Source organism: Hyla sarda, chromosome 5 (genome assembly GCF_029499605.1).
Source record: "Hyla sarda isolate aHylSar1 chromosome 5, aHylSar1.hap1, whole genome shotgun sequence".
NCBI lineage: Eukaryota > Metazoa > Chordata > Amphibia > Anura > Hylidae > Hyla > Hyla sarda.
The window spans coordinates 317203608-317275696 of record NC_079193.1 but is presented as its reverse complement, the minus strand read 5'-3'; the positions used below and the strand labels follow the sequence as shown (position 1 = coordinate 317275696).

Sequence of the window (72089 nt, the reverse complement as noted above, 5' to 3'; positions counted from 1 at the left end):
TATGCCCAGACAGTCCAGGCATGCTGGGAGCTGTAGTTCTGTAACATCTGGCCCTTCAGATGTTGCAGAACTACAACTTCCAGCATGCCTGGGCTGTCTGGGCATGCTTGGAGATGAAGTTTTTCAACAGCTGGAGGCACACAGGTTGGAAAACACTCAGTTTCCCAACCAGTGTGCCTCCAATTGTTGCAAAACTACAACTCCCAGCATGCCCAGACAGCCGAAGACTTTTTTTTTTTAATCAACTGGTGCCAAAAAGTTAAACAGATTTGTAAATTACTTCTATTAAAAATTCTTAATCCTTCCAGTACTTGTTAGCAGCTGTATACTACAGAGGAAATTCATTTATTTTTGGATTTCTTTTCTGTCATGACCACCTTGCTCTCTGCTGACAGAGAACTGTCCAGAGCAGCATATGTTTGCTCTGGGGATTTTCTCCTGCCCTGGACAGTTCCTGACATGGACAGAGGCGCCAGCAGAGAGCATTGTGGTCGTGACAGAAAAAAAAAAAAAAAAAGAATTTCCTCTGTAGTATACAGCCGGTAATAAGTACTGGAAGGATTAAGATTTTTTAACAGAAGTAATTTACGAATCTGTTTAACTTTCTGGCATTAGTTGATTTAAAAAAAAGACTTATTTTAGGGCGAATGTGAGTATTTACCAAAACAGATATGTCAGGTATTCTTTAAAAAGGTTTATAGGTATTGTTTGAAAAGGTTTTTGGGTGTTTTCCAAACAGCATGTCTCCAGCTGTTGCAAAACTACAACTCCCAGCATGCCCGGACAGCCTTTGGCTGTCCGGGCATGCTGGGAGTTGTAGTTTTGCAACAACTGGAGACACACTTTTTTGAAACACTACCCTATCCATAGTATAGGGAATAACTAGATGATCAGTGGAAGTCTGACCAATGAGCTTGGCAATGTTTGTAAGCCACAGAGAGAATGAATGAACTACTGGCCATGCTTGCATGGTCCAATGCTATTATTCCCAGGAACATTTCACCTCCATCAGTGAGGTCTCTGTACACTCACCAATCAGCTACTTATTCATAGGGGATAACTTTTGATTGTAGGATTAACTCTTTAATGTTAGCTGCCCCTATAGTCGGCAACACAAAGGCTAGAGGAAACAGGATAAAACTTTTATTTGACATATCTGTTTGTTAAAGTGTGCACACAAAATAGCTGACCTTTTATTTGTTTTATTTAGTCATTATTTATTATATTAAATAATCTGAAACTTGCGCGGATACCTTAAAAATAATTGTAACTTCATAGAAAATGTTTTATAGGAAAAAAAAAATCATAAAAATAGCATAGCTCTTGCTCTCCGGTTTTATCAAACGCTTCATCACACAGTGGAGAACAGCATGCTCTTCCTGCTATGATGTCTTTCGCTTCCATTATTACACCTATTTTATGTGAAATTTATTATCCCTTGACATTGACTTCTCCGTAGAAATTGTACTATGAAAAATGTCCCAAATAAAGAGTGTATTAAAAAGTCTACAACTCATAATGATAGTGTTACCTTTTATTATTAAATTTAGCTGCTATTTCAATTCACATTTCCTCGCCGGTTTGAGGAACCCAGTTGGCGCCGGCTGAATTTAGCGAGAATTCAGCTTCAGTGAGATTTATGTCTAGTCACACAGCACAGGAAAATGAATAATTTAATAGTCAGGTATGCTTCCATTTTAGCTAGTAACCATCAGAATCACAGCAGAGCTGCACAATCCATAAATGAATAATAAAAATCAAGCATTTCACAAATATTTCTCAATAGGAAACTCATAAATGGAAATCATATCCAATTATCTTTTCATAATGTAGAACAATCGCAGGTCCGAAAGACTGAATGGTAAATAAAAGATTCAATTATTAAATGGTGTAGGGTATCACAGGAAATATAGGGCCCCTCGCCCCACTCTGCCATATGTACTACTTTTTATTAAAGGTGTACTCCAGTTTAGGAAAATGTATTCCCTATCCAAAGAGCGGCCCAAACGGATACCCGCGGGATCTCCTGCACGGTGCTCCGGCTCACCTCGTGCACGGATCGGAGTCGGCATCTTTATGGGAGAGCCTAAGCACTGTACTCGTGTATCTCCGGCTCTCCCATAGAGATGCAAGAGATACATGGAGTTGGCATGTTGACCACCGCTTCGTATGATGTCGACACAGCTCCTTGCATCTGTAGAGCCAGGGTAAATGACAGGAGGGTCCCAGCGACCGAACCTCTTTTTCCTAAACTGGACTACTCCATTAATGTCCTGTATAATTTCATAATACATTTTTACAGTCGTGAAGTTAAAATATAACATTCTGGATTTATGAAGCCACCACTAAGGGGAGCTGAGTGTATATTGGTTTCTACTTGCTAGCTTGTATCGTCATGTTGCACTGGTTCCCCTGCAGCTGCATTTAGCATTTTCCTCCCAGCTGCCACAATGCTTTTGCGTCTAGCCATCCTGCTCATGGTAGCATGCGTGCACCAGCTCCCGACTTCTTAAAAGGACAGTTTAAAAACAAGCCCTGACCATGACTACTGCCAATATGTAACAGTCTATTATAAGGACACTTCTTAAAGTTTTCTGAGACAAAGAAAAAATGTCCATTTGGATCATGTTGTCCAAAAAGGTGTTTGTTCTGGATCTTTCTTTTCCTGTGTCGGCTTGTATACTTGGCAAACACTAGTTATATGCTCCCCATCAGACCAACTACTGTTTATAACCAAACTCTGCCTATCTTGACCCAAACACTGACTGACTATGACTAGGGCTGCCATTATTTTGGGGCCCCTAACTCAACTCAAGACCTGGAAAAGTATGGGAATGAGTATTTAAATACATATGGGTTCAGGCAGTATAATTTTGACATAATGCATCCAGTTATGTACTATTGAATCTGACTGCATTAACATACCTGCAGACCTGGCTGCTTGGCTACTTTAGTTACTGGCAGTGGCAGCTGGCTGCAAGCAGATTTGTAGTGGAGGCCACCAATGGTGCATGGGACTCGAAGGGCACACATGATGTAGATGCTGCAGGCTGCAATTTTCCTGCTGACCTGTCACTGCCCATGTGCTGCGCCGTCACTCACTATCGCCAGCGTCACTCACTATAGGCTGGCCTTACATGCCCGCAAATGCCTATAAAGGCTATAAACACTTTTCCTGAATGTAAAAGAAATTGAAAATTTAGAAATTTAGAAAATGCTAATTTCTAAATAGTCTTCATTAAATATTTCCTACCATTTAGCTACTATCTAGAAACATATCGTATTTATTGGCGTATAACACGCATTTTTTAGGCTAAAATTTTTAGCCTAAAGTCTATCTGCGTGTTATACGCTGATAAACCGCTACAGTTCAATGATTTAAAGCGGGCGCTTTAAATCAATGAACTGCAGTGGCTTTTGCAGGGCCAGAGACCTGCCGTCACTGCCCGCTTCTCTGCCCCTGTCTATCCTGGGGTCCAGAGACCACCGCTGCCCCATTCCCTCCCTCATCCCCGGTTTTATAATTACCTGTTCCCGGGGTCCACGCTGCTTCTGGCTCCAACAGTGTCCTGCGTTGTTGCTATGCGCTACGCTGCGCAATGATGTCTTCAACGCGACGTCACCGTCAGTGGCCTGGCGCACAATGACAGCGCAGGACGCCTCCGGAGCCAGAAGCAGCGTGGACCCCGGGGACAGATAATTATAAAACCGGGGATGGGGGAGGTAATGGGGCAGCGGTGGCGGCGGGCTCTGGATAGCCAGGGGCAGTGACTGCCTCTCTCCCCCTGCCTTTCCGGGGGGGCCTCTGCGGGGTCAAAAACAGTCTATCAGGGTATACACATGCACACACACGCACCCTCATTTTACCAAGGATATTTGGGTAAAAAACCTTTTTTACCCAAATATCCTTGGAAAAATGAGGGTGCGTGTTATAGGCCGGTGAGTGGTATACCCCAATAAATACGAAAATCCATCAGACAGACTTTCTGCTCTCTCAGTGTTAGAAATAGCAGCAGATAGGGTTGTGGTTGGGGAAGAGAAACCTTGTAGGAAAGCTCACATGGGCTGTAGAGAGAGAAAGAAGAGCAGATACAAGGCAATCTGTCAGGGAGAATTGTATAGGCTGTGTACGAGTACATACAGCAAGCTGCAGAGACTGTTGAAACTAATATAAGAAACATTTAAAAAAAATACTGCAAATGTTTTTGCATCATATTAAGATCAAAGCAAGAATGAAAAATTATTTTCAAATGTCTCAGTAGCCTTTAAGGATGAAGAACGTACCTTTCCTTTAGCACTAAGGCAAATCTGTTTGTGACCCAGTGGGCCCACTACTCCTCTTGGCATTATTACATTGAACTCATTGGGACCTGCATAAATCAGTAGGCAGTGAGTTCCTTCTAATTTTGACTGCAGGAAAATGCATTGGCTGTGTGACTGGAAGCAGAAGTTTAGTGCCAGTTCCCTCCCAGATGTTTTGTCCTATAAGTCCAATAGTGGACCTTTGGTGTCTCTCATGCATATGGTAGGTCACCACTGTCTTTTATATATATATAGCATATATAGCTATAGACATAAAGCACAGAATATGGAAATTCTGAACAAATCTGTCATTGTATAAAAAAAATGTATAAAAAAGAGTTTGAATTGAACTGGAAAACCATATCCAAACTTTCCACCACCATTAACACATTGTAGTTTATTCACATATAGGCAGCATCTTTTATTACCTGTGATATTAAATAAGTACGGTAAGGCTGGAAATCTCCAGAATTTTATGCCTGTTTATGGGAAGATCAGACAGCTCTCTTCTATGTATGGGCAGCTTTACACATAGGCTGGGTTCACACATTGTAAAATCAGATCATAAAAACAGCAATAAAATAGCTATAAATAGCATTTATTTATTTTAATCTAATAACATGTTCTATTAAAGTCTATGGAAATGCAACCGTGGGTGCACATCCTATAAAAAAAAAAAAAAAGTAATTCCAACATTGTGCACTTAAAGCCGCTTTTCTACAGACTTTAATAGAACACATTATTAGATTTATTTATTTTTTATGCCACTTTTTATACCTATTTTACTGATGTTTTTTTTTGTTGTTGTTGTTGGGGTTTTAAGAGTGGTCTCCTCCTGAGCTATTGCACATGAATAAATATTATAATCCTTACCATTCTTCTAGTTTTTCTTTTTGTATATTTCTTTATGGAGCTGTAAAACATGAGGGATGAGGGTCCAGCACCATTTGGAAAATGTGACCTCCTGTAGAACAATCCAGTATAATAAAGCTTTGCTCCAAAAGAAATATGTGCCCTGTGTCTTACTGAACTTTAAAGTAGAACAGGTGGGGGCACATAACTATTTGGAAAATATGACTTTCTAATATACAACGCTCAAAAATTCTATTGCAGCAAAGTCCCATTGTTTTCAATGGGATTCTGCTGCACTGTGCACACCATGGAATGTCCGTGGTGGAAACATCTGCCACAGAAGTTCCGATTCCAGCCTCTGGAGAAAGAATTGACATGTCAAGTCTTTCTGCTGATTCTCTCTGAAATACATTGCCGTCTATGGATACGGCGCATTTCAGAGCAGTCCTAGCGGCGTCATTTTGTGCCGGAGCCCGCTGTCTGCAGAATGTCTGCGGGAAATTTTCCGGGCAAACATTCCGCAAAATATCCCCCATGTGAACATAGCATTATAGCTTACATAATCTGCCAGAGCCGCAGAATCCAATTGAAAACAATAGAACTCTGCTGCAATGGAATTTCCAAGTGGGATTTTTCTGCAGATTTTTGAGGATTATGGAAAAAATGCGTAAGTAAAATAAAGTATAGCAGTGAAGTGTGAACATATGAGCAAAGTTTTGATCACTAGAACAACCCAGGAGAAGGATGCTCTTAGCGCATTCTCTCCTGAATCTGTGTCACGTGACCAAGACCTTCCTATAATGCAAGTCTATGGGACCATCTCCCTGACAGAGACACAGATAAAGCAGGCCATAGTAACCAGGACTGACCTATAGTTTTATAATGACAGATAAAGCCCACATTATGGTGTAATAAAATAAAATTCTTATGCTGAGAGATGTCTATGTAAAGATGATGTGTTTGTGATTCCAGGATCTGCTATCATGCCACTTCTAAAAACAATAAGGAGCATTGAGCCCCTATGGAGAGACTGGGATAGGAAGGCCCAGAAGTCAGGCCTGAGGAGCACCATGTACAGTGGCAGTGGAGATCAGTACACAGGGGAATGGAGGAATAATCTGATGCATGGTAAGACTAGTGGCATGTATTTCCTACTACTGTACAAAGCCCTGATTTCATATTGCGGCAAGGTGATGGAATACTAGAATAACATTCCATATTTCAATCACCTTTATAGTCCATGCTCAGTCTCAGCAAAGCAGCTGTGTCTCTTGCTTTGTGTCCTATAAGAATAAGATTGTTTCCTGCACAATGTTATACAAGAATCTCCAAGTTCAGAGGGGTTTTCAAAGAAAAATTAACTAATGAGCTATCTTCAGGATAGGTCATCAATATCAGATCGGTGGGATGCCGACACCCTGTTCCATCTCCAATCAGCTGTGAGAAGTTCACGCTCAATAGTCAAAAGTTTTGATCAGTGGGGTATGAGTGTTGAGACCTCCACCGATCAAGAGAACAAACTTCTACACACTCTTCTACCAACTCCGTGTCACGTGATTGAGGCAAACTTGCCATGTAAGTCTTTGAGCATTTCTTGATCAAGTTACATGAAGCCAGGAAAAGGGACACACAGCAGGGTAGACTTCTCCCTGCTTGTTCTCCTGATCGATGGACATCTCAACACTTATATCCCCACTGATCAAGACCTTTGACACGTCGCTAGGACGTGTCAAAAGTTATTACAAATAACAGGTACTCTTTAAATTTCTGCTTGTACCTGTTATTCCAGGTAAAGGCAAATATGTCTACAAAAAGGCCAATGCCATCTACCAAGGAGACTGGATATGTGGGATGAGGAGTGGATATGGGACGTATGCTGTGAAAGACGCCACCACTGAAGAATACATCAGAGTTTATGCTGGATACTGGATGAATGACAAGAAACATGTAAGCTATTCGCTATTCCTGTTACTTGACTGGTGAAAAATATTGGAGAATTCCTGTGGAATGTGATGACATCCAGATAGGGTCCAGGCTACTACGACCCCAATATATTAAGGTCTCATAAAATCTAATGTATTGATAAGACCTATCACAAGAGATAATGGAAAAGAGCAATGTGACAAGAGACCTACTATAGCTATACAGTGGTCCCTCAACTAACAATTGGCTCAGGTTACAACACACAATGGTCTTTTCTGGATCATTGATACACAACATACAATGTCACAGACAGTCCAGATCTGTGAAACATACCAATCAGAATGAGCATTCACTGATAAAACAACTGTATTACTGAAGTGCATGCACTGACTGGCTCTCTGGAAGTGCCCCCTACAGGGAGGTTTTTACATCTTCTGTACTACTCTTTACCTGTGCCAGGGTGTTACTGTATGAGTAGCGCTGCAGCCAGAAGCTCTGGACGCGAGAGCACTCCTGCCCCGTTTCCCCGAACTGGCTCTGCTGCAGTTCGCATAGCGGGATGCGCCTGCATGCGAACGCCAGGCCATCACTCACCTCCCCGCGTCTCTGTCCCCTCCGCTGTCCCTGGCTGTCGGGGCGTGCGTCCCCTCCTTCTAGGGCACGTGCGCGGCGGCTTTCTGTAATTTAAAGGGCCAGCACACCATTGATTGGTGCTTTTCTGGTCCTGACAACAGTGCCCGCATGCGAACGCTGGGCTGTCACTCACCTACCCACGTCTCTGTCCCCTCTGCTGTCCCTGGCTGCCGGCGCGTGCGTCCCCGCCTCCTAGGGCGCGTGCGTGCCGGCTTCCTGTGATTTAAAGGGCCAGAGAACCATTGATTGGTGCTTGTCTGGTCCTGAACTTATTTAATCCCGCACTTCCTTTTGACCCATGCCGGATCTTTGTGCCCCACAGCCTTAGAGAAAGCATTCTATACTTTTTTTCTGCCTTCTGTGTACCAGACCTCCTTGCTACATTTCCTGACCAGGCTACAGTGCCACCTGTCCTGACCTTTCTGCCTGTCCCCGACTACGAGTTTGCCTTATCTTTCCTGTGCCACGCTTCACCTCGGCAGCCTGTGTGGACGAGTCGTATCAGGGGTAGCGACTTGGGTGCCGCCTGCCGCAGCAAGTCCATTCCGCTTTGCGGCGGGCTCTGGTGAAAACCAGCGGCACCTTAGACTCTGCTCCCTGGTACAGCCCACATCATCCACACAGGCTCAGCAGATCCACTTTACCACTGCAGTTACACAGGGTTAGCTGCTCCTTTGGACACCAGGTAAAAGCAGCTCCATTTGGCTTTTTTAGGACATTGCATGTACTGTACAGGACCCTGAAGAAGCTCCTGTCCTCTACATAGACAGTAATTACAGCTCCCAGCAGCTCTTTCTTACTTTTATATGTAAAGACTTGCTTTATCTGTATTAGTTATCTACTAATTTGTCTTTAATCCTTACTTTTTTTCCTATTTTTGGATGACATTTTGGGTCTTCAGAATCAATTATCGGGTTTCCATAGAGTTCTGGTCTCAACATACAATGGTTTCAACATACAATGGTCGTCCTGGAACCAATTAATATTGTAACTTGAGGAACCACTAAATGTGATTTGTTGATGTGTCTCTTTATAGGGATATGGCACTTACTATTACTCAGATGATGAATACTATGAAGGTGGCTGGGAGTGCGGTAAAAGGAGCGGATGGGGCAAGATGCTGTACACCAATGGTGACATCTATGAAGGAGAATGGCATAATAACAAGTGCTGTGGACTTGGAATGCTCTTCTTAGGTACTTCCTGATATTTTAATATTATCTTCTATATTACTATGCTTCTTCCTCACTTAGAAGAACCTTGACTGATTTATACAGATAAATCCAGTTATGATTTTAGGTCAAGGGCCTACAATCTAGACAGTAGAGTGGTGTTTTCCAAACAGTGTGCTTCCGGCTGTTGCAAAACTACAACTCCCAGCATGCCCGGACAGCCGAAGGCTGTCCGGGCATGCTGGGAGTTGTAGTTTTGCAACAGCTGGAGGCACACTGTTTAAAAAAACACTGTGTCAGAGCTCAACTTAATCAATGCATGCTAAGGCTTCTAGTTCAACTGTTGAGTGAAAAGTTGGAGACCACTATTTTACAGTAAGGATCCCTAATGTGTGTTTTAGGATCTGTAGAAGAGGAAGATAGTCATGGAATTAAAGGGTACTCCGGTGAAAAACTTTTTTTTTTTTTTATCAACTGGTGCCAGAAAGTTAAACAGATTTGTAAATGACTTCTATTAAAAAAATCTTAATCCTTCCTGTACTTATTAGCTGCTGAATACTACAGCGGAAATTCTTTTCTTTTTGAAACACAGAACTGTCTGCTGACATCATAAGCACAGTGTTCTCTGCTGACATCTCTGTCCATTTTATGAACTGTCCAGAACAGCATATGTTTGCTATGGGGATTTCCTTTTACCCTGGACAGTACCTAAAATGGACAGAGATGTCAGCAGAGAGCACTGTGCTCATGATGTCAGCAGAGAGCTCTGTGTTTCAAACAGAAAATAATTTCCACTGTAGTATTCAGCAGCTAATAAGTACAGGAAGGATTAAGATTTTTTAATAGAAGTAATTTACAAATCTGTTTAACTTTCTGGCACCACTTGATTTAAAAAAAAAAAAGTTTTTCACCGGAGTACCCCTTTAAACTACTCCATTACTTTGTCTCCTAACAGCAAACAAGAATTGCTATGAAGGTTCCTGGAGGAATGGAATGAAGCACGGTCCTGGGAAATTTTACTTTTTTGACACAGGGAGAATCTATGATGGAGTTTGGGTAAAAGATATCCCCAAGTGTGGAACTCTGGAGGACGCTGACTGCTCAGAAGCACTGAACACAGAGAAGCTGCCTATTCCAGAGGTAAAGACTTTTTGTTAAATGGGCACTTTAAAAAAAAACTTTTGACATGTTGTAGTGACATGTTGATAGTTTTGGTCAGTTGGGGTCTAAGTGTTCAGACCCCGACCAATCGCTAGAATGTTCTGGAAGAAAAGCGCACTAAGCGAGACAAATTAACAATGTAAAGTCTATGTGATTGTCTCGGTCACCAGCGCTTTTAACCCCGTTTGTTCTAAAAATTCCTCAGGGCCTGAACACTCAGATCACGACCGATCAAAACTTTTGACATTTTTGTCAAAAGTTTTTTAAAGGGGTAGTCCGTTGGAAAACAGTTTTTTTTTTTAAATCAACTAGTGCCAGAAAGTTAAACGGATTTGTATATTACTTCTATTAAAAAATCTTAATCTTTCCCGTACTTATCAGCTGCTGTATAATACAGAGGAAGTTGAGTTGTTCTTTTCTGTCTGACCACAGTGCTCTCTGCTGACACCTCTGTCCATGTCAGGAACTGTCCGTAGCAGGAGAGGTTTGCTATGGGGATTTGCTCCTGCTCTGGACAGTTCCTGACATGGACAGAGGTGTCAGCAGAGAGCACTGTGGTCAGACAGAAAAGAACAACTCAACTTTCTCTGTAGAAACAGCAGCTGATAAGTACTAGAAGGATTAGGATTTTTTAATAGAAGTAATTTACAAATCTGAATATATAATGCAAATAGCGCAAAAAAAATGGATGTGGTAACGTATGTGTTAGGATTCGGCAGGCTGGATGTGGATTCTCTGTGTCAGCGAGGGATTGGCGTGGACCGTGTCGGTGGACCGGTTCTAAGTTGCTACTGGCATTCACCAGAGCCCGCCGCAAAGCGGGATGGTCTTGCTGCGGCGGTAGTAACCAGGTCGTATCCACCGGCAACGGCTCAATCTCGCTGACTGCTGAGAAGGCGTGGGACAGAAGAACTAGACAGAGGCAAGGTCAGACGTAGCAGAAGGTCGGGGCAGGCGGCAAGGTTCGTAGTCAATGGCGATAGCAAGAGGTCAGGAACACTGGTAAAGCAAACACTATAACGCTTTCTCAACCTATATATATTTTGTCGCAAGGGCATTGAATTCCATATATAACTCCAGATGTTTTACAGTGCAGATGTCCTTTTATTTTATATTCAATTTTTTGCGTAGGGATTTGTATATGAAAAAGTCAGACTGCTGTTTTTAGTGAGTTTGCACATTTTGCAATGCTTACACGGAATGAAACCATCCTTTATGGGTAGAAATGAATGAGGGTGATTAGTTGCCTTTTGTATTGGTTTTACTATCTGTTTAACAGTGGGAGCTATTTTATTTCCAATGTTCTTTATATACAAAAGATGGAGTGGCCGGGATCTGTTCATCTATTATTTTATCACTCAGTAAAATGTCCCAATGTTTTTTTTACAGTTTTCTGAAACAGGTGACTCTGCTTACTGTAGTTTGTAATGATGGGAATTTTGAGTTTTTAATTTTGTATTACCTGGTCTTTCTTATTATTTTTTTCTTGTTCTTGTTGTTTTACTATTAGTGTTTTCCTGTTTCCTTGTTCGATTTCTTTGTGTATATTTCTCAATGTATTACTGTCATACCTTTTGGAGATGAATTTATTTTCCAGTTCTAGATCCTCCCTATTGTACTGCTCTGTCTCCATGGAGTTTCTACGCAAACGGAGAAATTGACTCTGCAGGATATTCTGTAGACAAATTGGCAGGTGGCAGGTGGCCCTCTTAGAGAAGTCTATCATTTACCCTGGGGGCCAACTTGGTGCAAACCTGGTCCTATGGAAAAGGTTCATTGACGACATGGTCTTTGTTTGGAAGGGGGACACCACCAGTAGTAGTAGACAGTGTCCCCTTGCAAACAGCAGCAGCCCCCCCACCTTGTAGACAGTGCCCCCTTGTAAACAGCAGCCCCCCCCCCTTGTAGACAGTGTCTCTTTGTAAACAGCAGCAGCTCCCCCCCCTTGTAGACAGTGCCCCCTTGTAAACAGCAGCCCCCCCCCCCTTGTAGACAGTGTCCCTTTGTAAACAGCAGTGCCCCCACGGTAGTTGCACACCTGCAGTTGCCGCCCCACATCCCTGTTCTGTCGTCTGTATCATAGCCTCCTATGGAGGAGCATGTGACATATACGTCACTCCTCCTTCCTCCGTAGCGTTACACTGGGCGCAGGGGAGGAGGTGGAGTGACGTAAGTGTCACATGTTCCTCCATAGGACGCCATGATGCGGACGGCAGAACGGGGATGCGGACGGCAGAACGGGGCAGCAGCCGCCGTGCAGCAGGTATCGGCCTTGGTATCGGGGACATAAAACGAGTCCCTGATACCATGAAAATGCCGGGTATCGGCCCTGATAACGATACTAGTATCGGTATCGGGACATCCCTAGTTATTAGTCACATGATAATGATTGTCACATGTTAAAGTCATATGTTTTGTTACCCAGAGAGCACCAGGTGACCAGATGACCGCAGCTAGCCTATGGGCTCCTTCCTGAGCCCCTCTTCATAAGGAAGAGAGGAGCTGCAATCTGTCTCTTTATTCAAGTCCAGTCGAGGTGTCTCAGGGCCAGTGCCCGGCGCATCTGGAGGCCTCAAGCCTAAATTACAACCACAAGTCAGTATGTCAAGTCATCTCTGTCTGCTGTCACTATCTTCAGTCAAGTCAAGTCTATTATAGTCAGCGTGGCTGGGCTAAAGTCTAGCCAAGTCACTGCAAGTCCCAGCAAGCTGCAAGGTCTCTTGTGTTACTGGTCACCTCTCTGGGATCCTGGCCTAGCTGTAAAGACTGTACCACCTGTCTACTTCAGTAAAGCTACCGTTAACCCTGACCTGGCCTTGGACTCTTATTTGCCCTGCCTAACTAGGACTAGCAGTGCAACCGTTCGGGTGGTTGTCGGTTTAAACCACACCCTGGCATCATGAACATTGAGGGCTTAATACCATCTACCCCTGGGCAACTACACAATCAGGAAAAATAAGAAAATAATAAGAAAGACCAGGTAATACAAAATTCAAAACTCAAAATTCCCATCATTAATATGACTATAAAATACTTTAAAACTGCTTATGTGAAGTTTTTACTTTTCAAGGTGACCTATAATGATCTACCGGATATGTTTATAATATCCGCAACATCCAAAGATATGATTCTGCAAATTAATATTTCTACATACAGCTGAGTGATTGCTTTAGTAATATTTATATAACTGTGTTATATTTGTTATGTATTGTTCCTTGGCCACGTTGTTTTCTTTGGCCAATCTTTCCTTTGTTGTAAATTTCTCAAAAAAAAATCCAATAAAAATTATTTAAACCAAAATTCCCATCATTAGAAACTACAGTAAGCAGAGTCACCTGTTTCAGAAAATTGTAAAAAAAAAAACATTGGGACATTTTACTGAGTGATAAAATAATAGATGAACAGATCCCGGCCACTCCATCTTTTGTATATAAAGAACATTGGAAATAAAATAGCTCCCACTGTTAAACAGATAGTAAAACCAATACAAAAGGCAACTAATCACCCTCATTCATTTCTACCCATAAAGGATGGTTTCTTTCCATGTAAATATTGCAAAATGTGCAAACTCACTAAAAACACAAGCCTGACTTGCCATATACAAAACCCGAAGGAAAAAATTGAATATAAAATAAAAGGACATCTGCACTGTAAAACATCTGGAGTTATATATGAAATTCGATGCCCTTGCGACAAATTATATATAGGTTGCACAAAAAGGCAGCTACGGACCCAACTAGGAGAACACACATAATATCCAAAGAGGATATGAGGCACATTCCCTATCCTTACATTACAAGGAAAACACCAACAACAACTCACTGGATGTAAATTCTTTGGGATAGAAAAAATAATTCATAGCCAAACTGTCCAGAGACAAATCAAGGTGGATTTTCAATATGAACACTTTAATCCCACACGGCTTAAATTTTGAATTCGAAATTTTTGGCTTTTTATAATCTATATCACAATATATACAACACATCAGAACCCCTCTGTGACCCTGAAAATAATCTGGAACCTCAGCATCCACGCAAACATCCATAAACAAAACATCAATATGCTATATAATGAGAGGCTTCATCATTCGCAGGTTATAAAAGACAACAGAGGTTATAGACATACCATCCCCGATGAAGGAAACGGCTTCTTTGTTTCTGAAACGCATTGGAAAGGTTTGTGGACCTCTACAACCCCCGTAGTGACGTCACTACTCGGAGTCAAACATCATCTGACTAACCACGAATCGAGGAAGTCACAGTCGAGACGCCGCCGGCCGGGGCGCTCTCCTGTCACCTCTCAGGATATCGGATACAGACTTCTGTTTGGATAAAGCAGCAAGCACAGATCAGTCACTGGGTCTTCTCATTTTCTCACTAGCTGCTCACACCAGCACATTTCAAGCTGTGAGTCATAATAGTGAGCTCCCTCTGAAGCTCTGTGTGTCCGCTCATAGCAGATGCGCAGTGGGAAATCCCCCATTACAAGCAGACACACAGAGTTACCCGGCCGCAGCATGGAGCTCACTCTTGTAACTGCTGTCGGTGAATTCGCAGTGTAAAATACGCTGTAGTTGCGCTACGTGTGACCCTTCCCTAAGGGTGTATAAACATGTATAATTGTCTGCAAATATTTGATGCACAGGATTTGAAGCTTCAGATTAGAAGCCGTGTTCAATGATTGTTTACATTGAAATCTTCAGCATAAAATCTGCAGCTTCAGATCCTGGGCATCAAATATGCGCAGGATACTGTAAGTGTGAATACACATTTATCATGTGCTTATGTCTCTAATCTCAATCGCTGTTTTGTTGTTTAAGGTGAAAGTGGCCAACCCCAAAGAAGTCCTTGAGGAAGTTCAAAGGTCCATTCTCCAAGAAGAGAAAAGAAAAAGTGACGCCACCTAATCTAACCACAAGTGTGCCCAAGAGCCCGAGAACACGACTGACACGATGGGCATGCCTCAGGGGTAATAGCAATATAACCACGAATATCATATAGATGTAATACTAGCAACTCATCTATATAAATAATAAAAATAATAAGGAATCATTAAAAGGTATATAGTTCTAAAAAAAATAAAAACTGTACCAGCATCTAAGCTCAAAACATGTGGGCATGAGATGTAAGGTGCCATGCTATGTGTGCACCTTACGGAAGCTATGGGCATACCTTTTGTTTACTAACATCTTAACTTTACTCTAAAACATTCTATTTGGCAGGATTTGTTTGTGTAAGTGATATATATATATATATATATATATATTTTTTTTTTTTTTTTTTTTAATATATATATATATATTTATTTATTTATTTTTTTTTTTTTACTTATTTTTGAAGGAGAGGAAATTTTTTTTCGTTTCAGTATGAAGTAAAAAAAAACAACAACTGTGTGTGAACTAATAAAAAACTGTGTGTGAACTAATAAAAAACTGTGTGTGAACTAATAAAAAACTGTGTGTGAACTAATAAAAAACTGTGTGGGAACTAATAAAAAACTGTGTGGGAACTAATAAAAAACTGTGTGTGAACTAATAAAAAACTGTGTGGGAACTAATAAAAAACTGTGTGTGAACTAATAAAAAACTGTGTGTGAACTAATAAAAAACTGTGTGTGAACTAATAAAAAACTGTGTGTGAACATAGCCTTTATCTAAAGGAGTATGAGAGCTAGCTCAAATGAGGGTAAGTATTTCCAGTGCAATCTCCTTACAGATTTTTGTGTGTGTGTGGGGTGGTGATATGTCTTGTTTTTTTTAATTTTTTTTTATTGTATTTTTTTGAACGGAGGAACTGACCTGTGGATAGAACACAAGTTCAAATGTATTTTCCTAAAAGGAAAAGAAATCAAGATTATTGGAAAAAAAAGAATATTCTCCCATCCATTAAGCCTATGCTCTGACTCTCCTTTGATCTAAAATGACATACAGGATAACTGATATCCTGTATGTGAAGAATTTTTCGTGCCACACATCGAATTGATGTCCTATAGTCCCTTTGCAAATGTTTTCCTAATGGGATCCTTGGTCCACATTAAACTCACTGGAAAACATTTTCTAAAACTGGCTTATTCTGAGAAAGCATAAATTTGGACAGGCATTGCACCAGATTTTTAAGATTATGGGGAAGATTTATCAAAACCTGTGCAGAGGAAAAGTTGTCCAGTTGCCCATAGCAACCAATCAGATCGCTTCTTTCATTTTTAACAAGGCCTCTGCAAAATGAAAGAAGCGATCTGATTGGTTGCTGTGGGCAACTAGGCAACATTCCTTTGCACAGGTTTTGATAATTTCCCCCTATGTTTACACCTCAGAATCTCCGTGTGGAATTACGCATGGGAATTCTGCACGGAGATTCCACTGCAGCAGAGTCCTGTTGAATTTAACAGGATTCTGCTGTGCTGTGCACACGGCGGAAATTCCGTGCCAGATGTTTCTGGCGTGGAAAATCCGATTCCCGTGTCTGCACAAAGAAAGAACCTGTTCATTCTCTCTGCGGATTCCGCACAGAATGCAAAGCCATCTATGAGACAGCACATTCCTGTGCGGTCCTAGCACCGGCATATTGTGCTGTCACCTGCAGTCTCTGGAAAATCCGCATGGAGATTTTCCAGGTGGACATTCCGAAGTGTCTTAGGCTATTGGAAAATCTGCTGCATCTCACACTGTCTACTCTAAGCCTGCACCACTTATTGGTTCATTGGAATTTTTGGGTTAATTTTAACCCCTTAAAAGGGGTTGTTCATTTTTGAACTTTAGCTTTTTTCTCGTGCCACCAATTGTTCTTTGTAAGGACTCATTGTACCACAAAATCTATGGTAAAAAAAAAAAAATATTTATTTGTGTGGCGAAATAAAAAAAAATGACATACCGTATTTTTCGCCGTATAAGACGCACTTTTTCTTCCCCAAAAATGGGGGGGAAAAGTCGGTGCGTCTTATACGGCGAATACACTCCTATTGCGGCGGTCCCTGTGGTAATCAACGGCCGGGACCCGCGGCTAATACAGTGATGCAGTGATTGCTTGTATTAACCCTTCAGACGCGGCGATCAAAGCTTACCGCCGCGTCTGAAGGGAAAGAGAAATTAACCCGGCTGTTCAGTCGGGCTGTTCGGGACCGCCGCGGTGATATCGCGGCGGTCCCGAACAGCCCGACTGAATAGCCGGGTTAGTGCTTACAGGACACCGGGAGGGACTTACCTGCCTCCTCGGTGTCTTCTCCGTTCAGGGATCCCCTGTATGGCCGGCGCTCTCCTTCCTCGTCGTCGCGCACGTGTGTCGGCGTGCGTAACGACGTGATGACGGCGACGGAGAGCGAGGATACCCGGCCGGCAGCAGAGACGTTCCGGAGCGACGGGGACACGGCGACAGCGATGGAGCGACATCCAGGGCAGCGGTGACGGGTCCGGAGCGGCGGGGACACGTGAATATTACCTCCTATGCAGTGGTCTTCAATCTGCGGACCTCCAGATGTTGCAAAACTACAACTCCCAGCATGCCCGGACAGCCAACGGCTGTCCGGGCATGCTGGGAGTTGTAGTTTTGCAACATCTGGAGGTCCGCAGGTTGAAGACCACTATTGGGTTCAAAATCTTTTTTAGATTTTTGGTGAGTCTTATACGCCGGTGCGTCCTATAGGGCGAAAAATACGGTACCTATATTTTGTAGGTCCATAGGATTACAATGATACCAAATTTATATAGGTTTTGTTTTATTTTACTACTTTTAAAAAATAATTTTTGTACGAAAATTAGTATGCCTAAAATTGTCCTTTTTTCACCCCTATAAGTCTTTTATTTTTCCTTACACAGGGATGTGTGAGGGTAATTTTTTGCACCATGATCATTATTTATTTTTTATGTCACTGTTTATTAAAACAATATAGTAAAAAAAAAAAAAACAGTAATTCTGGACTTGGAATTTTTTTATGTTAATGCCATTTATGTTTACTTCTGTTTACATTATTTGAAAAGGGGGATGATTCAAAATTTCATTAGGGACTTATTACCCCCTTTTTTTTTTATTCCCAATTTTTTTGTCCCCATAGGGGACTATTACATGTAATCTTGCAATTGCATAAAAAATACTGGTAGGGACGGGTATGGACCCTCCGCCCATCCTCTTAGCTGACTGGGACCCCGCAATTTTGTCACGGTGGTCTCGATCGGCTTATCAGCTCCCAGAACAATATTTCCTGCATTTAGACAACCTAACAACCTTTTTTTTTTTTCCATCAAATCATTTATTTATCTTCAAGCACATTACAATATAAAAATTCCAAATACATAAATATATCACATTTTAGAACCCAATCCCTCCCCCACCCACAAAAAGGGAAGCCTGGACCTGGGAGGAGAAGAAAACAAAAAAAACTAAAATAGACACAGCGATCAACTTTTCATCATGCTTGTCATTTTTAGTTTTTGATAAATTTGGCATAATTCATACTATTATAAAGGAGACAGTGCAAGCTTGAAAAAAGGGGGGATAGATACCCCCCACATGGACTCATGTGAGGGCTTCATATATGTGACATCTTTTAAGACGCACCATACTGTATAATTTTGGCCAAGATGGCGGCATAATTTTGCAGTTTTGCGCACATGAAGGAGGGGTAAGTGCAGCACGGAAAACCCTTGTGGAACACATCAGATGGAAGGAGGGAGATTATTAAACAACCAATGAATGAACGTTAGTATTGCAGACACAGCAATAACTGTCACTCCACATATAGACTGTTCAGGCACTTACACATAACAACTATTCCATGTATGGTTATTCATTGTTCTCTTGGGCATTACATATATTTGGTGGCCTAGTACTGGAGTTGTACCCTTGTTGTCCTGTCTGGCGGACTCTATTGAAGTCCCCTGAGTCCCGCCTTAATCAGAGTATCATAAATGGTTAATTATATCTATTGCATTGTCTGTATGTTATGTGCCTTTAAATGTTGTTGCCAAGTCTTGTAACCAGGGGGTGTCAGTGACTAGATGACTTGTAGGTGACCTATAGGACCCCTCCAAAGTCTCCCCTAAATAAATGCCATCTGCCCCTACGGCATTGCTTGTGGTAAAGGGGGGCTCGCAAGCGGCATCCCACTAGGGTGACCACGTGTTCCGGATCGCACAGGATAGTCCCGCATTTGGAGAGTCTGTCCCGGGTCCCGGTCACCCTCATTCCGGGACAATGCAGTGTCCCGGAATGATCTGAGCCCTAGAGCCGCCAACCACTGCTGTGCTGTGAGTCACAGCACAGCAGGGGGGAGGCTCCGGGGGGGGGGGGGGGCAACGGGGCAATTGCCCCCCCCCCCAGATTGTTGCCCCTCCTCCTGTACTTAGTGTACTATAGCATGCTCTCCTCTCCCCTTTCTCACACCCGTCACCTTTCTATCACAAGCCGCGGCTGCTCCATTCCTGCAGTCAGTGAGAGCCAATCACGGCAGGCCGGCGCGATGACATCACATCATCGCGCCGGCGCCCGGAGATCACGTCCCAGCGGCTCTCACTGACTGCAGGAATGGAGCAGCCGCAGCGTGTGAGAAAGATGACGGGCGTGAGAAAGGGGGGGAGTAAATTATAAGTGAGAGGGGCAAAATATAAGTGAGGGGCACATGTCCGGGGGGCATTTTATGTGGGGGGTCCTGTCATGTGCCCCTCATATATAATACCCCATGTCCTGTACCCCTCACATATAATGCCCCCCTGACATGCGCACCTCACATATAATGCCCCCTGTCCTGCCCCCTCAGGGGGCATTATATGTGAGGGGCACATGTCAGGGGGGCATTATATGTGAGGGGCACAGGCCACGGGGCATTATTTGTGAGGGGCACAGGAGAGGGGGCATTATAAGTCAGGGTCACATGTCAGGGGGGCATTATATGTGAGGGGCACATGTCAGGGGGGCATTATATGTGAGGGGCACAGGCCATGGGGCCTTATATGTGAGGGGCACATGACAGGGGGGTGTTACGCCGAGCGCTCCGGGTCCCCGCTCCTCCCCGGAGCGCTCGCTTCACTCTCCCCGCGGCAGCGCTCCGGTCACGTCCTCTGACCCGGGGCGCTGCGATTCCGCTGCCAGCCGGGATGCGATTCGCGATGCGGGTAGCGCCCGCTCGCGATGCGCACCCCGGCTCCCCTACCTGACTCGCTCTCCGTCTGTTCTGTCCCGGCGCGCGCGGCCCCGCTCCCTAGGGCGCGCGCGCGCCGGGTCTCTGCGATTTAAAGGGCCACTGCGCCGCTGATTGGCGCAGTGGTTCCAATTAGTGTTTACACCTGTGCACTTCCCTATATCACCTCACTTCCCCTTCACTCCCTCGCCGGATCTTGTTGCCTTAGTGCCAGTGAAAGCGTTCCTTGTGTGTTCCTTGCCTGTGTTTCCAGACCTTCTGCCGTTGCCCCTGACTACGATCCTTGCTGCCTGCCCCGACCTTCTGCTACGTCCGACCTTGCTTTTGCCTACTCCCTTGTACCGCGCCTATCTTCAGCAGCCAGAGAGGTGAGCCGTTGCTAGTGGATACGACCTGGTCACTACCGCCGCAGCAAGACCATCCCGCTTTGCGGCGGGCTCTGGTGAAAACCAGTAGTGGCTTAGAACCGGTCCACTAGCACGGTCCACGCCAATCCCTCTCTGGCACAGAGGATCCACTACCTGCCAGCCGGCATCGTGACAGTAGATCCGGCCATGGATCCCGCTGAAGTTCCTCTGCCAGTTGTCGCTGACCTCACCACGGTGGTCGCCCAGCAGTCACAACAGATAGCGCAACAAGGCCAACAGCTGTCTCAACTGACCGTTATGCTACAACAGTTACTACCACAGCTTCAGCAGTCATCTCCTCTGCCAGCTCCTGCACCTCCTCCGCAGCGAGTGGCCGCTCCTGGGATACGCTTATCCTTGCCGGATAAATTTGATGGGGACTCTAAGTTTTGCCGTGGCTTTCTTTCCCAATGTTCCCTGCATCTGGAGATGATGTCGGACCTGTTTCCCACCAAAAGGTCTAAGGTGGCTTTCGTAGTCAGCCTTCTGTCCGGAAAAGCCCTGTCATGGGCCACACCGCTCTGGGACCGCAATGACCCCGTCACTGCCTCTGTACACTCCTTCTTCTCGGAAATCCGAAGTGTCTTTGAGGAACCTGCCCGAGCCTCTTCTGCTGAGACTGCCCTGTTGAACCTGGTCCAGGGTAATTCTTCCGTTGGCGAGTATGCCGTACAATTCCGTACTCTTGCTTCAGAATTGTCCTGGAATAATGAGGCCCTCTGCGCGACCTTCAAAAAAGGCCTATCCAGCAACATTAAAGATGTTCTGGCCGCACGAGAAATTCCTGCTAATCTACATGAACTTATTCACCTAGCCACTCGCATTGACATGCGTTTTTCCGAAAGGCGTCAGGAACTCCGCCAAGATATGGACTCTGTTCGCACGAGGCGTTTCTTCTCCTCGGCTCCTCTCTCCTCTGGTCCCCTGCAATCTGTTCCTGTGCCTCCCGCCGTGGAGGCTATGCAGGTCGACCGGTCTCGCCTGACACCTCAAGAGAGGACACGACGCCGTATGGAGAACCTCTGCCTGTACTGTGCTAGTACCGAACACTTCCTGAGAGATTGTCCTATCCGTCCTCCCCGCCTGGAAAGACGTACGCTGACTCCGCACAAAGGTGAGACAGTCCTTGATGTCTACTCAGCTTCTCCACGTCTTACTGTGCCTGTGCGGATGTCTGCCTCTGCCTTCTCCTTCTCTACAGTGGCCTTCTTGGACTCTGGATCTGCAGGAAATTTTATTTTGGCCTCTCTCGTCAACAGGTTCAACATCCCGGTGACCAGTCTCGCCAGACCCCTCTACATCAATTGTGTAAATAATGAAAGATTGGACTGTACCATACGTTTCCGCACGGAGCCCCTTCTTATGAGCATCGGATCTCATCATGAGAGGATTGAACTTTTGGTCCTCCCCAATTGCACCTCGGAAATTCTCCTTGGACTTCCCTGGCTTCAACTTCATTCCCCTACCCTGGATTGGTCCACTGGGGAGATCAAGAGTTGGGGGTCCTCTTGTTCCAAGAACTGTCTAAAACCGGTTCCCAGTAACCCTTGCCGTAACTCTGTGGTTCCTCCAGTAACCGGTCTCCCTAAGGCCTATATGGACTTCGCGGATGTGTTCTGCAAAAAACAAGCTGAGACTCTACCTCCTCACAGGCCTTATGATTGCCCTATCGACCTCCTCCCGGGCACTACTCCACCCCGGGGCAGAATTTATCCTCTCTCTGCCCCAGAGACTCTTGCCATGTCCGAATACGTCCAGGAGAATCTAAAAAAGGGTTTTATCCGTAAATCCTCCTCTCCTGCCGGAGCCGGATTTTTCTTTGTGTCCAAAAAGGATGGCTCCCTACGTCCTTGCATTGACTACCGCGGTCTTAATAAAATCACGGTTAAGAACCGCTACCCCTTACCCCTCATCTCTGAACTCTTTGATCGCCTCCAAGGTGCCCACATCTTCACTAAATTGGACTTAAGAGGCGCCTATAACCTCATCCGCATCAGAGAGGGGGACGAGTGGAAAACGGCATTTAACACCAGAGATGGACACTTTGAGTATCTGGTCATGCCCTTTGGACTGTGCAACGCCCCTGCCGTCTTCCAAGACTTTGTCAATGAAATTTTTCGTGATCTGTTATACTCCTGTGTTGTTGTATATCTGGACGATATCCTAATTTTTTCTGCCAATCTAGAAGAACACCGCCAGCATGTCCGTATGGTTCTTCAGAGACTTCGTGACAACCAACTCTATGCCAAAATTGAGAAATGTCTGTTTGAATGCCAATCTCTTCCTTTTCTAGGATATTTGGTCTCTGGCCAGGGACTACAGATGGATCCAGACAAACTCTCTGCCGTCTTAGATTGGCCACGCCCCTCCGGACTCCGTGCCATCCAACGCTTTTTGGGGTTCGCCAATTATTACAGGCAATTTATTCCACATTTTTCTACCATTGTGGCTCCTATCGTGGCTTTAACCAAAAAAAATGCTGATCCCAAGTCCTGGCCTCCTCAAGCAGAAGACGCCTTTAAACGACTCAAGTCTGCCTTTTCTTCGGCTCCCGTCCTCTCCAGACCTGACCCTTCCAAACCCTTCCTATTGGAGGTTGATGCCTCCTCAGTGGGAGCTGGAGCTGTTCTTCTACAAAAAAATTCTTCCGGGCATGCTGTCACTTGTGGTTTTTTCTCTAGGACCTTCTCTCCAGCGGAGAGGAACTACTCCATCGGGGATCGAGAGCTTCTAGCCATTAAATTAGCACTTGAGGAATGGAGGCATCTGCTGGAGGGATCAAGTTCTCCTGTTATTATCTACACCGACCACAAGAACCTCTCCTACCTCCAGTCTGCCCAACGGCTGAATCCTCGCCAGGCCCGGTGGTCTCTGTTCTTTGCCCGATTTAATTTTGAGATTCACTTTCGTCCTGCCGATAAGAACATTAGGGCCGATGCTCTCTCTCGTTCCTCGGATGCCTCAGAAGTTGAACTCTCTCCGCAACACATCATTCCACCTGACTGCCTGATCTCCACTTCTCCTGCCTCCATCAGGCAGACTCCTCCAGGAAAGACCTTTGTTTCTCCTCGCCAACGCCTCGGAATCCTCAAATGGGGTCACTCCTCCCATCTCGCAGGTCATGCGGGTATCAAGAAATCTGTGCAACTCATCTCCCGCTTCTATTGGTGGCCGACTCTGGAGACGGATGTTGTGGACTTTGTGCGAGCCTGCACTATCTGTGCCCGGGATAAGACTCCTCGCCAGAAGCCCGCTGGTTTTCTTCATCCTCTGCCTGTCCCCGAACAGCCTTGGTCTCTGATTGGTATGGATTTTATTACTGATTTACCCCCTTCCCGTGGCAACACTGTTATTTGGGTGGTCGTTGATCGATTCTCCAAAATGGCACATTTCATCCCTCTTCCTGGTCTTCCTTCTGCGCCTCAGTTGGCTAAACAATTTTTTGTACACATTTTTCGTCTTCACGGATTGCCTACGCAGATTGTCTCGGATAGAGGCGTCCAATTCGTGTCTAAATTCTGGAGGGCTCTCTGTAAACAACTCAAGATTAAATTAAATTTTTCTTCTGCATATCATCCCCAGTCCAATGGACAAGTAGAAAGGATTAACCAGATCTTGGGTGATTATTTGCGACATTTTGTTTCCTCCCGCCAGGATGACTGGGCAGATCTCCTCCCATGGGCCGAATTCTCGTATAACTTCAGGGTCTCTGAGTCTTCCTCCAAATCCCCATTTTTCGTGGTGTACGGCCGTCACCCTCTTCCCCCCCTCCCTACTCCCTTGCCCTCTGGTCTGCCCGCTGTGGATGAAATTTCTCGTGACCTTTCCATCATATGGAGAGAGACCCAAAATTCTCTCTTACAGGCTTCATCACGCATGAAGAAGTTCGCGGATAAGAAAAGAAGAGCCCCCCCGTTTTTTCCCCTGGAGACAAGGTATGGCTCTCCGCTAAATATGTCCGCTTCCGTGTCCCTAGCTACAAGTTGGGACCACGCTATCTTGGTCCTTTCAAAATTTTGTGTCAAATTAATCCTGTCTCTTATAAACTTCTTCTTCCTCCCTCTCTTCGTATCCCTAATGCCTTTCAAGTCTCTCTTCTCAAACCACTCATCCTCAACCGTTTTTCTCCCAAGTCTGTTCCTCCCACTCCTGTTTCCGGCTCCTCGGACATCTTCTCGGTCAAAGAAATTTTAGCTGCCAAAAAGGTCAGAGGGAAAAATTTTTTTTTAGTGGACTGGGAGGGTTGTGGTCCTGAAGAGAGATCCTGGGAACCTGAGGACAACATCCTAGACAAAAGTCTGCTCCTCAGGTTCTCAGGCTCTAAGAAGAGGGGGAGACCCAAGGGGGGGGGTACTGTTACGCCGAGCGCTCCGGGTCCCCGCTCCTCCCCGGAGCGCTCGCGTCACTCTCCCCGCGGCAGCGCTCCGGTCACGTCCTCTGACCCGGGGCGCTGCGATTCCGCTGCCAGCCGGGATGCGATTCGCGATGCGGGTAGCGCCCGCTCGCGATGCGCACCCCGGCTCCCCTACCTGACTCGCTCTCCGTCTGTTCTGTCCCGGCGCGCGCGGCCCCGCTCCCTAGGGCGCGCGCGCGCCGGGTCTCTGCGATTTAAAGGGCCACTGCGCCGCTGATTGGCGCAGTGGTTCCAATTAGTGTTTACACCTGTGCACTTCCCTATATCACCTCACTTCCCCTTCACTCCCTCGCCGGATCTTGTTGCCTTAGTGCCAGTGAAAGCGTTCCTTGTGTGTTCCTTGCCTGTGTTTCCAGACCTTCTGCCGTTGCCCCTGACTACGATCCTTGCTGCCTGCCCCGACCTTCTGCTACGTCCGACCTTGCTTTTGCCTACTCCCTTGTACCGCGCCTATCTTCAGCAGCCAGAGAGGTGAGCCGTTGCTAGTGGATACGACCTGGTCACTACCGCCGCAGCAAGACCATCCCGCTTTGCGGCGGGCTCTGGTGAAAACCAGTAGTGGCTTAGAACCGGTCCACTAGCACGGTCCACGCCAATCCCTCTCTGGCACAGAGGATCCACTACCTGCCAGCCGGCATCGTGACAGGGGGCATTATAAGTCAGGGTCACATGTCAGGGGGGCATTATATGTGAGGGGCACATGTCAGGGGGCATTATATGTGGGGGCACATGACAGGGGCCCCCCCAGTCATGTGCCCATATAATGCACAAATAATGCCCCCCTGACATTTGCCGCTTACTTATAATACCCAAAGTCATGTGCCCATCACTTATAATACCCCCTGTCCTGTGCCCCTCACGTATAATGCCCCCTGTCATGTGCCCCTCACATATAATGCCCCCTGTCACGTGCCCCCCACATATAATGCCCCCTGACATGTGCCCCTCACATATAATGCCCCTCTGTCATGTGCCCCTCATATATAATACCCCATGTCCTGTGCCCCTCACATATAATTCTCCCTGTCCTGCCCCCTCATGGGGCATTATATGTGAGGGGCACAGGACACAGGGTACAGAGCCCCACTTGTTGTCAGTGTACAGAGCCCTGCTTGTTGTCAGTGTACAGAGCCTTGCTTGTTGTCAGTGTACAGAGCCCCGCTTGTTGTCAGTGTACAGAGCCCCGCTTGTTGTCAGTGTACAGAGCCCCGCTTGTTGTCAGTGTACAGAGCCCCGCTTGTTGTCAGTGTACAGAGCCCTGCTTGTTGTCAGTGTACAGAGCCTCATATACGTTAATAAAGATACAGTGTTATGCAGAGGTGTACTTATAACAATTTTATAGACAAATGATACTATTTACAGTCGTGCGGGGGGCACGAGATGTTTTCTTCTTCCTAGGGGGGGCATGACAGAAAATAATTGAGAAGCACTGCCCTAGGGTAATAAAATCTGCCTTCATCACACCCTCACAACTTTTGCGTCCAAGAACAGGATACGGGTGTGCGCCTTATGCAAGAAGTGCCGCCCCAGTCTGAACTGTGTACAGTAAAACGCACGAGTGCGACAAAAATTGCGCCAGAAAGTGTACAGGACTTTGTCAGTGAAACCTGTCTGTTGCGAGGCGCTTGTGAAATAGAGGGGGAGGTGAAAAAAACATTGCTATCTACCATTGTGAACAGTAAAGGAATTGTGCAGTCCTGTGTAAAACCTGTACCTGAAAGGGTTAATCCGGCCCAGTGATTCCCACGCGCGTGAGCGGTCGCAGCTCCACCCACATTAGTCCTCAGTGGTGACCTCTTCAATCCAGCGAGGAGGAACCAAAGGGACCGCCATGTGTTGCACAGGGGAAGACTTTCCTGACTGGACCCAAGCAGGAATTTCCCTGGCCACGCAGCCATCTTGGAAGTTCTGGCTGCTGCGCTTATCCCCGGCTGCTGCTCACCAAGTAAGGACTGCAAGTTCTGCAAACATCACTGATCATAGGGATAGAGTCTCCGGTGCCATAGTTTGTCATCAGTATCCCGGTATTGTCAGCTAGTCTAAATCTGGCTGTTAAGACTTCTGTCATTGGGTACCTCCAAAACAGAGGGGAAGTGTCTGCTGTTGTTACCCCATCATCCAAACTGGAGCCGCTGCAGCACCTTTTCAGCTCTCTTAAAGGGAATGCACCTCATTCTTCTTAAAGCGACAGCGCACTCAAAATTCCATGTCTGAACCCAGCACTACAGATCAACAGGGCGTCAGCCCCCCTCCGCGCCCCTCCATTTCCAGCGGCAAGCCCTCCACTTGGTCCAGCAGCTAGTGTCCTGGCTCCTGCAAGCATCAAGAACCCTTGTGTTCCAGCGACACCACCGGTATTCATGGGGAACCCTGTCCTTCCCACCTACAATGGAGACCCCTTCACCCTAAGGGATTTAAAAGAGAGGATTCAGAGCTTGTTTGTCTTTTACTCTTTCCCTCCTAACCAACAGGTGCAACTGTTAATAGGACAACTTCAGGGACCGGCACTAGAGGAAGTTCTGCACCTGGCCAGCTTCTGAGAAAGCGACGGTGGACCAAATCTTTGAAGGACTGTACCAGGTATTTGAGTCACATTCTCCATCAGAGGTGTGTCTCCGGCTGTATGAAAGGTGAAAAAAACAAGTTGAGACCTTGAGAGCATATGCTGTAGCCCTACAGAATGCCCCAGAGACTGTCCAAAGATTAGATGGTATAACTTCCAAGCAGGGCAACAAAGTGTTAATGGACAGATTAATTGATGGAGCCCATAATAAGTGGGACAAGGCCCAACTGAGAATGTTAGCAGTTCAAAACCCCAATATGTCATTTCCTGCTTTTAAAAGACTAGCGATCCAAGTAATTGAGTCCAGGACTGAGATTGAAGATATTTGTGCTCCCCTTACACCTGCTCAAGAACCACTAGGGGCGACAGCCAAGCGGCCTATACCACCACTGTCCCCTGCCCCCCCAGTACAACCTACTCTGCCAGTTACCACAGTCTCAGATCTACAGACTGTTAGGCAGGACACTAAACAATTGACTAATGCTGTGAAGGAGCTTGCCACCCGGCCTGCTCCCCCTGACCGTGAACCGCCCTTGCCTAGAAATCCAGCCCCTGCTCTTGCTCTCCGCAATCCCAGTTACCGTAATCCTCCACCCAATAGATATTGGGGGACTCAGAGACCATTTTGCACCGATTGTAACAAGCCTGGCCATTGGAAAATGCAGTGCTGGGATTTAAACGGATTCACCATGAGGTCGAGGACCGGCCCTCAGGAAAATAGTCATCAGGTCCAACCCCCGAACGACCTAAATCAGGACTCTCACTTTATGTCGCCTCCTGCCCCCTCATAACAGTTATTGTAGAAGGTGTACCTTTAGAAGCATTAATAGATACAGGGTCACAGGTGTCCACCATATCTAAACGTGTTTTCTATCAGCATTGGGATGCTAGTTTATTGTGTGAGCCTGAGGATGTTAATTTCAGAGTAGTTTCAGGTAATGGGCAACCAGTCCCCAGACATAGATACTGGGAGCCAACCATTCAATTGGGTGAACATGTACTTAAAGGACATCTTTACTGCATTAATTTTACATATCCCTGTGCCCGGGCTGCAAAAATAAACAAAATAAACTTTAACTCCCCTTCCTATTTTCCCCCATTGCTCCGGTACTGGCCTCACCCAGCCAGAGCTCCTTACATGACAGTGTGCTCAGCCTATCACCGGCCGAGGCAGGACATCACTGCGGCCGGTGATACGCTGACAGCTCTGTGACGTTACCGTCCCCAGGAAGCAGCAAGAGGAGCACAGCGGAGGACCGTGAGGCCGGTACCAGAGCAACGGGGGAACGTAGGAAGGTGAGTTAAAGTTTATTTTGTTTAATTTTGCAGCCTGAGCACAGGAATATGTAAAATTCATGCAGTACACCCCCCCCCCCCCTCAGCACTCCAGGCTGCACTTCCTGTCTTAGAGCTTCGGTCCAAAGTCTGTGTATGAGATGGGGGAAAATGTGCGCTTTTTTTAATGCACAAATAAAACATACAAAAATTTTTTTTTTTAAACAAAGTATATTAGAAATATTTTTTATTTACCATAAGGAGTGCAATAGCAAAAATTAATTATGTATTTTCTGAATGAACATTAGTTCTCGTATATATACAGTGGTCCCTCAACATACGATGGTAATCCGTTCCAAACGAACAGTTTGTTGAAACCATCGTATGTTGAGGGATCCGTGCAATGTAAAGTATAGGAAGCTGTACTCACCTGTCCCCACTGCTCCAGACCCATCACCGCTGCCCTGGATGTCGCTCTCCATCGCTGTTGCTGCGTCCCCCAGACGCTCCGGACATCTCTGCTTTCCCGGGATCCTCGCTCTCGGCCGCCAACATCACGTCACTACGCATGCACGCCGCTCCTATTGGATGACGGGACGGCGTGCGCGCGACGTAATGAGGACGAAGGAGAGCGCCGGGGATGGAGGGGATCATGAAGAGGACGCTCCGGAGCCCCGAGGACAGGTACAAGACCATCAACAGACAACACGGGGCACCGTAAACAGCTATCCGGTGGCAGCTGAAGCAGTCAGCGCAGCCAGATAGCCGTTTATGCAATGGCCCGACATACAAAAGCATTGTATGTTGATGCTGCCTTCAACATGCGATGGTCTCTGAGAGGCCATCGCATGTTGAAATTATCGTATGTCGGGGCCATCGTAGGTCGGGGAGTCACTGTATATATATATATATACACAGGGTTGGCCATTTATATGGATACACCTTAATAAGTTTGTGGCACATTAGTATATGTGAGGGGGGAAACTTTTCAAGATGGGTGGTGACCGCCATTTTGAAGTCTGCCATTTTGAATCCAACTTTTATTTTTTCAATAGGAAGAGGGTCATGTGACACATCAAACATATTGGGAATTTCACAAGAAAAACAATGATGTGCTTGGTTTTAACGTAACTTTATTCTTTCATGAGTTATTTACAAGTTTCTGACCACTTATAAAATGTGTTCAATGTGCTGCCCATTGTGTTGGATGGTCAATGCAACCCTCTTCTCCCACTCTTCACACACTGATAGCAACACTGCAGGAGAAATGCTAGCACAGGCTTCCAGTATCCGTATACACTGCTATATACTACTATATACACCGCAGGAGAAATGCTAGCACAGGCTTCCAGTATCCATAGTTTCAGGTGCTGCAGAATGGGCAAAACAAAACTTGGAACAGGACCCTCAGTTTACGCAGATTTTGTTCAGTGATGAGGCAAACTTTTATGTGAATGGTGAAGTTAACAAACAAAACCACCGCTATTGGTCTGACACTAACCCACATTGGATAGATTCCTCCAAAACTGTTGGAACACAAAAATTGATGGTATGGTGTGATATATGGGGAACAAAGATAGTGGGGCAATTCTTCATCAATGGAAACCTCAAGGCCACTGGATAAGCTAAATTGCTACATGATGATGTGTTTCCCTCTTTATGTACTGAAGCTGGCACGTTCCCTGAGTTTTTCCAGCAAGATGGTGACCACTACATTATGGGTGTCAGGTCCAAGCATTCCTAGGTGAACAGTTTCCTGGAAAGTGGATTGGTCATCGTGGGCCAGTTGAATGGCCCCCAAGGTCTCCTGATCTGACCCCCTTAGACTTTTATCTTTGGGATCATCTGAAGGCAATTGTCTATGCTGTGAAGATACGAGACGTGCAGCACCTGAAACTAAGGATACTGGAAGCCTGTGCTAGCATTTCTCCTGCGGTGTTGCTATCAGTGTGTGAAGAGTGGGAGAAGAGGGTTGCATTGACAATCCAACACAATGGCAGCACATTGAACACATTTTATAAGTGGTCAGAAACTTGTAAATAACTCATGAGAGAATAAAGTTACGTTAAAACCAAGCACATCATTGTTTTTCTTGTGAAATTCCCAATAAGTTTGATGTGTCACATGATCCTCTTCCTATTGAGAAAACAAAAGTTGTATTCAAAATGGCCGACTTTAAAATGGCTGCCATGGTCACCACCCATCTTGAAAAGTTTCCCCCCTCACATATACTAATGTGCCACAAACAGGAAGTTAATATCACCAACCATTCCCATTTGATTAAGGTGTATTCATATAAATGGCCCACCCTGTATATTAATCAGCAGGACATATGATATTGTCATATACTGTTAGAATTGTAAAGGACATCAGTATATATATATATATATATATATATATATATATATGTATTATATTATATATGATTCTCACAGGGAGCATTGCTCAGTGTTTGCATTCCCAAGACCTGGTGGGAAGGTCTCAAGTATATTTGATAATGAGTCTTTGTACAAGGTTAGTTAGCCAGTCTTGTGAATGTGATTCTAACAATTAATTACTCATTTGACTAGACACAGAGAGAGATTCACATGCCTGTGTGAAGGAGACCTCCATGGTATTCTTATCTCTCCAATGAATTTGGATGTCTAGGTAGGCCCCAAGATGTCTGAGTATCCACCATGTGAAGTGTCAGAAGCTAATCCTGCTACTTATAATTTAGGGCTCCATACTTCAAGTGTGGAATGTGGGTTTAAGACCAGTTATTGACAGTTAACCCTTAATGGTAATGATGCTAATTGCCTATACAATAGCACTCCCTATCGGATGGGTAGTTGTCATTACACGAACCAGAAAGGCATTCTGGGTAATATAGTGATGTCATAGTCATTACCATATGTACACGCCCAACCTCCATTCATTGGGGATTTCCAATTTAGGGAGGTGTATCTAACTAATTAAAAAGTCTGGTAAACCAGATGTTGGGGATGGTAGTCACACAAAGATACAAAGAAAGACAGAAAGACAAAGAACTCTCTCACACACACAGGAAAGAGGTCCAACAAGGTAGAAAAGCCATGTGAGATCCCACACGGTACCAGACCAATGGCTATCCATGACGATGAGATAGACCGTTCAGCTTTCCTAAGAGCCGAAGTGAGGTTCTTACATAGACTTGGTAAGAGACACAAAAATGGTATTCCATTTAATTAAGACCAATTTGGATAATGTGGATAAAATAAAATAATTAATTATCTCCATATTGAGATTATAGTTTTAGGATATTGTGAGACTTCATTCTACCTGCAGAAGAATCAAGACTCATAATCTATCAAAACCATTAAATAATTGCTTAGACATATTGATATAATTCCTACTTGCCAAATTAAGTGTTATAAGTATAATTCCCGCAGGAAACTTGTTTCAAGTTCTTCCTCCTAAAATATAGTCTAGCAGGATCATATATCATTGCTATTTGTCTTAATGTCGTACCAAGATTATATATAAAAAATTGTCCAGAATGGGGAGGAAGTATATTATATTTCTTCCATGTTTATATCCTTAGATGGATTTGCTTATTCTTGGAATCATGTGATCTGTAGTTGGTTAGAAGGGGGCAGGGAGTGTATTTAGCATTCCATATCGTCTATGATTAGATAATGCCCATCTTAATATCATGAGGTTCCTCTGGACAGACTGATATGTAACCTTTTTCTTATATGATATTCCTAACCTAGTAGTTTTTGTTTTATTGTAACAAGTTACTTACTACTCACATGTATTGTTCTACTATATGTAGTCAATTAACAATCTTGTAATGTTTACTAACATATCGAACAGATATTCATTTGCATATATCATTGTTTATTACTCGTTTATTTTTATAACCTTGTAACAAAAAAATTAGCATACTTTTATAATACCTGTGTATTATTGTATACTAGCTGAGTACCCGGCGTTGCCCGGTTTTCCTTCCTAATCCTTGTTGGGGAGGAAAATAAACAAACGAGGAAGCTTTTGACTCCATATCCCGTCCTCATATATTGTTGTCATATCCCGACCTCCTATCCCGTCCTCCTTTCCCGTCCTCCTATCTCGACCTCCTTTCCCGTCCTCCTATCCCATCCTCCTTTCCTGTCCTCCTATCTCGACCTCCTTTCCTGTCCTCCTATCCCGTCCTCCTTTCCCGTCCTCATATCTCGACCTCCTTTCCCGTCCTCCTATCCTGACCTCCTATCCAGTCCATCTATCCCGACCTCCTATTCCGGTCCTCCTATCCCGACCCGTAATATGTGTACCAGTTATTGAAATATCTCCAGCCGTACAGAAGTTATGTGCAAACATACATTTCCCATTGACTTGTATGGGACTTTAAACATAAACCCCGCCCCTGGCAAATGGGGTTTGGACGTGATGCTGGAACATGCACACATACACACATACATACATACACATACACACATACACATACACACACATGTTGAGTTTTATATATATAGATTGCAAAACGACATCCAGCGTTAATGTCATCCTGTCATAAAAAGAACTTGTTGATATCTGAGGAAATAGTCGGACTCAGATGTGAATTGTATTGATCGGCTTTTTCTACAATTCACCAGGTCATAATTTTGATAATTTTAAATTTTTCATAATTAATATTTTTATGACCATAATTCATAATTGAGTTACTACTGCACGACAACATTAGATGTTATGCTCTGAGCATATAATCATCCGGTAAGGGACCAACATTACCATCTCACTATTGTCTATACGAGCTGCGCTCCATTGTTATTTCTTTTCTTTGCATATAGTCATGGGAATTATACACACATAACTCTGCTTCATGAAAATTATATATACACACACAAACACCACTATTGCCTGACCCTTACACACACAGCTCTGCTTCATAAATTATACACACACAGAACTAGTGCATGACCCTTACACACAATTGTGTTTCATGAATTATACTCACAGCACTGTTATAATTATACACACACACCTCTGCTTTATGACAACTACACAAACACAGCTCTGCTTTATGACAATTATACACACATACAACTTTGCTTCATGACAATTATATATACAAACACATACACACACCTCTGCCTAATGACAATACACACAACACTGCTTCATGACAATTATACACACACAACTCTGCCTGATGACAATTATGCACACACATCTCTGCTTCATGATAATTATATACACGTCCAACTCTGCCTAAAGACAATTATACACACACAACTCTGCCTAATGACAATTATACACACATACAACTCTGCCTGATGACAATTATACACACACAACTCTGCCTAATGACAATTATACACACACACAACTCTGCCTGATGACAATTATACACACACACACCTCTGCTCCGTGACAATTATACACACACAACTCTGCTTCATGATAATTATATACACATCCAACTCTGCCTAAAGACAATTATACACACACACACAACTCTGCCTAATGACAATTATACACACACACACACACACACACACACACAACTCTGCCTAATGACAATTATACACACACACACACACACACAACTCTGCCTAATGACAATTATACACACACACACAACTCTGCTTTATGCCAACTATACACACACACAACTCTGCTTCATGACAATTATACACACACAACTCTGCTTCATGATAATTATATACACATCCAACTCTGCCTAAAGACAATTATACACACACACACACACACACACACACACAACTCTGCTTTATGCCAACTATACACACACAACTCTGCTTCATGACAATTATACACACACAACTCTGCTTCATGATAATTATATACACATCCAACTCTGCCTAAAGACAATTACACACACACACACGACTCTGCCTAATGACAATTATACACACACACACACAACTCTGCTTCATTACAATTATACACACACTGCTCTGCTTCATAACAATTATACACACACACACACACAACTCTGCTTCATGACAATTATACACACATACAACTCTGCTTCATGACAATTTTATACACATCCAGCTCTACTTCATGACAATTATACAAACACAACTCTGCTTCATGACAATTATACACACACACACACACAACTCTGCTTCATGACAATTATACACACACACACACAACTCTGCTTCATGACAATTATACACACATACAACTCTGCTTCATGACAATTATACACATCCAGCTCTACTTCATGACAATTATACACACACAACTCTGCTTCATGACAATTATACACACACACACAACTCTGCTTCATGACAATTATACACACACACAACTCTGCTTCATGACAATTATACACACATCCAGCTCTACTTCATGACAATTATATACACACACAACTCTGCTTCATGACAATTATATACACACACAACTCTGCTTCATGACAATTATATATACAAACACATACACACACCTCTGCCTAATGACAATACACACAACTCTGCTTCATGACAATTATACACACACAACTCTGCCTGATGACAATTATGCACACACATCTCTGCTTCATGATAATTATATACACGTCCAACTCTGCCTAAAGACAATTATACACACACAACTCTGCCTAATGACAATTATACACACATACAACTCTGCCTGATGACAATTATACACACACGACTCTGCCTAATGACAATTATACACACACACAACTCTGCCTGATGACAATTATACACACACACCTCTGCTCCGTGACAATTATACACACACAACTCTGCTTCATGATAATTATATACACATCCAACTCTGCCTAAAGACAATTATACACACACACACAACTCTGCCTAATGACAATTATACACACACACACACACACACACAACTCTGCCTAATGACAATTATACACACACACACACAACTCTGCCTAATGACAATTATACACACACACACAACTCTGCTTTATGCCAACTATACACACACACAACTCTGCTTCATGACAATTATACACACACAACTCTGCTTCATGATAATTATATACACATCCAACTCTGCCTAAAGACAATTATACACACACACACACACACACACACAACTCTGCTTTATGCCAACTATACACACACAACTCTGCTTCATGACAATTATACACACACAACTCTGCTTCATGATAATTATATACACATCCAACTCTGCCTAAAGACAATTACACACACGACTCTGCCTAATGACAATTATACACACACACACACACACAACTCTGCTTCATTACAATTATACACACACTGCTCTGCTTCATAACAATTATACACACACACACACACACAACTCTGCTTCATGACAATTATACACACATACAACTCTGCTTCATGACAATTTTATACACATCCAGCTCTACTTCATGACAATTATACAAACACAACTCTGCTTCATGACAATTATACACACACACACACACACACAACTCTGCTTCATGACAATTATACACACACACAACTCTGCTTCATGACAATTATACACACATACAACTCTGCTTCATGACAATTATACACATCCAGCTCTACTTCATGACAATTATACACACACACACAACTCTGCTTCATGACAATTATACACACACACACAACTCTGCTTCATGACAATTATACACACACACACACACAACTCTGCTTCATGACAATTATACACACATCCAGCTCTACTTCATGACAATTATATACACACACAACTCTGCTTCATGACAATTATATACACACACAACTCTGCTTCATGACAATTATACACACACACACAACTCTGCTTCATGACAATTATACACACACACAACTCTGCTTCATGACAATTATACACACACAACTCTGCTTCATGACAATTATACACACACAACTCTGCTTCATGACAATTATACACACACAACTCTGCTTCATGACAATTATATACACACACAAAACTCTGCTTCATGACAATTATACACACACACAACTCTGCTTCATGACAATTATACACACACACAACTCTGCTTCATGACAATTATACACACACACAACTCTGCTTCATGATAATTATATACACATCCAACTCTGCCTAAAGACAATTACACACACACACACGACTCTGCCTAATGACAATTATACACACACACACACAACTCTGCTTCATTACAATTATACACACACTGCTCTGCTTCATAACAATTATACACACACACACACACAACTCTGCTTCATGACAATTATACACACATACAACTCTGCTTCATGACAATTTTATACACATCCAGCTCTACTTCATGACAATTATACAAACACAACTCTGCTTCATGACAATTATACACACACACACACACACAACTCTGCTTCATGACAATTATACACACACACACACAACTCTGCTTCATGACAATTATACACACATACAACTCTGCTTCATGACAATTATACACATCCAGCTCTACTTCATGACAATTATACACACACAACTCTGCTTCATGACAATTATACACACACACACAACTCTGCTTCATGACAATTATACACACACACACACAACTCTGCTTCATGACAATTATACACACATCCAGCTCTACTTCATGACAATTATATACACACACAACTCTGCTTCATGACAATTATATACACACACAACTCTGCTTCATGACAATTATATATACAAACACATACACACACCTCTGCCTAATGACAATACACACAACTCTGCTTCATGACAATTATACACACACAACTCTGCCTGATGACAATTATGCACACACATCTCTGCTTCATGATAATTATATACACGTCCAACTCTGCCTAAAGACAATTATACACACACAACTCTGCCTAATGACAATTATACACACATACAACTCTGCCTGATGACAATTATACACACACGACTCTGCCTAATGACAATTATACACACACACAACTCTGCCTGATGACAATTATACACACACACCTCTGCTCCGTGACAATTATACACACACAACTCTGCTTCATGATAATTATATACACATCCAACTCTGCCTAAAGACAATTATACACACACACACAACTCTGCCTAAAGACAATTATACACACACAACTCTGCCTAATGACAATTATACACACACACAACTCTGCTTCATGACAATTATACACACACACAACTCTGCTTCATGACAATTATACACACACACAACTCTGCTTCATGATAATTATACACACACACACAACTCTGCTTCATGACAATTATACACACACACAACTCTGCTTCATGACAATTATACACACACACACACACAACACACACAGCTCTGCTTCCTGTCCACATCCCGACGCTTCCTACAGACTCACAGCGCCCCGCCCCCTCCCGTACACGTGACCGATCACATGACAGTGACATCATCAAAGGTCCTGTGTCTGTCCGCGGTCCGGCTGGTGAGTGCAGTATGAGTGTGCGGAGCGGGTGAGTGCGGTCAGTGCTGTGTGTGAACCCCGTGTGTGACCCCACAACAACAACAACAACAACAACAACAACAACCAGCAGCAGCAGCACAGAGGGAGGGAGCGCTGTAGTCCCGCTCTACAGGTGTGTGGTGTCCAGCTGTCCTTACACTGCTCTGTTATATGGGATCTGTATCCTTTCCCTGATATCCCCGTGAGCTCCATATCTATTATGGTGATGTGTGATTCCTTATAATCACTGTGCTGCATCGCCTACCTATACCGTCGTGCTGTTCTGTGCTCAGTCATGGGCCTCCCCTTTTAATGCTTGTGCTATATGTCACTATGGGACCGTCGGACTGTGTGTTATTCCCATCGTACCCTCCATAGCCTCTTGATGTTAAGGCATGATGGGAGTTGTAGTCTTGCAGCAGCTGGAGAGCCACAGATTTGGGAACACTGTTACTCTCTGTCCATTTTACAATGTGAGGTCTGATGCCGAACTACAACCCCATCTTTCACAGCCTTCAGATGTCTGGTCATGATGGGAGTTGTAGTGCTGACACCATATGGAACACTGATACACTGTCAAGTGGGTTGTAAACTACAACTCCCAAAACACTGCATTTTAACTATGGTAGGCCAGTTGCAAAACTACAATTCCCAGCATGCCCTGACAGCCTTTGGGTGTCTGGGCATGCTGGGAGTTGTAGTTTTGCCACAGCTGGAGGCACCCTGGTTGGGACACACTGGTGTATCATCATGATCACATACACTATTATTACTTGCAGCGCAACCTTGTGATCTTGTTGTTGCACAACCAGAGTGATTATGCAGCCCTATGGTAGTTCCAGCAGAGCAGTCACACACTTTGTGGCTTTCTTAAGTTCACCTGGTGCAGGGAATTCACAGCATAGTGTCAAATCCACAGCTCCCGTATGTACTGTTTGCCTAAGCCAGTATTTCCCCAGAAGGGTGCCTCCAGCTGTTGCAAAACTACAACGCCCAGCATGCCCGGACAGCCTTTGGCTGTCCGGGCATGCTGGGCGTTGTAGTTTTGCAACAGCTGGAGACATACGGTTTAGAAAACACTGCCCTACATGGACAGCCAATGCTTGGAGTTGTAGTTTTGCAACAGCTGGAGGCACCCTGGTTGGGAAACACTGGCGTAGGTTCACACACACATTCTTTTGTATTGTATTTTGAGGTATAAGCATCTGATTTCCGCCTTATGATACATCTGTGTCAAGTCTCCCTTTTTTTCCCTTATTAAATGACATTGACTTCAATTGAAAAACGCTTAAAGGGGTACTCCGGTGGAAAACTTTTTTTTTTTTTATTTATTTTTTTATTAGCTGGCTCCAGACTCCAGAAAGTTAAGCAGGTTTGTAAATTACTTCCGGTACTTATCAGCTGCTGTATGCTCCAGAGGAAGTTGTGTAGTTCTTTTCTGTCTGACCACAGTGCTCTCTGCTGACACCTCTGTCCATGTCAGGAACTGTCCAGAGCAGGAGCAAATCCCCATAGCAAACCTCTCCCGCTCTGGACAGTTCCTGACATGGACAGAGGTGTCAGCAGAGAGCACTGTGGTCAGACTGAAAAGAGCTTCACAACTTCCTCTGGCGCATACAGCAGCTGAAAAGTACTGGAAGGATTAAGATTTTTAAATAGAAGTCATTTACAAATCTGTTTAAAAGGGTAGTCCAGGAAAAAACTTTTTTTCTTATATCAACTGGCTCCAGAAAGTTAAACAGATTTGTAAATGACTTGTATTAAGAAATCTTAATCCTTTCAATAATTATCAGCTGCTGAAGTTGAGTTGTTGTTTTCTGTCTGGCAACAGTGCTCTCTGCTGACATCTCTGCTTGTCTCGGCAATTGCACAGAGTAGAAGAGGTTTGCTATGGGGATTTACTTCCAGAGACACGTGTCATCAAAGAGCACTTACATAGAAAAGAACAACTCAACTTCAGCAGCTCATAAGTACTGAAAGGATTAAGATTTTTTTTAATAGAAGTAATTTACAAATCTGTTTAAAGTTCTGGAGCCAGTTGATACAGCAGAGTACCCCTTTACCGCTGGATAGCCCTGTGTGCGTGCTCATAGAAGAATACACAGCGTATTTCCCGTGTGACTCTATCCTAAATGATAACTCACTTTTTTGTGATAAACTCTGCTGTGCTATATGTTATGATTGTGTTCAGTCAGGTGAGGTTGAGGAAACAAAAAGGTCACCATTAGATCACCAGTTGTCCCTGTACGTGTATGAATGGAGGCTTTGTTCATCATGGAGCCTTCTGTGTGTTGTTTGTTTTTATTTTTATTTTTTATATAATATATTTTTTCTTCCCTGTAATATTGTCCTTTTATATAACTTCCTCCTTTATATTACAGATGGAACTTATTTGCGTAGGGGTCACAATGTTGGGATGAATGGGTGGAGTGCTTCGGCAGTGCTAACCAGAGATGGCGACCCCTTATGTGCCCGTGCCAATAGGAAATCCGTCTTCAAGCAATGTACCCACTAGAAGCCAAAGAAGCTCGTCCCTCGGAAGCAGCTCTACAAGCTCAACCTCCTCCAAGGAGCCGCCTGAAGATGGTGCCCCTAGAAGCCGCAAGAAGCTGAGCGCCCCCGACCAGCTGAGCTGTACGTCCTCTGTGGGTAGCAGCCCCCTGGTAAGGACTAAATTCGACTCCTCTGTGGAGTACAACTCCCGACCAGTGCCACATGAACATGTCCCTGACTCAACTGAGCTGGAAGAGAGGCCTTCAACACCGACCATCTTGGGGTATGAAGTGATGGAGGAAAGGGCCAAGTTTACAGTGAGTATATTCTGATTACTAATACACTGCTCCAAAAAATAAAGGGAACACTAAGAGAACACAACCTAGATCTGAATGAATGCATGCGCGATGTACTCGCACACTTCTTGGCCTCTCCCCCTGCTCAATGTGCTAGGCCGAGAGCTGCCGCGATGTGTGAGTATACTGCGCATGCACGCGACGACTCGCACATCGCAGTGTGTCTGCTCATAGCGGCGTATTGCCGCTCCGATCAGGCACATGTAAAGGCAGCATATAGAGGTCCTTCAGCGGCGGATCCGCAGCAAAATACGTGCGGAAAATCCGCTCGTCTGAACGTACCCTAAAACAAGTCAAAATAAGGCTCAGTAGTGTGTGTGGCCACCATTTACCCGTATGACCTCCCTATAACGCCTGGGCATGCTCCTGATGGGGGGTGGATGGTCTCCTGAGGGAGCGAGACATGATGGATGGAGCGAGACATGATGTCCCAGATGTGCTCAATCGGATTCAGGTCTGGGGAACAGGCGGGCGAGTCCATAGAATCAATGCCTTCCTCTTGCTGGAACTGCTGACACACTCCAGCCACATGAGGTCTAGCATTGTCTTGCATTAGGAGGAACCCAGGGCCAACCGACTGCTTGGACCCCCTTCTGTCTCCCATATGTGGCCCTGGCTACTTATCCTTTCTTTGTGTGCCCACTCAGCCATTCGGGACATCACTGCGGCTTGTGATTGGCTTAGAGGGCGTCAATTGATTTAATCCAGGAAAGTGGGTGCTAGAGCACGACGAGGATGGCTAAGTAGCTGGTGCCCCATATTGGAGATTGCGGGGGTCTCAGCCGTCAGACCCTCTGCGATCAAACGGAGCGCCCCAGAAAAAGTTATATCTTCTTGGCTTTAGGATGGTGAGGGTAAACCGCTGCCCTGTTTCCCTCCTTACGAGTCATATTGGGAAAGTGACTTCCGGTCCACACTTCAAGTGTTGCATGAGCCAATTGGTCACTTTGATGACAGTAGGGACCAGAATTGGCGTCGTAATGGGGAAACTGAGCCACCCACTAAGAATGTGTATGGACACAGTGAAAGCCTAAGACTTTCTAGGAGTCCAAATTGCACTTCTGTCCCTTACTTGAACAATCGTTTGGGGTCTCAGCAGCTGGTCGCAACCTCTGGTTTGTCTCTATGACCTATCAGAACTTGTGGAAAAGCTTGGGTACACTTGAGGAAAACATCTGACATCTTGGGCCCCATGGGCAAACCTCTGTCAGGCACTTTTTTTTTGTGCCTTAATGGATGTTCTTTTCTATTATGGGTCCGTCGGGCGCTGTTGATTTCTGATGGGAGAAGCTGGAGGAAAAAAGGTTGGATGATGTATTTTTTCCTCCCACTATTCTCCCGTGCACCCTCACGGACATCACACTGCCGTGTCACAACCGCATTGTGAAAGAAGCCTTACAAAGACTTGTCATGCTTTGATCAAACTGTAGGTATAGCTGGGAGAAGCCGGCCATTATATGCTTCACTCCTCTGCTCACTGAGATCTCACGTTTTGACAACGTCTACAGAAATCCCATTCTCTTCCATTTAAGGCAGATAGGTAGTGGATCTGATGCAGATTTCCTTATCTGTATGAGTGGGGCCTTCATTAAGATACCCCTACACTACATATTTTTATAGTCCTGTTTTTGAGCCGCTTTGCTGTTTTGCTTGTTTCTGCTCATTTCTCTTTGATTTGTTTAGTAAGCCTGGGTTCACGTATGTCTGGATTAGTGATTCCAGCCCAAACTCACCGCAACTGAGGCCAAAACTGCTTCAGTTGTATAAGATCCGGTTTCATTTATTGTGCAGGCAGAACAGGGCAACATTCTAAGATGTCAGTGGTTTTCTTAAAGTGTACCCAAGCTTTCACACAACTTCGACATGTCATAGAGACATATCAAAAGTTGTGATCATTGGGGTTCAGTTGCTGAGACCCCTACCTACTGAATTAAGAAACAGAGGTGCGGTGCGGACTGAGAGAAAGTCTCCGACTTCTGCTAAGCCATTCTTACCTGGTGGGCCCATTACAATGCTGATTCTGGTCCCAACTGAACCATGCAGCGTGTTCCCCTGTCCGGTACCTGTGCGGCGTGTTCCACCATTGGACATCCAACTAGAGACGCCAAATGAATGTGAACTATTGCTTGCAAATTAATGGGATCAGTTTCCCTCCGCTGCTATATTTACAGCCCTGGAGGGAAACGCTGCTGGACAATGCACATATGTGAAGGGCCTCTAACTCCTGACTCTTGCTTTATTTCTTTCCGTAGCAGTTGTAGTCCCTGTGGCAGCAGGCTGGTGTGAACAGGCAGCTATTCTTCAGTGGGGAGGTGGGGGTGCTGCTTTTTTTTTTTTTTTTTTATGTTATGTTATAAATAATACAGGTGCAAATTTGGAAATCACCTGGAAAGACCAAAGAACTGGAGAAGTGATTGTTCTCTAAGAGCTTTTTCTATGGACTGAACAGAATTTCCTCATAGTATTCTGGTAATAGACAGTACTTCCCTCCATACAGTGATAAATTGATAATACTTTCCATTGTTGTAATAAACCTTTAGCCAATACAGGGGAGATTTAGCATTACTAGTGGTGATCTTCACTTCAGGGTTTGAGAAGATATTAAACTTATCAGACTGCCTATAAAAATATTTGAGTGGTACACTGCTCCAAAAAATAAAGGGAACACTCAAACAACACAATGTAACTCCAAGTCAATGACACTTCTGTGAAATCACACTGTCCACTCAGGAAGCAACACTGATTCATAATCAATTTCACATGCTGTTGTGCAAATGGAACAGACAACAGGTGGAAATTATAGGCAATTAGCAACACTCCCAATAAAGGAGTAGTTCTGCAGCTAATGACCACAGACCACTTCTCAGTTCCTATGCTTCCTGGCTGATGATTTGGTCACTTTTGAATGCTGGCGGTGCTTTCACTGTAGTGGTAGCATGATACGGAGTCTACAACCCACACAAGTGGCTCAGGTAGTGCAGATCATCCAGGATGGCATATCAATACGACAAGTAGGTTTTCTGTGTATGTCAGCGTAGTGTCCAGAGCATGGAGGCGCTACCAGGAGACAGGCCAGTACATCAGGAGATGTGGAGAAGGCCATAGGAGGGCAACAACCCAGCAGCAGGACCGCTACCTCCGCCTTTGTGCAAGGAGGAGCACTGTCAGAGCCCGGCAAAATGACTTCCAGTAGGCCACAAATGTGCTTGTGTCCACACAAACGGTCAGAAACAGACTCCATGAGGGTGGTATGAGGGCCCAACATCCACAGGTGGGGGTTTTGCTTACAGCCCAACACTGTGCAGGATGTTTGGCATTTGCCAGAGAACACCAAGATTGGCAAATTCACCACTGGTGCCCTGTGCTCTTCACAGATGAAAGCAGGTTCACACTGAGCACGTGACAGACGGGACAGAGTTTGGAGACGCCGTGGAGAACTTCTGCTGCCTGCAACATCCTCCAGCATAACCAGTTTGGCGGTGGGTCGGTAATGGTGTGGGGTGGCATTTGTTTGGGGGGCCCTACAGCCCTCCATGTGCTTGCCAGAGGTAGCCTGACTGCCATTAGGTACCGAGATGAGGTCCTCAGACCCCTTGTGAGACCATATGCTGGTGCGGTTGGCCCTGGGTTCCTTCTAATGCAAGACAATGCTAGACCTCATGTATCTGGAGTGTGTCAGCAGTTCCTGCAAGAGGAAGGCATTGATGCTATGGACAGGTCCTCCTGTTCCCCAGACCTGAATCCGAATGAGCACATCTGGGACATTATGTCGCGCTCCATCCACCAACGCCACATTGCACCACAGACTGTCCAGGAGTTGGCGGATGCTTTAGTCCAGATCTGGGAGGACATCCCTCAGGAGACCATCCGCCACCTCATCAGGAGCATGCCCAGGTGTTGTAGGGAGGTCATACGGGCACGTGGAGGCCACACACACACCACTGAGCCTCATTTTGACTTGTTTTAAGGACATTACATAAAGTTGGATCAGCCTGTAGTGGGTTTTCCACTTTGATTTTGAGTGTGACTCCATATCCAGACCTCCATGGGTTGATAAATTTGATTTCCATTGATAATTTTTGTGTGATTTTGTTGTCAGCACATTCAACTATGTAAAGACGAAAGTATTTCATACAATTAGTTCATTCATTCAGATCTAGGATGTATCTTGGTGTTCCCTTTATTTTTTTTGAGCAGTGTAGATAATCTCTTTGATAATGCCAGCAATAAGCTGTGTATGTGGCTCTACGCAGTATATTGATTCCCTCACATCTTTTTATATTACAGATGTAACCCCACCAGTCCTGCCAATTAACCCCTTTTAAATCTATAGAGCTGTTCACATCCTTCATACGGTTAAAGGGGAACTCTGGTGGAAAACTATTTATTTTTAATTGCAATGGAAGTAAATACAGCTGTTTTTTGGATTGTAAATGGCCCAAAAAACAAATTGCATGCAGCCGTTTTTTACACCGTAAAATAGACTCAAAAATAATGTGTAAACATATTGTAGGCAGTTTTATTTTTCAATGGGGCCTTATGTGTGGCAAATGCCGTCCGATATGGCGTCCATTAACTGTATAGGTCATGTATGATTTAAACAGCCCCTGTACTGATGTATAACGGTATGTTCTATTGTTGCAGCTGCCACATGCAGACAAAACCCACACCTACAAGTGGCGGGCAGACGATAGTGCCGGTATTACTAGGAGCAGCATTTGACCGCCACATGCAGGCGTGGGTTCATACGTATGCAGCAGCTGCAATGGTGGAGTATACCCTATAGTTGTCACATAAAATGAATTATATAAAAAGCCTAAATCCATGATTCTATTTGAGTTTTAAGACTTATCTTTATCAACGGCAGGTATACAAGGTTCTGGTGAGAAGAAGCCCGGATGAGAGCTGGGTGGTGTTTCGTAGGTACACTGATTTCTCACGGCTTAATGACAAGGTATGCTCTACCTGCTGTGACCTATGGACCAAGCTGTCTAGTATGTGTGTGTGTGTATATATATATATATATATATATATATATATATATATATATATATATATATATGCGTGTGTGTGACTATTTATTTATGAATATTTTCAATGGCCATTTTATAAAATCTATCTGTAGTAATTTAAATATAGTCAAAGTCTTGTCCACTTATAAAACCTAGTTCTGACTAATATATCGGGGCCCCAAGGTCAAATGTTTTTTTTTACTTTAGAGCGATGCCAATTGTGCAATGCATTCACTTCACTTTTTCTTGTCCCCCCTCCCTGTCCTGGATGATTGACCTCCCAGGCACTGAGCCCTGTATCCAAATACTACACCAGTGTTATTTGCGACCAGGGTGCCTCTAGCTGTTGCAAAACTACAACTCCCAGCATGCCCGGACAGCCAAAGGCTGTCCGGGCATGCTGGGAGTTGTAGTTTTGCTACAGCTGGAAGCACGCTGCCTGGGAAACGCTGTCCCACACAATACTTAACCACTTTAGCGGCTCGGCCCCGCCTCCTTGACACTTGTGCCCAGGAAGACAATCATAATTTCATAAGTGTATCTAAAGTAGATCGTGGCTTCCTGAACATTTACGTGTATGGAGAGATTGGGAGAAATTGCTGTCGTCGGAATGAATGTTCGGCCAACAGCTATTCAAAGTGTATATGGCCACACTAAAGCCTCATACTTATGTGTTCATAAGTCAGGATGTTGCAGCAGTTTTTATAAGTCAAGATCAGGAATATAACACAGAAGAGATGCAAATATTTTCATGATACTCTTTACTTTGTTTGGTGCTTTTTTTTTTTGTTTTGGTTCCACTACTGATTTTGGCTTAAAAACCCTAATATACACGTGAATGGGGTCTGTGAAAGAAAACGTTATTCCTTTCTTTTTGCTATTACAATACCCTTTGCTAATACATTTACTTTGAAATTCCCACCAGCTGAAAGAAATGTTTCCCGGTTTCCGTCTCGCGCTTCCACCGAAACGCTGGTTTAAGGACAATTATGAATACGATTTCCTTGAGGACAGGCAGCTGGGCCTGCAGGCTTTCTTACAGAACCTGGTAGCTCACAAGGACATTGCTAACTGGTAAGTCAGACATCTGTCCTCTAGCCATGTGATGACATTGCACCCCTGCTGCTCGGCTTGTGCACTTATCTGCTCCACATGAAAGCAGGCATCTCATACACTTCCTATAAAGAGAGAATCCATATGGGACTGGATTCCAGTAATTGTAGGGTTTCATGTTCTTCCTAATGTCCCTAGTGCATGATGTGAAATGCCAGTATCCCTGCTAGAATCACTCTTCTAGTGAATGCCAATAGGATTTATTTATTCTCAAATAAAATAGTGTGCAGTGTACAGATGAGTGGAGTTGTATTGTGTTAGTACAGTAGGCAAACATTGCGAATTGACTTTCAGATCTAATCTCATAAAACAGTACATATGAAATAGAGCGTCTATACGCGCTTTCTCTTGCAGCGTCGGCAAGAGTAAGTGCACAAATATGCACAAAACTGCTGTCCTTAACGCTCTGCCGTCTTTACTATCCCCTGCTATGTTTATTATTTGCACCATGAATGAAGATTAAAGGAGATCTCCAGTGTAAGACACTTATCCCCTATCCCCAGGATTTGGGATAAGTGTCTGGTCGCAAAGGGTCCGAACGCTTGGACCCCCGAACGCTGGAACCGCAATTTCCTGAACGGGGCCACAGCTCCCCCGTGGAGGAGGCATGTTGGCCACAGCATGACGTTGCGGCCGACACCCCTACTCCATGTATCATTATAGGAGAGGCAGAGATGCAGCGTTCCGGCATCCCCATCTCTCCTATAGAGCTGTATACGGGGGGTGGCTGGGGTCGTCAATGCCAGGTCCCCGTACGGGAGATCACGGGGGGTCCCAACTGTCGGACCCCATGCGATCAGACACTTATGGTATTTTAGTATTAGTATTTTACACTTTAGTTCTCCTTTAAGCCCTTAAGGACCAAGGGCTTATATGTATGCCCTGAGTCCACTCCCGTTCTATAACGAGGGGCCACGGCGTGGCCCCGCGTCATAGCGGGTCGGGCCCAGCCCGTGGCTAATAGCAGTGGGATCCATGGCTAATAGCCCTTTAGACGATTTTACCGTGGTGATCCCGAACAGCCCGCTGAGCTAGCCGGGGGTAGTTTAGTTCCACTTTAGATGCGGCGATCAATTTTGAACGCTGCGTCTAAAGTGAAACTAAACTACCCCAGGCTAGCTCAGCGGGCTGTTGGGGATCACCGCGGTAAAATCGCGGCATCACGAATAGCTGTAGGACAGCAGGAGGGTCCCTTACTTTGCCTCCTGGTGTCAGATCGCCGAATGACTGCTCAGTGCCGGAGATCCAGGCATGAGCATTCAAGTGGCAGAATCATTGATCAATGGTTTCTTATGAGAAACCATTGATCAATGTAAAAGATCAGTGTGTGCAGTGTTATAGCCCCCTATGGGAGCTATAACACTGCAAAAAAAAAGGTGAAAAAATAAAAAAGATAATAAAGATCATTTAACCCCTTCCATAATAAAAGTTTGAATCACTCCCCTTTTCCCATAAAAAAAAAAAAAAGTGTAAATAAAAATAAGCATGTGGTATCGCCGCGTGTGGAAATGTCCGAACTATAAAAATATATTGTTAATTAAACTGCACGGTCAATGGCGTACACGCAAAAAAATTCCAAAGTCCAAAATAGTGCATTTTTGGTCACTTTTGATATCATGAAAAAATGAATAAAAAGTGATCAAAAAGTAAGATCAATACAAAAATGGTACTGCTAAAAACTTCAGATCACAGTGCAAAAAATGAGCCCTCATACCGCCCCATACACGGAAAAATAAAAAAGTTATAGGGGTCAGAAATGACAATTTTAAACGTATACATTTTCCTGCATGCAGTTATGATTTTTTCCAGAAGTTCGACAAAATCAAACCTATATAAGTAGGGTATCATTTTAATCGAATGGACCTATAGAATAAAGAGGTGTCATTTTTACCGAAAAATTTACTGTGTAGAAACGAAAGCCCCCAAAATTTTGTTGCACAATGATTTTTTTTTTTTTCCGTTTCGTTGTAGAATTTTGGGTAAAATTACTGATGTCATTACAAAGCAGAATTAGTGGCGCAAAAAATAAGCCATCATATGGATTTTTATGTGCAAAATTGAAAGAGTTATGATTTTTTTTGAAGGTAAGGAGGAAAAAATGAAAGTGAAAAAACCCCGGTCCTTAAGGGGTTAAATGGGCACTCATTAAAACAATTTTTTTATTTTATTTTGCTAGTGCACTCCTTATGGAAAAAAAAAATATTTCTAATGTACTTTGATTAAATAAAAATGAAGTTTTCTATGTTTTGTATTTAAAAAAGCTACCACTAGGTGTCTCCCTACTTGTCCAGAGCACATTCCCCCTCCCCCCCCCATCTCTTGCAGAGACTCTGGACTTGTGCTGGCCAGATGATGTCCAAAATCAGGAAATGCTGTGGGGGTTAGGAAGCCTTATTCAATCAGAGCTCATCTCCCACTGTTCACTGCTCTGGGCTGTGTGTAGCAGAGTGAGGGAGGAAGTTCTCCCCTGTATGGCTTCACATGATGTCACACCTGCTGGGGAACGCCCCTTCCCAGTCTGTGATTCTGACTGAGACTGAGCAGAAAATACAGAGCAATATCAAGTTAGAAAACTAAAAAATAATAAAAATAAAGGCAGGGGGTGGTCTATCATGACGGGGGCAGTGAACTGGGAGTGCCGCCTTTATTCTGTCTACTGCTGTATGCCATGTGGCTATGCTGAGCTAAGCACCACCGGAGCTGACCATAGGCGCTGGTCAAGTGCGATTTCCAACCTCTCTGCTGAGTGTAAACTGTGAACTATCGCACAGTGCTGGAGCTGTGTCTTTCTTTGTGGTTCGTACATGTGGAACAGTCTGGTTAGAAGACCAACCTCCATTCAGCCTCCCTAAAGAGCACCACACATTTTCAAAAGTTGTGTACGGTATTGGAGCTAAGCTGCAATAGTAGATACCAGTTACGGATATGCTAATAAATTCCCTTTTAGCCCCGAAACTTCAAAGGTAATCTGTCATCTCTAGATCATGCTCAAGTGTCAAGGAGGCAGGGGCGAGCTGTTCAAGTGCCACAGACTTGAAATCATCCTCACTCGCTCCCACCTCCCAACCCCTAATTAATTAACATGCAAGGCTCTGTAGGTCAGTCAAGGAGATGCTGGGAGGTAAGGGCAAGCAGGGAGATGTCCCAGGCTGCGGCAGTTAAGGTGCTCAGCCCCGCCTCCTTGACACTTGGCTGAGAAATAAAAAGGAGATATTTTTACATTTGGCAGTCACCATCAGCTTCAGGAAAGGTTAAGCTTGTTTTTATACCCGAAAAGCTATCCAATGGTGTCTGCAGCTCTTTTACATCTGATAGAATCCCTTTAAGGGTATGTTAACATGGCAGAATGTTCTCCCGGACAATTTCCAAGTGGACGTTCTGCATGCGGCAGTACATGCCGGTACTATTACCGTTCAGTAATGCGCCGTCTCCATAGACCGCAGTGCATCTTCGTGTAGCGTTTTTCTGCAGTAAGAATTGACGTGTCAGTTCTTTCTGCGAGGGCCAGAATCGGGATTTGCATGTCAGATGTTTCCACCGCAAAAATTCCACTGTGTGCATGGTGCAGCAGAATGCCATTGAAACCAATGCAACGGAATTTCCGAGTGAAATTATTCTGCTTGGAAATTCTGCCGTGTGAACATAACCTGAGACAGTACCAGATTTAACACATGCTGCTTTGGAAAATGAGGTAGCACAGCTCTCATATGTATTGATAAATAAATGCCCCCCCCCATTATAACCTTTTGTTTACTTCATCTCTGTTACCAATCCACTTGTCTATCACAACTTTAATACCCTGTTGTAACCTGGAGCTGTCAGACAAGTACTAATCCTATTGAGAATGATAATCGCTGCCTGTGTCAGACACACCTAAGCGTGTAACACAATCCACCCAGGATTTTGTTTTAACCCAGTGTTTCCCAACCAGGGGCCTGCAGATGTTGCAAAACTACAACTCCCTGCATGCCCGGACAGCCAAAGGCTGTCCGGGCATGCTGGGAGTGGTAGTTTTGCAACAGTCAGAGGCACCCTGGTTGGGAACCACTGTTTTAACTAGGGCAGCACGATATATTGCAAAAGCAATCGAATCACAATTTTTGCTTTTTTCGATATAGTGATATGGCCCCTGGGAAAACTTCAGATTATCTGCTCAGACCGGCTCCCTGTGCTGCTGCAGGCAAAAACAAATTTAAATACGAAAAGTCAGTGTTTCCCAACCAGGGGGCCTCCAGTTGTTGCAAAACTACAACTCCCAACATGCCTGGACTGGCAAAAGCCGTCCGGGCATGCTGGGAGTAGTAGTTTCAAAACAGCTGGAGGCACCCTGGTAGAAAAACACTGAGCTAAGTATAAAAGGGAGCAGGGAGAAAAAAAAAACTTCTGCTCGCCTACTCCCGATCCCTGCAGGTGCCGTTTCACTCCATGCGGTCCGGTGTCTCCTCTCTTCACTATACAAGTAGTAGGACCTTTTCCCTTTTTAGCCAATCACTGGCCGCAGCATTGTCACATGTCAAACCAGTGATTGGCTCATGGGGAAAGGTCTTTTTCGGCAGCAAACACACTAGGTTTCCCGGATCCGGAGGAATGTGATGAGGGGGGGGGGGGCGCGGGGAGAATGTTACATGGGGGGGAGAATGTGGCAGGGGGGGAATGTTACATGGGGGGAGAATGTGTTGGGAGAAGATGTGACAGGGGGGAGAAGTGAAATGGGCGGTGGGGATAAAATGGGTGGATAGTTGTAAAATGGAAGAGATTGGACATGAGATGGCAGGATTTCATAATTTTAGTATATCACATCGCATATCGAAATTGCAATATCTAGGCCCATAATCGCAATCGCACATTTTCCCCATATCGTGCAGCCCTAGTTTTAACTATTGGAGATTTTTGTAACACCTGCGATCTCTGCCCGCGACACCACAGTCATCCGGTGCAGGGATAGAACTCCGCTCCGTGCTGGATGACGGTCAAACACAGATGCCACACCCCCTCCATTCATGTCTGTGCAAGGAGGCATGACTGCTGTGTAATAGCCGTCATGCCCTCTCCCATAGACATGAACAGAGGGGGCGTGGTGTGACGTCACAATCACAGAAGCCCCATGCTTCCGTGACCGTAGCGCTGCAGCGCCAGTCCGGAGGTCAGACATGTTATCCCCTATCCTTTGGATAGGAGAGAACATGTCTAGTGGCGGAGTACTCCTTTAAATCAGACTTTTAGGTAGTATATTGCAGTGTCTACTTTGTTTGTCATCCAGCTTTTCACCCACTATAGATAGAGTAGAATATATACACTGTTAGAGAGAGGTGAACAAATTTGTTCAGGATTAAAGAAATTCTAAGTGCTACACTGTTGTCCTTGGTCTGTCTGGTATTGTAAGCCCCTAAACGTTTTGATTGTATTTGGACCCCGGCCAATCATGATAACGAGCCGGGTGAGTGCGCACTTGGCTAATTCTCTTCCAACTCTGTGTCACTTGACCTGGACGGACTTACAATATAAGCCTATGGGGCCTTCCAGGTCTTATAGACACAGAGTGGGAAGAGGATTCATTAATTATGACCACAAATGAGATGAAAACATCTACGATGGAGTAAGGACTAAAAGTGTAACAGAGAGGTAGCATCTTGATGGTGTAAGCAAAATAAAAAAAATCAATGATATATTTATCCAAAACATTTTTAAAAATTGCATAAAATATACTTTACTGTAAGAAAAAGCCTCAGGAAGGCTCTGTCATGACTATCATGGAAAACACACGTGCCACAGCAATAATTATCTAACGTAAATGTAGAATAACATACAGGGCTGCATGTCCACTTCTTGTACACAAACAGATCCTTTGCATTCTCAGCATATCTATTAAAACGAACAGGTTGTTAATGTAACATAATGATCAAAATGTGCAAGATAGGGTAGAGCAGGTCCCTAACTTATATTGGCAAAGCACGAAGCGGTGACCACCACCGCCCAAAACACTGGTGCCCATAGGAGGTATGGCCCAGGGGCCTGAGCAATCTTGCCCGACTTAGCCACGCCACCCCCACAGACACTGCAATGGTGCAATGGCCACCACACATCTCCACACCAATGTAAACAGATAGTAAATATTACTTACCATGCACTCCCAGTCTGAGGATTGGAAAACTTCTAGGAACAGACCCTTATAATTGTCTACACCAGTATTTCTCAAGACCCCCCACCCAAACAGGTCATGCTTTCAGGATCTCCTTAGGGTATGTTCACACGCAAGTGGAATTACGCGCAGTGCACATTAACATCAGTGTGAATGGGTTTTCCGCGAGAGCAACCTTCATTTGATTCGCTCAAGAACATATTCATCCTTTGCGCAGAAGTCCGCGAGCACTGCATTGTGCATATATATATATATATATATATATCTCTATCTCAGGTATGAGCTGTGTGTTTTTAGTGCATAACATGCATGGGTAGCTGAAAAAGCAGCTGCAAGTCCTGTAATGTCCATAGGACACATCAAGAGGTTTTTTTTTTTTTTTTAAAGGGGTACTTCCAGCGCTTAGACATCTTATCCCCTATCCAAAGGATAGGGGATAAGATGCTTGACCGCGGGGGGCCCGCTGCTGAGACCCCTCGCGATCTCCCTGCAGCACCCGGGTCTGATTACTGGCGACCACAGGGCAGGCGGCTTGTGACGTCACGCCTCAGCCCCCGTCGGCGGGACCCCAGCGGCAGGACCCCCGCGATCAGGCATCTTATCTCCTATCCTTTGGATAGGGGATAAGATGTCTAAGCGCCGGAGTACCCCTTTAAGGTACATTCTAATAAATAAAAAAAATACTGTATTGTATGAATCGTCCGTCGGTGCTTCTTAAACTTTTTCATCTGTCATCAGTTTTATGATACCCAAACTGCGGCCAGCTTGAGTTCTGCGTTTCTCCCTGTACACTTCTAGGCAAACTGCTGGTGCCGTTGAAGTTAAAGGGTTACTCTGCCCCAAAAGGGTAGGGAATAAGATGTCTGATGGCGGGGTCCGGCTGCTGTGATCTCAGAACGCCAGGTGCCTGCATGGAGATGGGGGGGGGGGGGGGGAGGGCTGGGGGAGAGGATAGGGGATAAGATGTCTAGGGGTAGAGTACCCCTTTTTATAAGTTCTTTTCTGACATCAGTTTTCTATGAACCATGTAGTTGCTGTAAAACCAGATTTGTGAATGCTGTGAACAGAGCAGCAGTTCAGGAAAAATGTCCGTCCCCATAATCGCGTAAAGAAAATGAAGAATATAAAAAAAATTATATATAGATATGGATAGATATACAGATGTTTTGTTATCTGCATAGTAACAAAGTCTAAGCTACACATTCCCCTTTATGAGGTAAGATCAGACCTGGTTATAATGGGAGGCAATGCTGCACTCTGCCGGGGCCTGTCGTGTAATGATGCTGCTGCCGTCCTCCGTTATGAGACGCGCTGACACGGCAGAAATCTTTGTGTTTTGAGCGTTGCCCCCGTCTGCAGAGGGTGAGGGAGGTCACTTGGCATTGTCTGGGAGGAGGACCATGTCACACGCTGCTCCTGGTGATATAATGGAGCTTTATATTGTCTAACAGAAGAATAATTGCTCATTCTCCTCTCCTGGCTGTTGTGACTACGTGGGCTCGCGTCCCCCTCATAACTGACTGGGAAGGATGCAGTACATGTCTGGCAGCGAATAGTGTATAAAATGATAAATTATGTATAAAAGATTTCTGTGGGAATCGCTGTCCCCGAACAATGTGTGTACAGTGTCCACTCCGTCACGTGTGCGCACCATTCTCACCATCCCGGGCGTCTCCATTGCTTCTGTACTTTACTATTTTGGTTTATTTATTTTTAGAGCAGGATTCTGGGATTTTTATTGCTGTTTAGCAGCAGAGAAAGCAGGTGGACACGAATCTGATCCTGAACACTAAATTCACATGAAAAGAGGTTTGTTTGTTTGTTTACGGTGGTGTTAACATTCCTAATGTTAATGTTCAGACTCAGCTGTCGCAATGGCATCTACTGCAAGTGACTGTCTACTGAGAAATGTACAAACACCATAAGGAGTAACTATCGGTAGGGGTCTCATTGCTGGATTCCCACCAATCTAGAGAACGGAGAGGGGGGGTGGGTGTTCAGCTGTTCCTTAAATCAATGTTTGCCAAACAGTGTGTCTCCAGCTGTTGCAAAACTACAACTCCCAGCATGCCCGGACAGCCGAAGGCTGTCCGGGCATGCTGGGAGTTGTAGTTTTGCAACAGCTGGAGTCACACTGTTGGGGAAAACACTGCCCTACAGCTGGAGGCACCCTGGTTGGGAAACACTGGCATAGGTTCACACACACACTTTTGGATTGGATTTTAAAGTGTAAACAGCTGATTTCTGCCTTATGATATATCTGCCTCCCTTTTCTCTTATTAAATGACATTGAATTCAGTAAAAAAAAAAAAAAAAAAAAAAATATATATATATATATATATATATATATATATATATATATATATAATAAAAAAACTCTTAAGTGCTGGTGCATTGTTTATTTTTATTATGCTATTGTACAGCATTTATCATCAGCGTCTGCAATTACAAGATTGCATCGAATAGTCCTCTATGGCAGTGTGTCTCCAGCTGTTGCAAAACTTCAACTCGCAGAATGCCTGACAGCCTTTGGTGCGGGCCCGCCTTCTAACCTCACTGCACACACAGGGCTGGTGCCGGATAGCCCTGTGGGCCTGCTCATAGAAGAATATGCAGCATATTTCCCGTTTCGCGCAGCATATACAGTCATGGCTGTAAATGTTGGCACCCCTGAAATTTTTCAAGAAAATGACATTTTTCTCACAGAAAAGGATTGCAGTAACACATGTTTTGCTATACACATGTTTATTCCCTTTGTGTGTATTGGAACTAAACCAAAAATGGAGGAAAAAAGCAAATTGGACATAATGTCACACCAAACTCCAAAAATGGCCTGGACAAAATTAGTGGCACCCTTAACTTAATATTTGGTTGCGCACCCTTTGGAAAAAATAACTGAAATCAGTCGCTTCCTATAACCATCAATAAGCTTCTTACACCTCTCAGCCGAAATGTTGGACCACTCTTCCTTTGCAAACTGCTCCAGGTCTCTCTTATTGGACGGTGCCTTTTCCCAACAGCAATTTTAAGATCTCTCCACTGGAGTTCAATGGGATTTAGATCTGGACTCATTGCTGCCACTTCAGAATTCTCCAGTGCTTTGTTGCCATCCATTTCTGGGTGCTTTTTGACGTGTGTTTGGGGTCCTTGTTCTGCTGGAAGACCCAAGATCTCTGACGCACACCCAGCTTTCTGACACTCGGCTGTACAGTGCGACCAAAAATCTATTGGTAATCCTCAAATTTCATGATGCCTTGCACACATTCAAGGCACCCAGTGCCAGAGGCAGCAAAACACACACAGACACACAATGCAAAGACTAAGTGCATTTCTCTCCTTTTTTATCTGCTTTCAGGTGTGATTTTTTTTTTCTCTTTCCATTTCATGGGGTGGGACCTGGCTGGGCTGTTTGCCAGCATTGCACTAACAGGGCTTCCTTTTTCTGGCCAGTCACAGCATAGCACCTACTCCTCTCTGCAGTGCATTGACAGTGCAGGTAAAATAGTTCTGAAATGAATAGACTGACACAATGTTGGGGGGAGATTTATAATACCCTACTATAGATGACATGTGGAGGAAGATAGATTTAACAATGCACTGGCATTGAAAATTGTTGTGTGAGGAGAAATGAAAGACACACACACATCACAGCCAGGAAAGGGTTACACGAAGCACTGAAGAAGCCAAAGGCAGGGGGACAGGGGTTTACACTGCAGCACTGTGGATATGCAGCAGTATGTACACTGGCATTTACACAAGGCACATCCCTACAAATCTTTGTGTGGTCAGGAAGCCTTGATTTACCTTTCAAGAACAGTGTGGTTAATCTTCAGCAGGCATACTTGTTCAGCTTGCAGGTACATAGCAGAGCACATTTTAAGCCCCGCTCCCACTTCCTTTCTTATGTCCTGGTCTAGCTGTTACTAGAGACAGATTTCCTCTAACTACCCAATGGACAACAGATTGCAGGGAAGAGAGACTCCTAGTGGCCACGTTTTTTTAGATGTTTTTCTGGCGTAAGGAGTAATTTTTGGTAAATGGAATGATTTACAAATATGTTAGGAATCACATTGCATGGGGGGGGGGGGGAACTGCATGGTTCTTACATGATCACTGCTATTAAAAATGTTTCACTGCATATTGCAACATGCAACATATTCCCTTTTCGCGTGCAGCTGTGCACTTCTCCCTGTTCAGTTAAACAATCAGTTAGGGTCTGAACACTCGGACCACAACAGATCAAGTGTTTGTTTATTTTTTTTTGTTTATTTTTTTATGATGAATTGAGAATGTAAAGTTTAAATAAATACTTTATGTTGCATTATATATTCTGCATAAAACTTTAGCTAAACAAGCTCTCCAACATATGTACTGATGTTCACTCAGGAAGCCACGGTGGGAGACTTCTGTCCTATCCCTGCAGAATTTGGAATGCAGCTCCAAACTAAAATGCACACTTAAAGGGGTATTCCGGGCAAAAACATTTTATCCCCTATCCAAAGGATAGGGGATAAGATGTCTGATCGTGGGGGGCCCGCTCCTGAGACCCCCCGCAGTCTCCCTGCAGCACTCGCATTCTATGCGGGTGCTGAATCTCCAGTTTCGAAAACCTCCGGGTTTCCAGGACTGGGGACATGACCTGTGCTGTGGAGTCGGAGTGGGACAAAATTTTGGGTACCTGGAGTCGGCAAACAATGCACCTGCTCCGACTCCGGCTCCTACAAAATTGTGATTGGAATGAAAAAAAAAAAGCTAGTTTAAATGTCCCAATTCACAAAAAAATTATAATTAATGACTTCTCTACTGTAAGAATAAAGATCAATGCAAACCGCAAAACGAACATGTTAAGTGACCATGAAGAAGCATGCTTTTCATGTGCTTCACTATGTGGCACGCAACGCACAATTCGGAGCGGCAATACTTATACTTTCCATAGTGTTGTGTTCTGCTGTTACAGGGAACCCATGGGTAACCTAGCCTCTCACTGATAAGGGATTAAGTAAATGTTTTTTGCAGGACTAGAGACACTTGTTTGTGTCTCTAGTCCTGCAAAAGGGAATGGAGGGTCATTAGTTAAAGACTGAAGCTGTAAACCATTGGAAAAACTGCTGTCATTCAGCTAAGGCTATAAAAACTTGTAAACTCCGATTGTTAGCTTAACCTTTAATACATTTGCATATTAATACAGAGGAGTCGGGGAGTCTGAGTAGGAAGTACAAAAAATTGCGCCGTCTGAGTTGGAACACTTATCTACCGCCTCCACAGCCCTGGTCGTGACGTCACGCCACACTACCCTCCATTCATGTCTATGGGAGGGGGCGTGATGGCCGTCATGCCCCCTCCCATAGACATGAATGGAGGGGGTGTGGCGTGACGGCACGTCCCCAGTCCCAGAAATTCAGAGGTTTCCGAAACTGGAGATTCAGCACCCGCATTGAATGTGGGTGCTGCAGGGAGATCACGGGGGGGGGGGGGGATCTCAGCAGCGGGCCCCATGGCGATCAGACATCTTATCCCCTATCCTTTGGATAGAGGATAAAATGTTTTTGCCCGTAATACCCCTTTAATAAGGATCAGTACAAGATGAGTAATGCAATGTAGGGGCTGCGGCATTAGTGAGCTAAACTTCACTCTCACCAGTTTGGACATGGATTTTCAATCACAGCAATGAACATCCTAGTTATCTCTGCATTTAGGTACCTAGAGACCTTAGATTGATGGAAAAGAACATATTTTTATATGATTAAAATGATGAAACTTTCCGAAATCCCTATAAAATGAAATATGCAATAAGCTGTGAATTTAGTAAATGAATTATACATTATTATACATTTTTAATTTTTTTTATTTTATTTTAAAACTGGAGTCAGTACATCAATTCTACAACTCCAATCCCACAAGGCCCGGATTGAATAAAGTTTATACAACTTTCTATGCAAATGATCTCCGTATACCTGCAGTAGGATGGTGTTTAGAGAGTTATTCATGCTTTTAAGAAGTGTATAGAAACTCTATATTAAAGCACATATTTTTGCTTTCAGCGCCCCGGTGAGATTATTTCTGTGTCTGGATGATCCGCCTGGTCCTTTTGATAGTCTGGAAGAAAGCAGGGTAAGGAAATTAAAATAAATTTTTGATGTCTTTCCATAGGGATTCTTTTATTTTATACCTTTGGGACATTTGGTATCATCCATGCACAATATTCTTATCACATTCAGTCTGGCTGCAAAGTTTGACCATGTATTTGTGTATATACATATCTATGTGCGTGTGTCCAGGCTTTTTGTGAGACTTTAGAAGAAACGAATTACAGACTTCAAAGGGATCTTGCGGAGAAGCAGAAGGAGCTTGAAGCCTTGAAGAAGCTGTTAAATGAAAAGCAATTGCACATAGAGAGGCTTGAGAGCCGGATCCAGTGAGTATATCTTATCAGAAAGTTCTGGTTTATACTGTAAGGCAATGTTTCCCAATCAGGGTGCCTCCAGCTGTTGCAAAACTACAACTCCCAGCATGGCCGAACAGCCTTCGGCTGTCCGGCCATGCTGGAAGTTGTAGTTTTGCAACAGCTGGAGGCACCCTGGTTGGGAACCACTTTCTAGGCAGTGTTACAGTGTAACTTGGTAACTGCTTTGTAGTACCACATATACAAAAGCACTGATAGAAGTACATAAAAACGCTAAGGCCTCATTCACACTTAATTTTTTATTTATTTTTTAATATGGAATCCGAATCCCGTTGTTTTCTGCCGTAAGCTGTAGATATGTGGTGTGTCCTGTTGCAAAACAAAGTAACATGTCACAACTTTGGATCTGAAGTCCGTGTTGGGGAGCATGGACACAGATCAGCCAGCTGAATGGGGCTCCAATATCGGATCCAAACCCGTAGCATTGAAAGTGACAATCTGGGGCAGAAATCTAAGAGTATCCCTCGGATTTCTGCTGCAGATTTTTGGGACTGAAAAATTCACAGTGTATTTAAAGCCAAGTAATGCTGGAAAAATCAGCAAACCCTTTCATAGTAAGATTCAAATCAGAAAACGATAGAAATGTAACCCATGTACCAGTGAGGGCCATCGGTCATTGGGGGCCCATGTAAAGTAACTAGAGATGAGCGAACTTGCAGTAAATTCGATTCGTCACGAACTTCTCGGCTCGGCAGTTGATGACTTATCCTGCATAAATTAGTTCAGCTTTCAGGTGCTCCGGTGGGCTGGAAAAGGGGGATACAGTCCTAGGAGACTCTTTCCTAGGACTGTATCCACCTTTTCCAGCCCACGGGAGCACCTTAAGGCTGAACTAATTTATGCAGGATAAGGCATCAACTGCCGAGCCGAGAAGTTTGTGACGAATCGAATTTACTGTAAGTTCGCTCATCTCTAAAAGTAACCAAACATCACCTAATAAAAAAATAAAACAAAAGAGTAAATACAATATATATATATATATATATATATATATATATATATATATATATATATATATATATATATAATATACATACACATACACACTGGGGGTGGGGATTTATCAAAACCTGTCCAGAGGAGAAGTTGCTGAGTTGCCCATAGCAACCAATTGGATCGCTTCTTTCATTTTTCAGAAGCCTTTTAGGTTGCTATGGACAAGTCAGCAACTCTTCCTCTGGACAGGTTTTGATAAATCTCCCGTGTGTGTGTGTGTGTGTGTATAGAATATATGCACACATTAAATATATACCGTATTTATCGGGGTATACCACGCACCGGCCTATAACACGCACCCTCATTTTACCAAGGATATTTGGGTAAAAAAAGTTTTTTACCCAAATATCCATGGTAAAATGAGGGTGCGTGTGTGCGCGTGTATACCCCGATATACCCCCAGGAAAGGCAGGGGGAGAGAGGCCGTCGCTGCCCGCTTCTCTCCCCCTGCCTTTCCTGGGGTCTAGAGCCCTGCTGCCGGCCCTTCTCTCCCCCTGGCTATCGGCGCCGCTGCCCGTTCTGTCCCCCTGACCATCAGTACCGGCGCCCCATTGCCGGCGCCGATAGCCAGGGGGGAGAGAAGCGGCGCCGATAGCCAGGGGGAGAGAAGGGGCAGCGGCACCCATTGCCGGCGCCGCTGCCCCGTTGCCTCCCCCCATCCCTGGTGGCATAATTACCTGGGTCGGGTCCGGGCTGCTGCAGGCCTCCGGCGTGCGTCCCCTGCGTCGTTGCTATGCACGGCGCGGCGCACTGACGTCATGCGCCGCGCCGTGCAGCGCATAGCAACGACGAAGGGGACGCACGCTGAAGGCCTGGAGCAGCGCGGACCCAACCCAGGTACCGATAGTCAGGGGGACAGAACGGGCAGCGGCGCCGATAGCCAGGGGGTGAGAAGGGCCAGCAGCAGGGCTCTAGACCCCAGGGAAGGCAGGGGGAGAGAAGCGGGCAGCGACGGCCTCTCTCCCCCTGCCTTTCCTGGGGGTGTATCGGCGTATAACACGCACATAGACTTTAGGCTAAAAATTTTAGCCTAAAAAGTGCGTGTTATACGCCGATAAATACAGTATAATATATTTTTTATTTTAATTCTTTAACTGTCTTTTCTTAAAGGAGAACTCCAGAATAAAAAAATTGTCCCCCATACTGCTGGCAGTAAAAAAATAAATAGATACATACCTTCCTTCGCTCCCCCCCCCCCCGATGTCTCCGGTAACCGGCTCCGCCCTCTGCCGTGATTCTCTTCTTGGTTGCCGGTAGTCGGCGAGTCATACTGCACTCACCGGCCGCAGCGAAGTCCCAACTCGGCCGGCGATAGACTGAGCGGCCGTGTGACGTTTTCGGCCCCGGCAGCAGGTGCCGGTGTAGTGAAGAATTGTGTGTCTTGAAGCGTTCTCACACTGTTTAAAGCATTCACTACCGCCGGCCGAGGTGGGACTTCGCTGCAGCCAGTGAGTGCAGTATGACTCGCCGACCACCGGCAACCTGGAAGAGGATCGCGACCGAGACTGGAGTGGGTTACCGGGGGAGCGAAGGAAGGTATGTATCTTTTTTTTTTTTATCTTTTTTTTTTATTTTTTTTATTTTTTTACTGCCGGCAGTATGGAGGGCAATTTTTGTATTCTGCAGTTCTCCTTTAATGCATGTATTATTTATTTATATAGCACCCTTGGTTCCAGGGCACTTTATATATAATAATGGTAACAGTACATAACACTAATGTAGGAACATTGGGCATTATACAGATTAGATTGCTGACTGACACAGGGGGAAAGGGCCCTGCCTGCAAGGGCTTACAATCTATAAGGAGAGGGGAAGTAAACAGTAGGTGAGGGGGACAGCAGGTCATCTGTGCGCAGGTAGTAAAGTAGCCATTTATACTGCAGTGACAACAGGATTATTGAAGGTCGTAGGCTTGCTTCAATGAATGGGTCTTCAGGTTTCTTTTTCTTGATGGTGGGTGAGATCTGGATGTGTAGGAGTAGTGAGTTCCAGTGTATCAGGGAAGCACTGGAGAAGTCTTGGAGACGGTCATGTGACGTGCGGACCAGGGGAGGAGCATAGGCGGAGGTCTCAAGATGATCGAAGAATACGTGAGGGGCGGTATAGGGAGATCAGTGAGATGTATGGGGGGTGCGCACAGATTGTGGACGGCCTGACTAGAACTTTCTGTTTGGGACACGGCAATAATTTCATTTCTCCTGATGTTTGTTTTTTAAAGAAAACATCATATTATTTAATGTAAAACACAAATAAAGAAACAGAAACGTAGCCGCATATCCATGACTGGGGACCCATTCTCATCAGGTGGCTTTGACGTGGCGAGAGGGCTTGCATGTTTTGATCATAAGGTACATTAACAATCTGTTATTTTTTAAATTTTATGCTGAGAAGCAAGTAGATCAAAGTACAAGTTGTGGATGTGCAGATAAGTTCTGTTTTTCTATTTTGTTTTACATATTATTTAACTTTTGAAAAATAAAATATAACTACAAGTGGTAACTACAGTAACTGCAGTGCCAGGTTGTTCCCCGAGTGATGTACATACATTCGCACATCCATCCACCCACCCACTCACACATGCATACCTACTGTCCTTCACCTCCTACGACTGTTTTATAGAGCAGATAACTAACTTCCAGCAGTCTCTTTCCTCCAGATGGTATTTTATTAATAACAATATATTAAGGAAATACTGTTTAAAGCATTCACTAATATTTTATGGCAAATTTTAATTCTAATATATTCTAGTATTGCTGTGTTCAATTGCCCTTATTTGGTTATCCTGAAAATGTAATATAATAATCATGTAATAAAAAATCTTCTTAGGGAAATGGGCCCAGAGCATGGTAAGACACGCAGACCTTCTGGAGAAGAGAGCGAGTGCAGTGGAGAGGTGGAGTCCTCCGCCATAGAGGCAGATCAGGTGGCTACCGCAGACAATGGGTAGGATATCAGAATACAATGGAGGAGTACATTTGTTTTTGCTGCTAAGCTGCATTGTATCCAGGAAACGTATCTGAGAAGAATCAGAAAAACACTTGAGGGGCATAAATATAATGTGTCTGCATGAAATGTTACTGTGTCCGTTTCCTCTTTCTTTCTAGACTGGGACAATTTTTTTTCCAACAAAGAAATCTTAGGAGGGCTTGTTTTATGCTGATGAACAATGTACTTTTAAATCGATACCAATATTTTACATAATTTATTTAAATATTTAAAAAAAGATATGCAGGGGGAAATTGGGGGGGGGGGGGGAATACATTTTTGGAGGTTTTAGGTCTTTTACTGTGCAATGTTATCATTCTGTAGGTGCATACAATTACAGCAGTAACTGTTGTTGAGATGTATATAATACATTATATTACTATTTTCACAGATTTTCTCCTAATTTATATCACAAATTCTGATGGTTTTTATCCTGTCTATATTACTATCTAAGGGATCATGTGCATTGATCTGAATTTCTTTATCTGTAACATATTTCATATTTCATTTTTCAAATTTGACATAACCAAAAATCAGCAATTTGGTGTTTTTGTTTAAAGGGACACGTCACTATGTTAAAATGTATTCCCTATCCTGTGGATAAGGAATACTGGTCTGATTGCAGAGGCCCAACCTCTGGGACAAAACTGTTATCAGGACTCACTGTCTCTCCTAAGAGTCCAGTCAGATTTTATTCATTTAGGTTTTTATGATTTGGAGCTGGAGCTCAATGTCTCTTCCCCCATCATATGCTGCTCTGACAGGACAGCATAAAGCATATGACAGGTTGTCCAGTGAAAAACAGCTTATACCCTATCCACAGGACAGCATAAGGGTCTGAAAGCCAGGGCCTTGTTGTGGTGATTGGGGGTCCCCAACGGTTCAAATAGTATGCTTATTGCAACTAGCAGTACTTTAGACTTCTGGATCCAAGCTTACCTCCAAATTAACTAGTTTGTCAGCAAAATACAAATACAACCTAGTTGAGTCTAGAACGCTCAGAAGTTGCGATAGTACATTGTTCAGGTTGACCAATCGCAGCTATGTTTAATGTGTGAATTAGCGTTCCCAGGAACCCAAGGCAATCCAGAGAATCACAGGTAAACTGTGCTGTAGTCTTCACAAGGCTTGATCCAACGATCGTTTGTGTGGCCCGGCCCCTCAACCCCAATCTTGTGCAGACTTTGTAATAGATCACCAAGAGTCATCAGTCTGATCATGTAACAGGGCCCTTAGATTGCTACAGATTGCTTTTATAGACATTTGTGACAGTGTGAAAATTTCTCTTTTTGCTTTTTACTTTAAGATGTGTGGATGTCTGAGGGTTTGGATAAAACAGGCAGTTTTTGTGTCTGGCGTTATGTACGTGACCTAGAACTATAGTGGTTAATAGGGAAGTTTATAGCATTTTTATGGACTGCATGAAAATTTGTGGACACTTTATTTAGGAACTGAGCCACTGAACAGTGTTTTTGTTTGGGCACTGTATGACAGTGTAGGGTCTGTACAGCATTGTTACTTTAAGATTGAATGGCAGAAGTAATATGTCCTGTAAAAGTTTTCCAGCTTGTGAATATTTAAAACCTGTGGATGTTGGTTACCATTGTAATGTATATAACCCATGCCGCCTTCTTTCACCCCATTTTCCAGTTCCTTTAAAGAGAGCCATGAGAACTGCTGGAACGAGTCCCTGCCAGAGATTGAAGTGGCAGAAGTGGCCGATCCTGATGAAGAAGTCTAATGTGCCTGTAATGAAATGGGACGCGTTCTGTGGATCCTCTCGTATGCCGAGCTGTTGCCATACACCTGGGCCTATAGGAGGGACCATGCAAGTAGTTTACAGAAACCATTTCTAGAGAAGGATTTGTGTGGTCTTGCTGCTAACCGACCGGCCGAATGGAGACAACTCTGAAGGGCCTGACCCAAGACCCTTCTTATGGCTCATGTACACTGTTAATACACCAGTAATAGCCTAGTTGTATCTGTCTCCTTGTGGCACTGATTCAAGCACTTTTGTCGAAATCGTCACTATTCTCCTAAGTGCCACAAGGGCATGTTCTGCTTTGCCAAGACTTTATTTCTGTATTTTTTACACAAGGAATTAATTGTTCAGAGCCGTGGATGTTGCCGACAGTTGTTTTTATCAGCCGCTGCTCAGAAAGGAAAGACGTTCTAGAGCAAAAGTATAGGTTGTATTATTAGCATAGAGTGATTCATGGAAGATACACCTGACATCTGGCAACTCCGTCAAGCTAAATGCCTACACCGCGTGTGAATAAGTGATAGGTGGGACGGGCACCGCATTGTTTGTAAGCACAATCACAACCCCGCATATCTCCCTGTAACACCTGCTTTTATTTAAAGACTCCTCTCTAAATTTCCAATATTTTAGCAAAAGCAATCTAAAACTAGATGTACCAAATGTAAAAGTGATGTATTTATAAAGTGAGAGAAAGTGACTGGTCATGTATATTTTACACTATAAGGGGAGGGGAGCTAAATAGTTTTTGCACTTGCAGAATATATATATACGTATAATCTCAACATAGACTGTGTCAGATATTATGATTGCAGATGTAAAGTCATTGCTCCCACTATTTAACTCAGTCTGCACCATAGTTAGCTGGTCTTTTATGGTGTTGTCAGCTTATGGTGCATGTGTGTATGTGTGTTCATATGTTATATAACCATTTTTGCTTTTGTAATTCTTTTTTAAAGTTATAATGCCATAGGCGATGCCATCAATATATGACCAATTGGAGCGCACCTATTTTGTGACTCCTTTGCTCTTGCAGTTTGGAGGAGGACGTCCTAGTGATTGAATTCCCATCAATCTCACATTTATGGCACGTCATTTTTTTTTTTTTCAGTATGTCTTTGTATCATATATGTACAAAAAACAGGTACAGATGTCACCAGAGTACTGAGGCCATTAGACACTGTTTTGGGACCGGTGCCAAGTTGAGGTAAGCAGAGATTGTTTTTAGTGCACAATGTGGCTTCAAGAACTCCCTTTGCCATCTGTATCTGTTTTTAACAAATGCCTTAAAACTCATTTCACAACTTTTACTATGCCTTTAAAATCATTAAGTTTTCACAATGTACCATTATTAGTATCTTTAAATAGTTAAATTTTGCATTCCAGATGCAGGCTTTACTATCCATTCATTGTTCATTAAAAGCTTTGTATAATTGTGGAAATGTTGGTTTTACTTTACATAATGTCTGGATTAAAACTGGATTCTTTTTTAATGCTGACCATCATTGGTCTCACATTTACTCAAGGCTATTGACTCATAGACACTGCAAACTGTTTGAACTGAGGGTACTGCCCTATTCCTCTGTTGCATTTTTGAGGTAGAAAAACCTTAATCCATTTTTTTTACCCTACTTTTTAAGGATGTTTTGCTTTGTCAGCTCGATCATGCTCAAGTGTCAAGCAGAAAGTTTTAAGCCGCAGCATGCATGCCTCCTCCCTTCCCCACCCTGCCTTGACTAATGCACAGCTCTGTTCTGGAAGCAGACCCTGTACATCAATCAAGGCAGGAAGGGGGAGGTAAGTGGGTATCCTGTGGTTGAGCACAGCCTCCTTGACACCTGAGCTTTAAGCATGATTTACTGTTTATCCACCATCATTAAAAATCATAAAAACAGAGCTGATTTCTTCCGAAAACTGAAAAACATTTGTCTGCAGTTTGGGTGTGGGTTTTTGCTGCTCAGTTCCTTTTGAAGTGAATGAAACCAAGCTGTAATACCACACACAACCTGCTGACAGGTGTGGTGATGTTTTGTCCCATTCAAGGCTGAAAAACTCCTGTAAGAAAATAAACCAAGATAAGTTAGAAAACTTGTTACTAAACCACCATCTCCAATTTGGACTATTAGAATATGGGTAACTGTATTTCAACATATTTGCAGGAGTCAAACAATAGAAAAAACAGCGACCTCCAGCAGCCAGTTCAGTAAAAAATAAATTGTTTCTTTATTGTGTACTAATGATCAAGGCAATGCACATAAAGATGTAAGTTACAACGCGTTTCGGTCTATGTATAGGAGTGGCTCTCCGTGCATCCAGCCAGGTTGTTGTGGGAGGAGGGCTGGGGGTGTTCACATCTGCCTGTGTTGAACGCATTCTTTTCTATTTGTGATATTTGTAGGAGTGTTGTAGAAATTGCCCTGCTGAATGATATAGGCCATATATTTACCGATCAACCATAACTTTAAAAAACAACTGCCTAATATTGCGTAGATGTCACCAAAACAGCCCTAACTGACCTGGACTCCTCAAGATGGTGTTCTGTGGTAACTGGAATAAGTTAGCAAAATATCCTACAATGAAACACTGTAGACTTTGTTGCAGATTAGTTGACGATTTGACTTCAAGGGCCTTTCACACTATGTATTTTCAATCGCAATTCTGCATTGATAATTGTTCTGAATGGGATTCTGCTGCACCATTCATTCAACAGACTTTCTGCTGTGTGCATTCCTCTTCTGGGAAAAATAGGGTGCAGTGGCCTCCCATTGCTTTCAATGGGATTTTCCTGCACTACGCTGAGGAAGAAAAACTACTAAAGAAGACATAGTTTTATATTAGAGGGACAAAGGTTTCTTTACTGAGAGAGTAGTGGATGCATGGAATAGCCTTCCTGCAGAAGTGGTTGCTGCAAATACTGTGAAGGAGTTTAAGCCTGGACCCCACACTTTGCCAAAAAAAATGTTACATGTTTATTTTTTTGTCGTAATCTGCTCTGAAAAGGATTGCCTTCTATTGACAAGCCACACTTACGAATTGTCCTAGTGCTTGTTATGCCTGTGTAGTGAAGAAAACTGTTCCCTGTAGAGAAATGTGTCCAAGCAGATGATAAATGCTGAGTTAGCAAAGCCACTCTGGTTGGCTGAGACACGCATACCCACCCCATACTATCGTTTTTTTTTTTTTTTTGGGGGGGGAGGGGTGTGGGTTCAGCCACGCTCTGCTCAGTATTTTGTGCCAGTTCCCTGGACACATTTCACTCTCGCCACTGCTGTAAAACCGTGAACCCGATCCCCACTGCTCTCATCAGCCTGGGGGATGTAGAAATTTGTGTCCCTGCTGCTGGCTTTTTCCATCCCCGATCCCTGCGGCGGGGATGTAGAAATGTGTGTCTTGGGTTGAGAGACCGCTATCCATCACGGCTCTTCCCTGCCTCTGATTACCTTTTTCTTCAAATCAGTGTACCCGTGCCTCACTGGTTTCCCCACAGATTTTCTACATCCGCGAGGCAGAGGAGAGCGGTGATCGTGCTCTCCCCTGCCCCTGCGCGGGGGGGGGGGGGGACACCATCACGGGGAAGCAGTGAGGCACGGGTACACTGATTTGAAGAGTTGGTAATCAGAGGCAGGGGAGAGTGGTGATGGATAGCGGTCTGCCCTGCCTCTGCACTAGGGGACACACATTCCTACATCCTCGCCACAGGGATCAAGATGAAGAGAGCAGCAGGGACACACATTCCCACATCCCCCAGGCTGATGAAAGCCGTGGGGATCGGGTTCAGTTTTACAGTAGCGGCAAGAGTGAGCTGCAGCAGCAGGGACAGTTTTCAACATCCCTGTCCTCCGCTTCTGTCCCGATCTCTCTATTCTCATAGCGAGGAAACAGTTTGCTATATTCCGCTGTGAGAGCGCAGAGATCAGGGTGTAATGTAATGTGTCCAGGGATCTGGTGAAAATACTGAGCAGTTCAAAGCTGCACCCCCTCCCCCCCCCTCAACAACCAATAGTATGGGGCGGGTGTGCGTGTCTCAGCCAGTCAGTGGCTTTGCTGACTCAGCACTTATCATCAGCTGCTTGGACACATCTCTACAGGGAGCAGTTTTCTTCACTACATCGGCATCTGCTCTAGAGGTAATCTCCACTCCGGAATATCTGCAGGTGGAGATTTCGTAGTGTGAATAAGCCCTAATAGGGAAGTCAAAATCTGCAATAGAAGGTATAAGGAACATATTTCACATATGTCAAATCTTTCTTCAGTGGATCTGCAGCATTCAAGTAGGCCAGGGATGTGGAAATCCTATCGCCCGACGCCCGGGACATGTAGTTCAGGGTGCCGGGCAGGTGAATTTTTAATAAATTTAGCCCTGTATTGTCGGTGCCGGTGACAAGCACAGGAGCAGATGCAGACCTGCATAGGACGTAAGTCTGCACCTCACAACAGCGCTCAAGGTGTATGGAGCGGGATCCCGACTCAAGCCCGCTCCATACTCAGCGGCCCACAGCTGAGTTCAGTAGCCGGAGGCTGCCGCTAATAGTGATCGCCTCGTCCGGCTATTAACCCTTTAGATCACTGCTGTCGGTTAACAGTGGTGTCTAAAGGGATCTTATAACCATCCCTGGTGGTCTAGTGGGGTGGATCACAAATGAACACAGATCAATGGAGTTTAATAGAACTGCATTGATCTGTATGAGGAATCTAATGATTCCTCCTAATAAAGTGTATTTAAAAGGAGAAAAAAAGTTTAACATTTTTAAAAACACCCATTAACCCATTCACTACATATTAAAAGTTCATATCACCCCCCCCCCCTTTTTTTCCCATTTTCCATATAAAAATATTTTATATCCCATATGGTAAATGGCAATAACGTAAAAAAAAAAAAAATTGCTTTTTTTATGCTTATAACATCATATCCCAGAAAAAATTAAGAAAGTGTTCAAAAAGTCTGATCAATACCAAAATTTGATACAAACAGCATATTATGGCCCAAAAAATTAGCCCTCATACAGCCCAGTATACGGAAAAATGTTAGGGGTCAGGAATTTTCAAAATTTTTTTTTTAAGTTGTAGAAAAATGTAATAAAACATGACAGAAACTAAACAAATTTGGTATTTGTGTAATCAGGCTGACTTAAAGTATCAAAATAATATGTAAGTTTGACCACAAGGTGAATGGCGAAAAAAAGAAACCCCCCCCCCCCCCCCCAAATAGAGATGAGCGAAGTTACACCGATTCGATACGTCACAAACTTCTCGGCTCGGCATTTGCTGACTTTAGCCTGCAAAAATTAGTTCAGCTTTCTGGTGCTCCGGTGGGCTGGAAAAGGTGGATACAGTCCCAGGAGAGAGTCTCCAGCCCACCGGAGCACCTGAAAGCTGAACTAATTTATGCAGGCTAAAGTCAGCAAATGCCGAGCCGAGAAGTTCGTGACGAATCAAATCACTGTAACTTCACTCATCTCTAACCCCAAATTTGCATTTTTTCAATTTCACCTCACAAATATTGTTTTTTTTTTTGTTTCAGAACATAAGTTATTGATAAATGAAAGGTGTCATTACAAAGTATAATTGGTCTGGCAAAAAACAAGCCTCAGATGGGTCTGAAGATGGAAAAATAAGAGTTATGGCTATTATAGGACGAGGAGGAAAAAACTAAAGTGTAGAAACTAATAAAGACCTTATTTACGTACTATTTTGTTTGAAATTATTTTATCTACCAGGATTTTCTTGAAGGACAAGTAGATTGTTTTCTGCTTTAGTCCCTTGGACAAGTTGTTTTTGGTTTTTTTAAATCTCCACACCCCTGTAGGCGCTTATTTTATACAGAATTTTCTGCCAAAACATGAAACTCATAGTCCCTTTGATTGATGGGACTTTGCTTGCAGATTTCACCAAAAGAATGATCTGGTACTTCTGTAACGCAAATTCTGCAGTATGAACTGAGCCGCAGCCTCCCGTTAAAGGTCACAGGATGCTGCTGCAAGTGGAATCCGCAATGAAATTCCACAAGTAATTTTCATCTGTTTATTTGGCAAGGGGGATTTGGAGCTCTGTATCAGAAGAATGTAGCTTCAACTGCTGTCAAGATATTTTAAATCCATATTGCTTTTATATCTAGTTCATTTTTTAAAACATACCCGTCATATCCCACACAAAAAGAAAATTATTACTCTGTACCTAATCCTGGTCATGTACAAATTATTTTTATTTGTCTATCACCTATATTTCTCTCACAAATACCTTCTATATGTTGCTCACTTGGTTTTTCATCCTGTGCTTTGGAGGGGACTTGTCCTCACTCTTCATGACTGCTGTGCTGTGGGTCTCTTCATCTAATCACTGCAGGCGTCTCTGTAACCCCCTCCTCTCTGTTTTCTTGCTGCAGTCTAATTAGACAGGAGTGAGCACATAGAAGTGCTAGTCCCACCTTTAATTACTGGACTTTGTCCCAGCCTGTGCTTTAGCTTGGACAAAGATGATGCTGCAGCCGGACAGGATTATGTTTTGGATGGTATGGGGACCCCCTAGTGTTGTTTTTTGTTTTG

General features: G+C 44.0%; 2 protein-coding genes across 9 annotated transcripts in view; both read left to right on the top strand.

Moving 5' to 3' along the window:
* LOC130274198 (MORN repeat-containing protein 3-like) overlaps positions 1-15300 on the top strand; it is a 35417-nt gene extending 20117 nt beyond the window's left edge. For 3 of the 6 annotated variants that reach the window (XM_056522240.1, XM_056522242.1, XM_056522241.1), the window contains exons 2-6: positions 6127-6282; positions 6944-7101; positions 8747-8906; positions 9838-10022; positions 14863-15297. In XM_056522240.1, the coding sequence (XP_056378215.1) occupies positions 6138-6282; positions 6944-7101; positions 8747-8906; positions 9838-10022; positions 14863-14949 (735 nt within the window). In that variant the 5' untranslated portion in view covers positions 6127-6137 and the 3' untranslated portion in view covers positions 14950-15297. Of the gene's footprint in view, positions 1-6126; positions 6283-6943; positions 7102-8746; positions 8907-9837; positions 10023-14862 lie in introns of all 6 variants that reach the window. The other 3 variants (XM_056522238.1, XM_056522239.1, XM_056522244.1) reach the window with 2 other exon arrangements.
* A 22817-nt stretch (positions 15301-38117) lies between these two features.
* On the top strand, positions 38118-67109 carry SNX16 (sorting nexin 16). 3 transcript variants are annotated; one of them, XM_056522236.1, is made up of 8 exons: positions 38118-38213; positions 40613-41041; positions 45948-46034; positions 47018-47166; positions 59386-59455; positions 59623-59759; positions 63630-63746; positions 65439-67087. In XM_056522236.1, exons 2-8 carry the CDS (start codon positions 40685-40687, stop codon positions 65527-65529), a joined length of 1008 nt encoding a protein of 335 aa, XP_056378211.1. In that variant the 5' UTR covers positions 38118-38213; positions 40613-40684; the 3' UTR covers positions 65530-67087. The 3 variants fall into 3 exon arrangements, with proteins under 3 accessions (XP_056378211.1, XP_056378210.1, XP_056378212.1); XM_056522235.1 differs by lacking the exon at positions 38118-38213 and adding an exon at positions 38220-38364 and having other exon boundaries at positions 65439-67085; XM_056522237.1 differs by lacking the exons at positions 38118-38213; positions 63630-63746 and adding an exon at positions 38220-38364 and having other exon boundaries at positions 65439-67109.
* The last annotated feature ends 4980 nt before the right edge of the window (positions 67110-72089 follow it).

Bases quoted from the DNA above. Each gene is read 5' to 3' on its own strand.
- SNX16 (XM_056522236.1), top strand. From the start codon at position 40,685: ATGGCGACCCCTTATGTGCCCGTGCCAATAGGAAATCCGTCTTCAAGC. The intron at 47,167-59,385 runs GTAAGTCAGACA...TTTTGCTTTCAG, and splicing joins CACAAGGACATTGCTAACTG to CGCCCCGGTGAGATTATTTC. The intron at 59,456-59,622 runs GTAAGGAAATTA...GCGTGTGTCCAG, and splicing joins ATAGTCTGGAAGAAAGCAGG to GCTTTTTGTGAGACTTTAGA.